Source organism: Elaeis guineensis, chromosome 3 (assembly GCF_000442705.2).
Source record: "Elaeis guineensis isolate ETL-2024a chromosome 3, EG11, whole genome shotgun sequence".
NCBI lineage: Eukaryota > Viridiplantae > Streptophyta > Magnoliopsida > Arecales > Arecaceae > Elaeis > Elaeis guineensis.
Window position 1 is genome coordinate 107045624 of NC_025995.2, and position 71448 is coordinate 107117071.

General features: G+C 40.1%; 5 protein-coding genes across 14 annotated transcripts; 2 read left to right on the forward strand and 3 right to left on the reverse strand.

Annotated features, from left to right (window-relative positions):
* Window positions 1-6895: 6895 nt before the first annotated feature.
* Window positions 6896-21209, reverse strand: LOC105041125 (protein POLLEN DEFECTIVE IN GUIDANCE 1). Of its 4 annotated transcripts, none has more exons than XR_012139920.1 (12): window positions 20344-21209; window positions 17592-17743; window positions 16922-17025; window positions 16118-16206; window positions 15954-16027; window positions 15726-15876; window positions 15476-15643; window positions 10202-10299; window positions 9976-10098; window positions 9847-9868; window positions 7599-8588; window positions 7400-7510 (listed from the first exon to the last, which is right to left on the reverse strand). XR_012139920.1 is itself a non-coding variant. In XM_010917948.4 (11 exons), the coding sequence occupies exons 1-11, from the start codon at window positions 20915-20917 to the stop codon at window positions 7310-7312; spliced, it is 1803 nt and encodes a 600-aa protein (XP_010916250.1). In that variant the 5' UTR covers window positions 20918-21205; the 3' UTR covers window positions 6896-7309. The 4 variants fall into 4 exon arrangements, 2 of the variants coding, with proteins under 2 accessions (XP_010916250.1, XP_029119228.1); XR_831345.4 differs by having other exon boundaries at window positions 7442-7510; window positions 7599-7667; XM_010917948.4 differs by lacking the exon at window positions 9847-9868 and having other exon boundaries at window positions 6896-7510; window positions 7599-7667; window positions 20344-21205.
* Window positions 21210-23995: 2786 nt separating this feature from the next.
* LOC105041124 (pentatricopeptide repeat-containing protein At5g47360) lies at window positions 23996-26943 on the forward strand. Of its 4 annotated transcripts, none has more exons than XM_073254260.1 (2): window positions 23996-25538; window positions 26422-26943. In XM_073254260.1, the coding sequence occupies exon 1, from the start codon at window positions 24083-24085 to the stop codon at window positions 25511-25513; it is 1431 nt and encodes a 476-aa protein (XP_073110361.1). In that variant the 5' UTR covers window positions 23996-24082; the 3' UTR covers window positions 25514-25538; window positions 26422-26943. The 4 variants fall into 4 exon arrangements, with proteins under 4 accessions (XP_073110361.1, XP_073110362.1, XP_019704754.1 ...); XM_073254261.1 differs by having other exon boundaries at window positions 26426-26943; XM_019849195.3 differs by having other exon boundaries at window positions 26435-26943.
* Window positions 26944-32252: 5309 nt separating this feature from the next.
* Window positions 32253-37663, reverse strand: LOC105041123 (uncharacterized). The gene is made up of 7 exons (XM_010917943.4): window positions 37428-37663; window positions 37244-37300; window positions 36269-36442; window positions 36099-36185; window positions 33080-33159; window positions 32818-32911; window positions 32253-32614 (listed from the first exon to the last, which is right to left on the reverse strand). The coding sequence occupies exons 1-7, from the start codon at window positions 37554-37556 to the stop codon at window positions 32483-32485; spliced, it is 753 nt and encodes a 250-aa protein (XP_010916245.1). The 5' UTR covers window positions 37557-37663; the 3' UTR covers window positions 32253-32482.
* Window positions 37664-40333: 2670 nt separating this feature from the next.
* Window positions 40334-50371, forward strand: LOC105041122 (binding partner of ACD11 1). 3 transcript variants are annotated; one of them, XM_010917941.4, is made up of 6 exons: window positions 40371-40517; window positions 47979-48062; window positions 48553-48656; window positions 48737-48812; window positions 48966-49049; window positions 49604-50371. In XM_010917941.4, exons 1-6 carry the CDS (start codon window positions 40512-40514, stop codon window positions 50177-50179), a joined length of 930 nt encoding a protein of 309 aa, XP_010916243.1. In that variant the 5' UTR covers window positions 40371-40511; the 3' UTR covers window positions 50180-50371. The 3 variants fall into 3 exon arrangements, with proteins under 3 accessions (XP_010916244.1, XP_010916243.1, XP_029119225.1); XM_010917942.4 differs by lacking the exon at window positions 47979-48062 and having other exon boundaries at window positions 40334-40517; XM_029263392.2 differs by lacking the exon at window positions 40371-40517 and having other exon boundaries at window positions 47967-48062.
* Window positions 50372-50996: 625 nt separating this feature from the next.
* On the reverse strand, window positions 50997-56146 carry LOC105041121 (cyclin-SDS-like). 2 transcript variants are annotated; one of them, XM_073254263.1, is made up of 7 exons: window positions 54990-56146; window positions 54736-54888; window positions 54049-54215; window positions 52627-52755; window positions 52343-52523; window positions 51962-52006; window positions 50997-51783 (listed from the first exon to the last, which is right to left on the reverse strand). In XM_073254263.1, the coding sequence occupies exons 1-7, from the start codon at window positions 56028-56030 to the stop codon at window positions 51751-51753; spliced, it is 1749 nt and encodes a 582-aa protein (XP_073110364.1). In that variant the 5' UTR covers window positions 56031-56146; the 3' UTR covers window positions 50997-51750. The 2 variants fall into 2 exon arrangements, with proteins under 2 accessions (XP_073110364.1, XP_010916241.1); XM_010917939.4 differs by having other exon boundaries at window positions 51000-51783; window positions 54736-54903.
* Window positions 56147-71448: the final 15302 nt, after the last annotated feature.

The following is a 71448-nucleotide window of genomic DNA, read 5'->3' on the forward strand; positions in this document are numbered from 1 at the left end:
ACTGCGAATATCGTCTGCTTCTCCCTCTAACTCATCGGGAGGTTCAACCTCTGGAGTTTTCTACCACCAGCGGCTTAAAGACTACGAACATAAGTTCGAGAAAATCGACTGCCGACTCGCCCAACTCCAGGTGGACGGTCAGAAATCTTCAAACGGTTTTGATTTTCGTATCGTCCAATCTCTCTCTCGACATGTTTTGGATGAATCGATCCCGACTCGGTTCAAGATGCCGCATGTGGAACCCTATGATGGTTTCACTGACCCAGTTGATCACCTTGAGAGCTACAAGGCTCTCATGATAATCCAAGGAGCAACAGATGCTCTTCTATGCATCGACTTCCCAATCACACTTCGAAAAGCTACTCGAGCCTGGTATTCCGAACTTCGGTCGAGAAGCATCCACTCTTTCAAATAGCTGGAACATTCCTTTGTGGACTACTTCAGCACCAGTCGGAGGCTGCCGCGAACCTCGGATAGTCTCTTATCAATCAAACAAGGAGAGACTGAAATACTCTGAAATTTTATGGCCCGATTCAACATGGCCACGCTCGAGGTCAAGGACCTCAACGAAGGCATGGTTATATCGGCCATGAAAAGAGATCTGAGAAGATTTCGATTCACGTATTCACTGGATAAGACTCTCCCTCGAACATATGCTAAACTCTTGGAGCGTGCATACAAATACATGCACACAGACGAAGAAGCTTCTGACCGGTGCCAAACAGAACCAAGGCCGACATATAACAGGATATTTACGACACCCCCCACCGATAAGAGCGCCATCGAAAAGCCACGATCGAAATAAATATTATCGATTTCATCATGACCACAGTCACGACACCGAATAATGCATCCAGTCCAGGGATGAGATAGAGGCCATGATACGATGAGGCTATCTCAAAAAATATTGGAGGGATCCACCGACTCAACCTCCAGCTAATCGACGGCCCCAGCCGACTAAGGAAGCTGTAAATAATCAACCAACTATAAGAATCATCAATATGATCCCCAGATGACTAAATTGAGGGATAACTCCCAAAGAAGAGTTAGCGAAACGACAACAACTCAATGTAATAACTTTTTCGGAAGAGGATGTTCAAGAAATTCAAACTCCTCACGACGATGCTGTTGTTGTTTTGACAATTAGCTAATAAAAGCATGACGGATGTTTTATTCTACTCGACTTCTTTTCAAATGCAACTACTCGAAGAATCAACTGCTTTAGTGTCGACTATATTTCGATCTTCTTGCAAAAATCGATGTCCCGACTGTGATTTTAAAGCGGCATCAAGTATGCAGGCTTTCACTATAAAAGCCAAAGGATTGACTATCTCGACATCAAATATACTTCAGCTTTTACTGTAAAAAGCCAGAAGATCGACCATCTCGACACCGAATATACTTCGACTTTCACTGTAAAAGTCAGAGGATCGACTATCTCAACACCGACTATATTCCGGTTCCTTCGCAAAACCGACCCACTGACTTCAACTAGAGGCCAGCGCCGGCGACGCAAACTTTCTCCATAAAAACCATGCTGCCCTCATAGTCGGCTCTCCATTGAAGCAGCTGGCTAATTTGCCGACTTAGTATCAACTAAAAAAAGTAAAATGTCAAGACGATCAAGGTTGGATTGAAACTATACCGACATGGCCATGGCCAGTCAAGAGATATTCGGTTTGCCATCGATTATCAAACAATACGACGTATAAACTCGATCAAGCTTCGGATAATGGATATTCGACTTACCATCATTATCCTAACTAAATACGTCAGAAACTATGAGACTAACAAATTCTACAAAGTCTGCGAAATGGTTGGATCTATGATCTACATTCAGAGATTATTCTACAAATAGATATTGCAGACTTGATGATACAGAGGAGCATTTCAGAACAGAAGTACTTCTTTCATTATAAAAAAAAAAGGTTACAAAATTAGATCGAAGTTTGATTACATCTTTCTTTACAAAAAGATAAATCAAAAATACCGACTAATCTTCGTCGCCGCCCTTCGTTCCACTGAAGAATCAGCAAACCCACCTTGAATCGGCTTCTCCGACAAAGTCCACCTTTCAGCTCGGAAGACGATATGACTCGAGTTGAGCTATGAAGATGGTTGACCGATCACATTGATAGGCCAACCACATCAATAGCTTGACCCACTTGTACGGGAACAGATAGGGTCTCACCCAGTCGACGACCACATCCTCCTCGTATAAGAGCTAAAGGAGGGCTTCAGATTTTCATCCACCATCGAAGATGACCTTGATCGTGCAGCTGAGACGGGGATGCGGGGTATACGGTAATGGATCGTTGACCCCACCATCGGCATCAGGAGTGAAAAGCTGACATCGGCCCGAAGCACAATGCCGCTCCCGAAACCGACCAATAATCAAATCTGAGAACAAGAAAACTCCGGGGCCCGACAGAGAGTCGTTGGCCGGAACCTCCGACCAACCACCCCCTGCAGGAATCTCACCCATTGGAAGAACTATCAAAACTCCAAAGGAACTCAAACAGAAAATGACAAAGAATGTTTTCACACGAAAGTAACTCCCTGGTAGAGCTCTCCCACCAAAAGAAATAAAATAAGAGATGGATATCTGACTGACAGTAGTTCTTTATATAGAGGAATGCCCAACGGCCTGGATGAAAGTAGTCAGATCGAGACCACACCGGATGATGACACGTGGTAGCATCTAGACCCATCATCGACCCGATGGTTCGACACACCTGCACCAGATTAAATCACGTCACTTCCATCCATATGTACAGCTCCGACTCAATAACATCCCGACACATGACGGAAATCTACATGTCAGAATCAAATCGCATGACGTCGGTTCGCCTTCCCGATATAATGCCTAACGCCGACTCATCTTCCGCAAACGATGTCTGACACCAAATCTTTCTGCTGATACGACAGCTCAAAGACGACAAAATAGTTGATCGACCATACTCTAGAGAATATGATGGCAGAGTCGGGATTCGACATGACAGACAACAACTCCTTTCGTCTAAGACAATTGACTACGTGGCAATGCACGCGGTGACTCACCATTGGACTCAGAAGTGGAGGGACAACTATTGGGATAAACCGACCGACCCCCATAAACCGACTGACCTCCAGCGCAGACCGACCGACACCCAACTCTGGCCCCACAAACAGATATGACCCTAAAAGCGACTACCGATTTCGACTCAACAACAGTCGATTGACCGGACATACAACTCCGACTCTACATCGGATAGATATACGGTTCCGACTCTTCATCGACCAACTGAGCGAACTGCACCGACCTATTACCGACTGACCGACTAATGATTTGACTACTATCGATCGACAGCGGACGACTTAGACCATCGGCATAACAGAACTACTAGCCGACGGTCGCTCATGGATTCTACCGATATATGGTCGGCCAGTCAATCCAGACATACCATAACTGTCACGAATGGTTACCGACCGCATATCACAGTGCGATCAGTAGAAATTAACGATTCACTACGTAATTATGGCCCGATGATTTAGCACCATAAAATACGGGACCACGTCCGACGGTTACGAAAACCTCATCTATAAAAGGGGATAAGAGAAACGGGGCTGGTAAGCTAACTCTAGGCTAAAACTCTGCTACTGCTTACATTCAACTCTTGTTCACCAACTTTTCTCTCTGAGTTAGGCATCGGAGGGTCCCGTCGGACACAAATTCGGTCTGTACGGATGCTGTTTTGTAGGTGTTCGTTTCTGGTGACAGGTCTGTGCGGATGTTATTTTGCAGGTGTTCGTTTCCGACGACAGACGATGGAAAGTTGGCCATAATAAAAAAATTTATGAAATCTACAAGGTTTTAGTGGCTTTCATAGACAAATTTTTCATTCTACTCTTGTCATGGCAGCATCACATCAAGTTGGGCAATGTGGTAATGCATGGGCGCCGGTGGGGATGGCTTTGGCCCTTGGGCTAGGCCTGAGACTATGCAAGTCAGACTTGGGCCTAAATACGATCTGGATAAATTTCGGACCAAGCTCACGCAGGTGTTGGACTGGTTCCAAGTCGAATGTTTTAATGCATGACACTAGGTGGAAAAAGCTTTGGCTTTAGCTGCTGAGGTGATTGATGCGGACTTGAGAGTCTCAGAGATCTGAGACTCTCATCCTACTCTTGCAGCAACCCGCTAGATGTTTATCATTTAAAAGCCCCTTCCTCTCAGATTTCTCAAGATCAACTTCGACCGCAGTATTAGAGGGAGGACCGGAGGAGTTGGCTTCGTAATCCATAACTCTACCTCCAGACTTATGACAGCCGAGGGTAGTCAGCTCTAGGACACATCTATTCTTGATGTGGAGCTTTGTGCTGCTTGGACCGAGATCATCTATGCTCGTCAATCTCTTCACATCGAGTATCTGTTCATCGAGGGTGACTCAGCTACGATCATGACTTGGCTCCAGAGATATATAAGAAGGATGCCAGCCACCCCCTCTTGTAGGATATTGCAGTTTTGCTATTTAGTTGTGCTGATCATCATTGGGCATACATTTTGAAAGGCGAACATAACGGTTAATTGGGCAGCTAGCAGTTGGGATTATTTCTTGGGACCAACATACGAGATATTTCTATTCTATTTAGAAATATTTTATTTTTTGATTATTTTTATTATATTTATATTAAAAAAAATTGAATTATCTATCTTATAGAAAAAAAAAAAAGCACGATACTAACAGGAGCATTTTGGTCATGTTTTATCGAAGAAAGACAAAGGCGTCTAAATAGGTGGAAGCTAGTCTCTGGATTAGCCAGTATCAGCAAACAGCAAAGGCATAGGGAGCCGTCCGTCCTCCAAGCTCCAACAGGGACGACGTCGTTCGGTAAAAAGAAGGGGAGTGGGAGAGAGTAGAGAAGGCTGAGCGGAATTCTCTTCTAGGTGCGCCAGAAGGGGGGTGTCCACTGTCCAAGCCGGTTTCCGGCTCTCATATGTAAATTGCCAAAAGGGAAGAGAGAGAAAGAACAAAGTTTATTGAAAAAAAAAAAAAATACAAGAAAGCTGGTTCTTTTATCTCGAACCCTTTTTCCCTCGCCAACGTATTGAGATCGTGTATGGGAAATCTTGATGAAGGAGATTCGATATTACATGCCATTGCATTTTTCTACGGGCATGATCACAACCGTCCCTGCAAAATTGCAAAAAGTTTTCAGCGATAAATTATGAGCATCGTCAAACGAGCATTTGGCCGTAGATTCCATGATGTACGGTCTTTAGTTCTTGAAGGGATCACGTATGATTAAGATATAAATTAGTTTCTAAGAGAGAGGGGCAACATGACTGTGATGTTAAGCAACAAGGTGATATTCTCTATCTACACTATTTATAGTAATATAGATAAAAAAATATATAATAAACGGAGTGCAGCTAAAAAGAAGGAAAGTGTGGGACCATATCCATTTGTCTTTCTCCAACGTAGATCACACATGTCAAGTTCTGATGTGAAGATTGACCACGTCAGGACATGAGATGAAAGGGTGCAAGTTTGTCTCGTTCAGGGCGAGCGAAACGTTTCAGCTGGTACATTGTCAGTGTTGGAGTTTTAATTTATAATAAATTCAAATTTTAAAAACAAAATCAATCTTATCTCTATTTGTTGGCAGCTTCAAACGTTTTTAAAAATTCTTTTCCTTTTTAATCCCACATCGAATATATGAAAGCAAATCTTCTCGCTCACCGGACTAGTATATATATATATATATATTTTGAAAATAACCAATTTATTATTTTCTAATGTGAAAATTGGTAATTCTATTGATGCTTTCAAAACAGGCATGACGAGATTTGTTGTTTGGAAGAAATGAAAATGAAAGTCAGGAACAGCAACTGTGAAAATGCCTAATCTCCGTATGTTATTTCATTAATTTGTAGAGAGATAATAACATGCATGAGGCAGTTTGTTACCAAGGGTTGTTCAATGGCATCTCTTGCGAAACCGAGAACTACATCTCCTTGAGCTTCGGCCCTTCGGCCGAGCTTCCTCCCCAACTCCCGCCTCACCTCGCTAGACCCCAAGCGCTCAATCACCGGCACGTACTCCCCGCGCCTGCTCCTCCACAGAAATGGTCGCTCACCAAGACAACCCCCGGGGCCTCAACAACCCCTATACGCCTCAAAGCTCAAACATAATAAAATGCAGCGCCGTGGTGGGCATTCAGTTGGCGAGCACATGCATGGAGTTGCCCACTATCGTGACATCGAACAACTCCCGCATGCGCGCTGCGAATGTCCTGGCATGCGTCGAGGCCCACGCGGACGGAGGTCGGGGGGAGGCTCGCGGCGGCAAGAACTGGGTCAATGGTGAAGCGAGGGGATTGGACGAGGGGGTGAACCCGCGGTGCTTCTCGCGACCGTCGAGGTCGAAGCAGTTCTTGCAGACGTCGAAGGACCTGATGACCGTTTTTGGGCTCCAAGGAATGCGAGGGATTTGCCGGAGTCAGCGGATCCAGTAAGGACCAGAGGGAAAGGGGGAGGGGACTAAAAACCCTCTTCTGGGATTTTAAAATTTTAGCAATTTTCTTGAGGTTAGAGAGCGTGTGTGCCGCGCGCGCGTGTTCCTACAGTTCGTTCTTGCAAGGATGGAAACAAAGACAATATTTACTTAACATAAGAGTCAACTCTAAAGACGCACCATACAACATTGGAGATTTGGTCGGAAGACCATTATGTTTATCCTTGATAGCTGCCCCTGCCATTTGAATCTGGGTTCGCCATGGCAAGGTCGGAACACAGCATTTGAAAAAGGAAAATGCTTTGGGAACGCGAAGCAGTACTCTTAGAGAATGGAGAATTGTAAATAAAACGGCGACTTTGGGGAACAGAAATATGCTGCAGTGGAGGGAACAAAAGGGAGTAAGAAACGAGACAGATGAAACTAGTATCGTGTGTTGAGTATTTAACCTGTCAAAAAATTCATCAAAGAATTATAGTACTTCATTCCGGCAAAGAGAGGTAAAAGGAATTCCAGATCTGCCAGATCTCAGGACTATTTCTGCTGCATCGTCAACTGGGGCTTGCAGTAATATAAAAGCAAAATTCAAGCAAGCCGCTATGTGTTTGATCTCCATGGATATAGGAACTGAAGCACGATGATGTATACCTTGGTTTGTATGCTTTATGCACAAAGGTAAGAAGCTGCTATGTCCCGTGAGCAACTCTATCTGCAAGCTGGTAATGTGGGACTGCTTGACTAGATCCTCATCATAACCTCCAGGCTAGAGAACTTCCTCTTGGATCAGACCACTAATCATATAAGTGAAGGTATCAGTCCACATGTTGTTTATTCTCAAGCCGCTGATTAATGTACCAAGTGGCAAGGTGGCGAAGGCTCAGTCCCACAAGCATCTTGCAAATGGCAAGCATGATGTAGGTCAGGCTTGACCAGAAGATGATCCAGTTTAACCTCCATGGGAATGGACCATAGGGAAGAACGGTTGCATATACCGGAGTTAGCACTCGGATGACCTGCAGCAAGAAAGGAAGGGTTTCTGATATATAACCACAGGAAAATAGAAGTCATTGATGGACCAAAATACTAGTTCTAATGACCTACCACACAAGCTGGTGCAAGAGGAATGAAAGTAAGGTCTTTCCGATGCTCATCAGGTTTCTCATTCAGAGTCTGAACAAGATCACAGAATGAAAACATACCATGAGCCATGGATTCTTCGTAGAGGCAGAAGATTTTACTAGTTCAAGGTTCTTTCAACAGGAAAACAATTAAAAAAAGCCTATGCCAGCTGAAGACCAAGAAAGATTATTCAACGCAAATGGAAAATGCATGACTTTGCTAATTTCAAACCAACTACCTCAAAAATTAATAAACGGTAGATGCCAAATCCATAACAGTCAGGTAAATTTGGGTTAGTGCTCATCTGATTCTTGCAGAAAAGTCAAAAATGCCAAAAGAGGCATACAGTGCTGGTCAGAATATTAATCTAACAGAAGGTTCCACTGATGTGAATTGGTGATGGCGAAAGAAAAAGACAATTTGATGCCATAACAAAGAACATTGAATAAGCATTGCAGTGTCAAGCCATGTCAAGGTTGCACTTGCCAGAACCATCTCAGTAGTTTCTACAGTTGCCACAAGCCTCCCATTTATTTAACCTCCACGCTTGCTTAAATTTACTCGTTCTCATCCTAGCTTCAATGTACCATGCATCAACTTTAACATTCTCATATCTGCAACTCTTGGCTTTTATGTTTGAAAGTTAAAACCCTCAAATTGCAGAACATTTAAAAGCATATAATGTAGCATGCCATTTTGCTCTTATAAGACTTCCCTTCAAGTCTTGTGGACATGCTAATCACATAACACACACGAAGCAATTGTTTGTCTCATTCACCCAAGTCTACTTCTAAAATATATCTTCAAATAATATACTTAAAATTAAGAAAAGGATCAGAAATAATATTCTTCTGCTATTAGTTTCAATTAGAACCTTGCACCTTTTTCGTTCACTTCTATTTCCATGTTCTAAAAGCTTTGCCCCATAAGCATTCACCATATTCTTGTCTTGTCAATGAACACCCAAAGTCTCTGATAGAAAACACGGAACTTCTCAATATCAGATCATGTTCACATACAATGATATAAAAATTGAAACCTAGATTAGTAAATATTGAACTTTTTGTTCCTTCTGATGAAGTTTCTTTATTTTTCTTTCTTTTTTAATAAGTACAGAGGATAGTGACCATGTCCTTTCCTCATTCACAAATTAGAAAGAAAAAAGGACTGCTCCATTCATTGGCATATTAACAGCCACTAGATTAGTTGGCTGTTAGTGACAATTGATAGGAACTTCTTGGAGTTTAAGCTTTTCAGATTATTGCAAGTCAGGCACAATATTCAGATGACCTAAAAGGCTGAGTATATATAAGCAGATTACATCTTATCCTTTCTGGAAGGAATATAACCCCCAATTACTTTCTAGCAAACACCCAGACTGGTTTCTTGAGATTGATGCCAGTTCTCTAAAACTTCTATATTTTTCTTTTCCAATGTGTAATCTCATATAATTAATTTTATGACCCAAAATGATAAATCAGAGTCCACCACATGGACTACCTCATGAACCTCCTCAATATTAAAAATTGCGTTTCATAAAAAAATGTAGCATTGCTCTTCTAAAAGGATTAGTTGCTCAGACTGAACCAAACACTATGAACATTTTTGTTCTCTGTAAATAGGTATCATATACATTGTTTTAGCCGACAAGGTTATGTGAACATTTTCACAGCTAACCATTTCACTTGAAATTGAGGATAGCTGAATTAGTTATCAAAATCCTGCATATATAATCTCCATGCAAAACAGAAAATAAGAATAGTGCTGGGAATTTTGTAATGAGCCCCGAGACACATTCTGATCCCTAATCCCAAATTATGCTGATTGCAACTCTGAAAAAACTACTCAGGACTTGCTTTCCTGCATCAATTTCTTGTCAAAGAGGGGAGATAGCACAGACAGCCTAGTAGGCTTTAGAAGTAACATGTCCTCTCAATGCACTAACCTCTGTTAAAAACTCATTAACTTCAACCAGAAATTAATATTAAAAAGCTAACAAAAACTGGTTTTGATTGCATAGAAACACATAGATTGCGACCTAAAACTGCTAAGAAAATAATTCCAAAATTGACCAGAAATATATCACAACTTCCCCTAGATTTATCAAGATGATATCGCCAAAAGTTTTCACAGGACTCAATATGCATGTCTACATTATGTTATCTGTACATAGCTACATACACATTCAGAAAGGTTAACTCTTGAGGCATTATAACTCCATCATACATACCACATCTGATTTAGCTTCCAAGCTGGATATGTTAAGAAAGCCACATTCACAGCCAAAAAAGGTAGGAGTGATTAGTTTTAGGATGGATAGATGCAAATAAATTTAGTAGCAATGAAATTGTAGATTTACCTGTTTACAAAGGTCTTCTAGAAAATCTGAGTATGCATGAGGTTTTATTTCATTAAATTTTGCAAGAAATGAATGCTTGATCGTATCAATAAATGTTTCACACAAATAAACCTGGAGGGCATCCTGGGGGATTAAAAAAAAAAGTTGATATTAGTTCAATAAGACAAAATTAAAGCATTCACTCTAGTGATAATGGAACCATTCTTATACTAAAAAGCAAACTTACAGTAGCAAAACTCTCAAACCAGGGACCCTCTGCCTCCAAGATATTCTGAGACAGGACAAATAACACATAAGTTGTGATGTGGAACCGCTCAATGATATCTGGATTTGAAATCAGCAGTGAAAAAGGTAAGGTCCAAGATTTTGAAATCAGATAACTATTTCTGTTGCCATATATATATATATATATATATATATATATATATATATATATATATATATATATATATATATATATATATATATATATATATATATATATATATATATATATATATATATATATATATATATATATATATATATGAAAAAGGTAAGGTCCAAGATTTTGAAATCAGATAACTATTTCTGTTGCCATATATATATATATATATATATATATATATATATATATATATATATATATATATATGTACATATGTATGTACATATGTATATATATACGTATATATGTATGTAGATATGTAGATAGATATGTATATATGTATGTAGATATGTAGATATATATATATATGTGTCTATATATGTATATATATGGAGATATATATATGTGTGTGTGTGTGTGTGTGTGTAAGCATGCATGTATCCATATATTATGTGCGTGTGTATGTGTGTGTAGAGAGAGGAGTGACTACTTTCCTTCCAAAAGGATGAAGGCCTCAATCCTGCTGAAGCAATAATAGACATTTTAATTTGAAAATTGATACTGTTATTCTGTTAATCATTATTTATATCATCGAAAGTATCTACAAACTGACAAAGCATGTGTTTGTCATCCTACCTATGCATCAAGTGGCCACAAAAATGGACAACGGTTATAATGATAGTGCATTAAACTATATGACAAGGAATAAATGGATAATCCATAGCATTGATCATAATATACACATCATATAACATGTAAACCAGAATCCAATAGATTTAGACGCTTCCATAGTGTAAACCATGAAAAAAATTCATATCAAGCCATTAAAACAGTTTATTTTTGGACCATTTCATGCATACACAAATGACATCCAAAATACAATGAGTTTTAGCTCGTGCATAATTTTTATGATGTAAATCATGATCAATGGTGTGGATCATCCATAAAAAATCTCCATCACTGATTTTGTGCCAACAGGATTGAAGCCTCAACCTTCAAGGAGGAGAATAGACAATATACACACACATATTACATATTATATATGGTAGAGAGAGAGAGAGAGAGAGAGAGAGAGAGTTGGACTACGTATTAAATGGTAAGTCTTTTGCTAGAAGATTTGGTGACTCAAAACCAATGTAGCACACAAACTGAAGACATGCAAACATAAATGTGTATGTATCAAGAATGCAAGTGCCAATCTGACCCAACAGTATGATACCAAGATGAGTTAGCGCTGACATTTGGCATGCATGTGTGGCACAACCCTGCATATGTCTTAGTACCACTGGTACCAAATCCAAAGTTTTTTTTTGTTTTGTTTTTTTTTTTTAATGCCATGATTTGTGACACAGCTGCCATGCCAATGACACCAACACTTCATTCGTTAATATTTATGTGCATAACAAATATATATACATGTAAGCTACCAATATACACGTGTAGATACAAGTGCCTACATGCATATGCATATCTAGAGATAAATAAATACATATACATACATATTTTTGTACACGAGTAAACGAAAGGGTGATAACAGAAGGAATCAAGCGACTAATACTTACAATTGTAAGTTGTCTTGCAAATGTGAAGTATTTCTGCATGTGCATGCAAAACTTGGATGGATGCACCTACATCTAGACCTTCAAACGTAGCTAAACTAGTCATGTTTATTTGTTAAAGGTTGAATTCAGATTCTTATGCGATGCCCCAAGAATATAGCATAAGGTCCAAATATACAAGAATATTAAATGAATATTAGAGCTTTTTTTCCACGGTTCTTGATTTGTTGTGTGCCATTCAGCGGTGCTTATCTTGTGATTGGGATTTAGTAAAAGAGATAGACTGGAATCTTGTGAATGAAACCACAGATAATGGAAAATGACCTTTAGGTCCTTATTATTGTTCAAGCGAGTTCCATGAAAACTCATGTAAATAATAAATATGGATCAGGATACCACTATTAGGTGCATATCAGTTATGAGTTATGACCAACACTTGTACCATATCAATGTTGATACTTGATAGTATACTAGCTACAATGCCATGGCTTGGGGTCGGAAATCCCAGCTAAATTGTACATATTAAAAGACAACTAAGTGCAAGAGAAAACTAAGAAAAATTTTAAACAATAGGAAAACTTGGAGCAGGAAAGTTTTTAAAACATAATTTATGTGTTTTCTTAGCTATTTTAGGTTCAAAAGTAAAAACACTAAAATCATGTGCAATTGTTCGTACCATCTAAAGCCAATAAGGGCATATTCACAATAATAGACAATATAGTGATAATGACCCATTACAGTTTGAGGATGCTCTATGAACTATTATCAAGCTAGCAAAACAATGAAGTGGTTATATATCACTTCAAATACCAAAATTGCATGGATTTGGCCAAAACAGATACATACTGATATATACTATACTAGCAACTATGGTATGTGGCTCCTTGATCTTAAGGTTCAATCTTGACCAACAGAACAAGAGACACATAACTAAAAAGAATCAAAATGAGATGTTAAAAAAATATGGCATACACACACATCACCTAGTTGACTCCATGAGAATGTTATTTGATGCCATGCATAAAAAGTATACAAATGCTGAAGTGGCAACAAAAAGAATGCCACATAAAAAGGTTAGGTGAGGTTATTTGCTGCCATGCATAAATGAGTAACTGGCCATCAATTCACGGTTCATTGATATACATCAGTCTTCTGGGTCAAAAGTCCAATCAATCACTATTTAGGGGCATTTGACCCTTAGCTTTCAACTTGATGCTAACCCTATGAATTGAAACTGAACTACCAGAAAAAGCAACATTTGCCAAGAAAGGGACCCACCATAAGTCTTGAAAGGCTAGGGGATAGCATATGTACCATATTGGTTATATAGTTTGATAGTAGGCAATAATTGTAGAAGCAACCACATAAACTTTTTTTAACTTTGAATGAAATTCAATGATAGGGAACGAAAAGTAAATTTCAACATAAAAGTAGCATCCACCTCTTAGACAAGGATTCAGATACAAGTGCCTATACTTGTGCTGAACACAAGCTGACATGGTGCATGCCATCCTAACTGGCAAATGTGACTTTACATGCCGAAGCATAAATAAATAAATAGATAAACAAATATACAAATAAATAAATAACAAGCCCTTTAACTAAAAATATTAAAAAGAAGAACTTAATAGATGTTGTGCAGACATCTGGGTGCCGGTACTAGCCTAATACAGTATGTGCCAACTGGCACAAATTGGAATAGCCAGCACTTGAAATCCTGCTTTAGTACATTAATTGACAACCCCTTTGCCAGCTGTTTGGGTTAAACTCTACAGATCAACATGTGAATTTAAGTTTGAGATGCTTGGCTTGACAATTGACTCTCAACCTACCATTAGCCCTCTATATCAAGTTGGAGTCCCCCAGCCAAGTCAATATTATGCAAGATAGGGGCTTAGAGTGAAACCTAGAAAATAAATTGGCAAATAGGGAAACCTATCAATATTAAGCTCATGGAATCAGTTTACAATCTAGACCAAGAAGGAACTGGGGGAGCTAGTGCTCATGCGAGAGCGAGCAAAGGAGGGGACAATTTAAACCACATTTTTCTCTTAGGGCAAAAATAAGATGCCAAAGGGGCAAACTGATATAGAATCTTAACTCAATAAAGAAATACTTAATGACATGTTAGAATGGAATTCCTCCAATATATACATCAAAGCACATGCAAAGTTACAAGGAACAAATATTCTCACAGCTAACTATTCATTTGTTGTTGATTACGAAAGCAATTTAAACAATCTGAAATTTAAGTTGACCTCTTAAATTCATACATCCTTTCTGCATTATATTTTCACTTCCATATGAGATAACATAATAATGAAAAATCATTTAAAACACACATAAATCCAAGCAAAGTAATAACTCTTATGGGCAAGCGTTTAAAAGGACAGGAAAAAAGGGAATATGATCACTAATAAAAGGTAACACAAAGGCACTCTTTGATGCTTAACTCGCACGTGGTAAACAGCCTGAACACCAAATGCAAAATAATGACCTCTGAAACCGCAAATTTTGGACTGTTACATGCCTGGTACTATCTCCCCTTGTTCCCTCCCTCCTCTACTTGTTGTCTTATTATTTGTTTATTGGTGTCCCGCCATTCTGAGTGTTGGGATGGAACACCATCTCAAGTGTTGAGATGGGACAAGTTGCAAAATGGATCAGAATGAGATAAGACATCTACATCCCGAGTTTTGGGACACGAGGTGTTTTATTGCACCAGAAAACTGGGATGGCCCCATGCTGTAGTATCTAAAACCTTGCTCTATATAGTTTACTCATGATTGTTCTTGTATCATTAGCAGGATCTATGGACCACCTTTACGATCTAAGGGAATGATTGGTTGACTCAAACATCTCAGATATAAAGGTCTTTTTAAAACCAATCAAGATCTGAATAGTGGGATTTTAAGGGAGAATCAAACGCAGATATCATGAAATGACCTATCAGCAAGAGAGAGTGATACAAAAGACATAGATTAGCACACCTAGGATAAAGCATGCCTGGATCTTATAATCAAAAGACATGAGGTGCTTAGGCAGCTACCAATGGAAATCTTGCATGAAAAAAGACCAATAATTGTATTGACAGTAAGGCAATGGAAGATAGAGTGCATGAAGGTATATGATTCTCTGCCAGTTGTGAACACTCCTTTAATGCAAGAACTTGTATTCCCCTGAAGCAACATTATTAAGTTACAAGCAATCAAAATGTGAATTGCAAATGGTTTTTTTTGGTAAATTATTGATGAGTTCACTGCAAGACACAAAGTTGTCATGCACATGACCGGTTAACCTAATCAAGTGACAAACATTATGATAACTAAATAAACAATGTGTACATACATTTACACATGATCTCACCAGCTTCGTGTCTGTGACAATGGTTAACTTTACCACATTGTCTGCAACAATGGTTACCTTTACCAATGATTGACATAAGGTTAACCTACAACGAATGTTTTAGAACAATAAATTCACAATGGGCAAACAATAACATGCCAGCCCCACTTTTCCTTTTACTGGTTCAATGTGAATTTAGAAGAAAAGAAAAAGAAAGAAACTAACTCACCATAGTATACCAAACTGCGAAGGTTTTCTTTGCTAACACGTTTGAATACATTGCTTTTAACCTCAGAAAAATTATTTGACACCAGTAAAGCCAGCAAAGCATTGTTGTGGGCAATAATGCAAGTTGATAAAGTGATAGCCTGAGCCAATAAGATGAAAGAATGGACAAGTATACCTAGTTAAGGAAATCCAATTCAGAAATGAATCCATGTAAATGAAAATTAAAAATAGCCATTTGTCATAAAGGATATCAAATGCAATGATAGCTATTGTTTCATCCAAGATAAATCTCATTAGTTGAAATATCATATTGTCTGGTGAACAATTTGAAAGCCCTTCTGCAGAGTTAAACAGAACTTGCAAAACATCTTCGCCAAAAGATTGACAGAGTTTGTCAAATATCTGTCATGAATTTGAAAAATTCGTATCAGTATCCGTATGGTGCATATTAGCAAAATTATATATTCTATTTTTCTCACCTCTAAGACATTGTATACCACATAAAGTTTGACTATTCCTTGTCCACGTATGATATGATATATTAAACTGATATCTGATGCACGAGAAGACAATCGCAGAGGGATTATGTACATGTAGAAAGAATATTGGAAGAAACATGAATAGGACAGACATTTTACCCGACCTGTCATTTGTAGTGTAATGACTCCTATAGCCAACACAATGAAACAACCAAAATCTGCTAACTCAGCAGCATTGGGCCTTTGAAACTTCCTGCCACGAATAGGTTAGGTTAATAAGCAGCTTTTATGAGTTGGAGAAAATCATGACCATCAACAGAATAGTGATCCAAAGTAGAAAAATGAGTGAAACAAAAGAATCACATAAAGCAATACACACCTACTTGTCACTGCCCTTAATGTTTCACTATGCTTCACTAAAAACCAACCTATCTAGAAGGTAATTAGATGAACTGCTATAAGTGCATGACATGCATGGAGAAGTTGAAAGAAAACAACTTGCGGAGCAGGTTGTAATTCAATTTCCAGCAGTCTATAGGTAGTAGGCATCCTGCTGAGACAAGGAATTCACATTTCTAAATATGCCATGGACTTACGACAGATGAGTGCAAGGAAATTAAAAAGGAAGAACCTTCAAAAACAGGTATTACTAATAATGATATTTAAAACAATAAATTCTACTTAGGACATGTCGTTGTTTGATTCTTTACTGACGTCAACTACAAATGGTATCTTATGTGTAACATAAGAGAATATATGCTTCTCATGATCCCTAATGATTATATGATGCCATTCATACATCATAAAAACATAAATGTAGAAACCTAGATCATAAAGGCTCCAATATAAAAGTAGCAATGAAAAAATACAAAAAAAAAAAAATAATAAAATAAAAACGTACACTGATCGCCTACAAGCACAATTTTTTATTCCAGAGAGCCAATTAACAAGAAAAGATTGCAACCCACCTGGTGTGCAGCACCCTCCAAACAGTCATAAGAATTCGTGCTGGCATAATAGTTAGCAATGACAGAAATGAATCCAAACAGACAAAGAAGCCTGCAACAATAAGCTGCAAAATAGTAATTAATGTCAGAGATGTATCCCCTAACAAAGGATTATACTATTCCAAGGTAATTCATTAAAATAAAAAGTAAAAGACTTTAGCTGACTCCTCCAATTTTTTAAATGGTCTTGACAAGATCTAGGGTTTGAAATATTGCAGCATGCCCCCACAATTACATAATTCATGAACCAGTGTGGTACAACATGCAGTATGTCTACCCATATCTATTCAAGGTTCGCTGTACAGGAAGATACCCCCATGTTGATATGGGTCAATGCAGCATGACACAGGGTAAGGTTGAGATTTCTAACCTTAAAAACATTATGATAATACCTCATGAGTATGTAGCTATGCTACATTGTGCAGAATATTAAATTAGCCCCAGCAATTTAGTTGTGCAAGTACAACACCACAAAAAGTATCATATGATATGTCTACTACATCAATTAAATTGTGCAGACTTTCAAGTAAAACATAATGATAAAGAATAAACCCTAGACATAATTTTCAACATTGGGTCTATGTCATTCATAACTAATTCAACTATACATATATCAGAAGCACAGCTGTACCCGTTCACATCTCCATGGGACATGGAACATAGTATTATAGACCCCCTGTCGTTTCTTCTCGTTCCCAGCAGATATTGTGCTTCTAAGTGAATTACCACCATAAATCTCTCCAATAAAGTATTTTATGGGCGAACTGTCTGAAGATAAGACTTCTGCAAACAATACATAAATGCAAATGGATGTATCACTATGAGTATCTTGTGAATCAAAAGTAAATAAATGGAATTCTTCCTGTGTGCAACAAAGTCAATTAAATTTTAGTATACAAGTGGCATTAGAAGAGTACAAAAGTGAAAGAAAATATACATATTGTTAGCTCAATAATCATATATTCAACGAATACATTTACCGTATAGAAAATTTTGATATCCAATTTCTGACTAGAATTAGAATCACAATAATATGAAGATTTGCCGCCATGCTTTGCCATATCTAGATACATAACATATTGTTTCCTAAATGAGTAAATAAAGTTACCACTCACATGACAAAGGCAGCATTTAAAGTAAGAATAATGATGAAGTGGGTGGGTTTATCTCCCATCACCTCAAAAATGAAAAATAAAAATAAAAAGCATAACCAATAAAAACAATATTTATTTTAGAAAACAACAGTCCCATGATTGTGGAGAATGAAACAAGTCACTTTTGAGATTAATAAAGTCATTTTACTTTTTGTCAGGATCATTTGAAATTCTACATAGCCCTCCCAATACCCAGACCCCTTAACCAATGCCATTCTTGAACTTATGCATCCAGATACTAGAAGACGGACACAGAATCTAGAACTTCATTCTTCAAATAGGCATTTATTAATTGAATACATCAGAAGAGACAAAGGTAACAAAAGGTATCAGAGAATCTTAACAGCTCTCACACATTATAAGCCCTGCTCCCCTTATTCTCTAGAACGTAATCAATTGCCAACATTACAAGGATGACAGCCATGTAGTGGTGAAAATGGATTGGAGATATCCTTATGGATCTATTTATGTCTCCGAATCTATCTGGATATCTTTATTAGTTATAGCATCGAACCAATAACTATATCCATATTTCTATCAAAAAAAAAAAAGCAGTTACAAATAGGATAACAGCATTGTTAAAAGGCTGCCACTGCATGTCCACATAAAGACTTAATCTGGCACGTTCGCCTAACTTGCTTAAATTGTACTTTTTAAGGGTTTCTTTTCCCCTTCTTTCCTCTCTTTGAACCTCATATGCAGCATAAAGAGGGAACTGAAGACTCTTACAAACCTAGCAGTAGCTAGTGGGCTAATCAACATCTACGAACAAGTCTACCAGTAGTGGGAAGTGGCAAAGATGACTGCAGTGGCCAACACTAGTGCCAGGTTTTGTGTATACATTTTTCTTTCTCACTTTCTTTCTTCCTCTTCTTCTTCAAACCAATCATCATCTTCTTTTTCTCCTCTTTTCCTTCTACTCCTAAATTTTCTTCATCTACCCCTTCCTCTCCTTTTTTTTAATTTCTTTCTGTTTAGTTCTATTTGCTAGCCTCTACTTGACTTGCCTCCTCCTCCTCTTCTCCTTAAAAAGTCTTCATTGTGGATCTACAACTTGTTGGCTGCTGCTTCCATGCCCTCCTCCTCCTCCTACCACTTCCTGTTAGGTGTTGGACCAATGAGCTACCTAGTTGTGAGCCTGCAACCTGTCTGCTGCAGTAGCAGTAAAAACATTGTTGTTCTCCTTCTTCCTGTGGATTTTGATTTTTGAATTTTTCAAGCAAGAAAAGTAGGTTTTAAAACATCATATATGGTGAAAACGAGTGCATATATAATATATGCACATGCTTATTCATGAATGTGATTGAAGGCATGCATACTAAAAGCTTGAGATGTATTCCTCCATGAGCTACCTTCACACTGCCTAGGCCATACCAAGGGTCTGCCACCTAGCCTCTCTTAGGCAATCTGACAATCTTAACGGATACAGAGATATTGGATCCGTATGCAGATATTGGATTTCACTACTTTCTTACTCTAAATTAGCTGTAGTAAACTATGAAGGCAAATAAGACAAGACATCAATATATCTTTAATTTAATTTTCTTTCCATATGGTGATATCTTTGATTTGGTTGATTGCAGCCTTAATAGTCAGTGTAACGTAGCAAAATTATTAGGATCTAACGAAAAGTCAAGTGATTAATTAGATGCAATTATATCACTTTTTTTTTAGTACAAATCATTTATCTATTTTAGAGAAATAATAAAAGAATGTATTGGGGGGCTTATACACTTATTTCAGTTAATAAAATATAAAGTCGAATAATATCCCTACCCATAAGTTTCCTACATACTTCTGCACTTATATTTGTATTGTCAATTTCCAATCTTGTACCCGTATTCATATATACCAAATAGAAACAGACAGAAGCATGTATACATTGCTATCCAATCCATGTCCAATCCATTTTCAGCCCTACAGCCATACAACCCATAAGTGCATCACAACCCCTCAAATGGCAAATCCAATATATCTAAGCATGTACCATAACCATGCTAGCCGACATACAGAACTGAAAATCCTAAGAATTCCCCAGTTCCGAACTGCTACCAGATGGCACTGCCCTTTTGCACTCAATTATTATATGCAATCAAAAAACATAATTTAAGAGCTATTGCACATTAAACACAAAATTTTGTCATGTTGAGTGATCGGCTAAAACTAATTGATATTGGAAGAAATTTTTTAATTAAAGTAAACAAACAATTTACCAGGCTAAGCACTTACCTCCTGACATTCTTGGATCTTCCTCCATTACCCGATTCCAATCCAAGGACCCATCTTTCGCCAGCTTACTGATGTTACCTTTAGATTCTGGCCTCCATTGTCCTTGAGAACTCTCCCTGGTGCTGGTCTCCTCGTCCCCCGGCTCATCCCCAACACTCCCGTTCACGTTCCTCTGCCTCAGTTCCACATAAGAAACACAGCTCACTTCGGAGCTTTCCGGCTCCGGCGCCGGCTCCACCACCGTGTTCTCACACACGGACTCCACCACCGATCGGTTCTCCGAGATGCCGAATCCCATCCCATCCTCACAGTGACCATTCTCGGCCAAGGATGGCGTCTGATGATCCAATCCTGCCAAAAGGCCTGTATCCCCGGCAACCGCCGCTCTCTCCGCCAACTTCCTTTTCTTTGATGCCTTGGATTTCCGCTTCCGGCGGGTCGAGCGGCCGTCCTCGCCGCCGTTCGACAGGAAGGGATCGGAGGCCGGCCGGAGGGAGAGGCTGCCGTCGTCGCCGGAGCTGTCGCTGGCGAGAAGGTCGAAGGACACCTTCCGCCCGCCGGATCTGATGGACATGGGCGGAGGAATCCGGTGGAGTTCGATCAAGAGGAGAAGGGGAGGGGACCAAGGAGAAACCCTAGAAGTTTCCAGATGAGGATCGTGGCACTGGCGATTCCATAGTGGGGAGCGACTTTAGGGGGAGTACCTGAGAAGCGAGAAGTAACGGCCAACGCCGGGGGCGCTTTGTATGAAATTTTATGGGAATAATTATTCCATACGTCCTTTTGCCGACATTGATTATCTACAGGCCCAAGTTACATCTTGTAGACCGCAAAGAATCTGAGGAAATATGAAAAGAAAATTAGAAATAGCAAATAATTATTTGATCAAAAATATTTTTGAGGCCTCAAGTTTGGAAGCGGGAAGAAGTTTTCCGGCCACTTATGATGAGCACGTTGGTATTTTATACCAAAGTCTACCCATAAATTATGCTCATCTCGTGAATCACACTAATCCATTCGTTATACTTGGCGCATCAGTTCATCAAATGGGAGAGTGACCCACTAGTAATTTATATTATTGAGTTAACGGTAAGAAATACAAGATTATACCAACGGAGAATGAAGGATAAATTTTTAATTTTAGTTTCAATTTACAAGCAGCTTTCTAATTGTGTTTCAATTAAAAATAAATTTTTATTTTAAATATAAATTAAAAATAACTAATTATTTATGACTAAAATTATCTTTATACCTATATACAATAAGATAGTATTCTTTTACAATAAGCTAGTACTGTTGTATGATAAGATAAGTACTTTTTATAGTAAGACAGTATTATTTTATAATATCTTTATATTACAATAAAACATCACTGTTCTATAACAAGACAGTATTGTTTTATAATAAAGTAGTATTATTTTATAATAAGATAATACTATTTTATAATATTTTTAATTTATAATAAAATAATATTATTTTATAATAAGACAGTACTATTTTATAAGATCCTTACATTATAATAAGACAGTATTTCTTTATAATAAGATAATATTACATTACAATAAGACAGTACTGTTTTATAATATGACAGTATTATTGTAGCTGTTGCTTTATAATTGTAAGAATAATTCGATCATTTTATATAATTTAAAAAATTATTTTTAATTTATATTTTAAATAAAAAATTATTTTTAATTGAAACTCAATTGAAAAGTTGTTTTTAATTGAAACTCAAATAGAAATTTCCATTAGTTTATCTTTATATCAAAAGTAGAATATTGACCGCCCAAGGGACAAAGAGACAAAGGGAGCAAATAAGCAATTTGTGTCAGTAAAGATTCTACAGTGACCAAAAAAAATTATATCCAACAATTTGATGGATTCCTCTTTTTTCTGCATATACGCTGTCTTAAATATTAGGAGAAGTTTTTGCAACCATACACCCTTCCCTATTTTTTATTAGAAATATTTGACTATTCAGAGAGGAGAAGAGACTAATCACCGGCTCTCTAACTCTTTCCCCTTGCTCACTTTTTGTCCCTTTTTTATCTGAGTATCTAGCTAATGCTCTCAAATATATCATTTGATTATATATGTCCAAATATAGTTTATATATAATTATCATTTATTATAGTGGAAGTCTAATTACACCTGCATTCAGCGGTGGTACTGGTCGTGAATAGGCCCAAAGCCCACTGCACGAGGCCACCTTTAGGCCGGATCTAAGACTAGGCACCATATGGATCGAGTTTGGACCTAAAATTAAGTTTCAAGTTGAACTTGAGACAATGCTTGGCTCAAAGATCGAATCCAAAACCTTGTCAGATCATGATCCAGGTCAATTGTTAGAATCTTCAACTAGGAATAATATCGAGTATTCGGATTAGTTAGATCAAAATTTTGTATGAATCAAGCCATTCGAGCTAGGCCAAACCTTTCTGTCCAAAGAAACTTATTTAAGTTAGAGTCAATTGGTCTTCAGGTTGGACTTAAACTTAGGTCAGGATTCAGAAAGAAATTTATGGCTTAAATCTAGTTTAAAGTCTGAAAAATTTTACAATTTAGACTCTGACATGCATGTGGTGGCAAGATTCTAGCCCCTTCTATATGAAAAAGAGATTACTAATTATGATAGCTAGTAAATGGGAAGTAATTTTCAACTCTTTTAAAGAAGATCGTCTCCTTTAGAGATCATGGATTGTTGTGATCAATAGAAAAGGGATATACAGATTGAAGGACTTTACTAGATTGCCTATCTTATGAAAAAAAAAAATTTAATTTATTTGAATAGAATACCTTCTTGTTTTATTTTTTATTTTTTTTGTTGTTTATTTATGAAGCAAAAGCAAAGTTACAAATCATACATGATGAGTATAAATACATCCAATATGATTAAAATACAATCAAATAAGCAGAAAATTGATAAGCCATCCACGATACGATCCAACGAGTAAGTCTAGTTTCAATTTTTCATCTCTGAATAGATGAGACACCTGTGAGTGAGGCAATCGCCCATGCTTGTAACAAATATGGAGGAGATATTTGGGTAGGAATGGAAAACTTGTTGACGGTTTGAGAGTCATCCTCAAATCATATATATAAAGCTAGACGAAAGCATACGTTAGTCTTTTCTAGATGCCAGAAAATGATTCTTGTTTGGTGGCAAAATACAAGCCTTTCGATGATAGATGAGTAAATATTCATTGTAATGATGATACCATATCAAATATATAATAAATTAATAAAAATATTTATATTTCATCGATTATCATATATTTTAATAATTTTCATGATAATATCCATACTATTTTACTATTTTTTGATTTTTAATTGATTTGTTGTATGGAATAAAATTTTTATAATCGGATTGGTCATGAAAAAATTATGATCAACATATTTTAAAAATATTTATTAAAAAATGAATGGTCATATGTATTCACGCACTTGTGTTAAAATATTAAAAAAATAAAATTTAAAAATATTTAAATAATTTAGATAAATATTATATAATTATTTTTTTATAAATATTTTAATATATGCACCTGATAGATGATGATGATTTTTTTTTTTTTTTTTTTCATGATCGATCCCACTGTAAATTTATTTTTCAGTTGCATGTTTTGACGTTGCATTGAATATCTACTCGTGGTAGACATCCAGGGTCCTCTATTGTTGCTTCTGCCATTCCAGCTCTCCTCTTCCCTCCCTTTTCCGAATCCCAGGTTTATTAGTGCCTTCCATGGCCTTCTCCACCATCAATCGATCTCTCTTCTCCTCCCTCCCTAACTTGTTCGAAACTCCCTTCCCCTCTCTCTCCCTCCCTCGCCTCCTCTCCACTGCCACCACCACCGCGGCCGCCGAATTCTCTCACCTCCTCCTCTCGAACTCCTCACTTCCAACGCTCGAAAGAGTCCTCTCCGGTTCCCAGTCCAAGCTCGATCATTCCATCGTCCAATCCGTCCTCCGTCAATCCTCCGACCGCATTTTGGCGCTCCGCTTCTTCGTCTGGGCCGGGCTCCAGCCCCACCACCGCCACTCCGCGGCCGCCTACGCCGCCGCTTCCGACTCCCTCCAGATCCCCCGCCATCCCCAGGCGTTTACCCACCTCCTCGACTCCTACCGGGCCGCTGACGCCCCCGTATCTCTCAAAACCTTTAAAATTCTCCTCAACCTCTGCCGCCACGCCAATCTCCCCGACGAGGCCCTCGCCCTCGTCCGCCGAATGCGGGAGTTCGATTGCCGCCCCGATACCTCCTCTTACAACACTGTCCTCCGCCTCTTAGCCAATAGCGGCCGCGGCGAGATTGGAGCTGCTCTTTTGGAGGAAATGATCATGGCTAGGGTGAACCCAGACATGGTCACCTATGTGACTGCTGTGCGGGGACTCTGCGCCGTGGCCAAAATTGAGGCAGCCCAGGGCCTCGTAGCCCGAATGCGGGCAAATGGGTGTGTGCCCAATGTGGTTGTTTACTCTGCACTGCTCGATGGGGCTTGTAGCTGTGGTGATCTCCTTGCAGCAATGCAGCTTTTGGATGAGATGGAGAGTGAATTAGATAATGGTTGTGCACCGAATGTGGTGACATACACTTGTTTGATAAAATGCCTGTGTGAGAAGGGCCGGCTGGAGGAGGCATTGGGGATCTTGGACCGGATGGGGAGGCGGGGGTGTCGCCCCAACCAGGTCACGGTAAGAACTATCCTGAATGGGTTCTGTGCCAAAGGGAAGCTTGGTGAGGCTTGTGAGCTGATTGAGAGAGTGGTGGGGGAGGGGAGTGTTTCTTCCGAGGACTGCTATAATTTGCTTGTGGTTTGTTTGTTGCGAGTCAGGAACGTACAGGAGGCAGAGGAGCTTATGACGAGGATGTTGGAAAAGGGTATCAGTCCAAGTGGGGTGGCGTGCAATTCTTTGTTGAGGGAGCTCTGCAATCGAAAGCAGTTCATGGATGGGTATAATTGGTTTCAAAAGATGGAAGAGAAGGGGTTGGCATGTGTTGATTCAGATGTCTATGTTCTTCTTTTGGTAGGGCTTCATGAAAAGGGTCATTCAACAGAGACATTGATATTAGGAAGGAAGATTGTCGAAAGGGGTATTCATTTGGAGGCTTTTAGCAATGATGGTGTAGCGGAGTTATTGCAGAAGTTAAGTGAAAGTGACTTAACATCACATTAGTTGTAGTTTTGAGTTGATGCAGCAGGTAATTTAGAATCACCTGCATATTTTGTCTTCCCAGTAGTTCTAAGCACATCAGACATATCTAACCGTCACTAATCATTGTCTTCTTGTCTCTTGGTAATACTAATTTCATAGAAAAATGAATGTCGTTTTTCTTTTTGTCATGTTGATTGCTCTTGCATATTGCTTCATTACTTTGCAAACTCTTGTTGCATATGTGCCTCTTAGGTGGAAACAAGTTTTCATATATTCATGTCAATTGTGTAGTGGATATTTTTGAATTTAACCAAGGGAATTAAATGAGATGCTATTATTATAATTTTATCCCATATAATACCAGAATCAAATGACAATGTTCTTGCATCAGAAGGATGTTGTCCTTTTCATTTACACTGGCATATTCCTGGCCACACTATCACCTTCTAGAAATTGAGTCGGCCTCTTGTATCATGGGAAATCATTAGATCTTCAGATATATATATATATATATATATATATATATATATATATACACATGACATGATACTCTGAGTTCAAAAAAAACTGCTTATTGCACTGTTGTACTATTTCAGAATTTGACATATCATCTGTTGCAGTTCTAACCGGTTTTGTCCTGATGGGATCTGGTGCATTAGTGCTAATGTGATCGCACCCATAACCAGTTTTCTATATGATGAATGCTCGCTTATTAGAATCTGCAAAGCACGGATAAATTGTGTATTTTCTTTTTAAATGCTTCCATATATTCATGGTAAATCATTTGCAATCTATAAATATTGTATTCTTTTGCACCTGATTGTGATGTAGGTCCAAAATTTGCTCATTTTACTGCAGTAAATGATATTTACACTATTGTTCCTTTGTTTTAAGGGAGTTACTGAATGAACATATGGGTAAATTTTAAGATAGTGATTGCAGATTGGTAAAGCATAAAGAGCATGAAGTTGGTATGGCACAAGGAGGAAAATAAGAATCATTGAAGATGGATTTGTACCTTGATTTTCAAAGAAAAGGCCAATGGTGCAGGCAAAAGAACCAAACCAACAAAACTGAAACAAGTTTTCGTGGTATTTTTTTAGTAATATCTGTAGTCATTGTGCAAATTTACCTGCAGGATGATTTGAATTAGTCCTTGTAAAAGGAGATGAGCATAGAATAGAACTACTACTGGAAATTCTACTGAAGTTGACTTGCATTTTTTGGATACTCACTTGTCCAATATGTTTGGGCAGCAAAGAGGTGCTAATGGGGTGTCGTGGTGCCCTTAACACCAACTTTGCTATGTTATGGTATATGTGACAGGCATCATCTCCTTTTATATTTTTTTCCCTTGAATATGTGAACTGACTGATGAAAGAGGCAGAGTCCTATAAGAATCTAAACTTATCATTATTGATTTATTCTTTTGTTTTTGGAGAAGGATTGGGCCTAATCCAATCGATTCGTTAAGAATAGAATTTTATGAGTTTAATTTATTGATTTGAGTTACAATTTTTTAAGTCATAAACATCATATTAGAGCTGATTAACAGAAGATCTTACAAGGCTTTCTTTTCTTTTTTACCCCCGCCCGCACGCCCCCCCCGCACCGGAAAAAAAACCAAACTCAACCGAAAAAAAGGGGGAAGAAAGAGTAAACAATAGGAAAAGGGCCACATTTGGCTTTAAACAAGGTGCTGCACAGGTTTAAGTATTGTTTCTAATCAAAAGGTTTAGCTCACATGAGGATGCCATTTGGAATTTGATGAGCTCCATGGGGGTGTGGAGTGGCAACTGCCTTTGGTTCTGCTCCGTGCCCTCTAGTATCTTATAAGAATCAAGATGCTCTGCATTATCCAAGATAAACCAGTGATAATCATATTGAATTGGTAAAGTCTCCCTTTTGGCCCTACAATTATTGTACATAACCCATATAAATGAGAAGTCACCAAATTGACCTGCCAGCAGTAAATTTTATTCATCAATATCCATGTATACCATGGTCTCATAGTTGATATGGTACAATCTGGATGCTATTTTCAGAATGCTTAGCAATAGCAAGTAATGAGATTCGAGCAAAATCATGACCATTCAGAATGACCCAGCACCCTTAAGTTTCAACCCAAAACTCTCTTTGCTAATTGGATCGTTCTTAATTTGAAGCTTAAACAACTTTGTCCTATCTTTTGTTCGAGCAAACTGAAACTATCTTGCTATTCCATGTTGGAACTCATTGATACTTCATGCAATCATGCTACTTGCTATGTAAACTAAAGCGCTATCTAAAGTGCTATCGCAGGAATGCCAAAGTATGGAGCAAAATAATAAATTCATCCACGGAAACAGGCAGGAATAAACTATAGCATGTGCATTATAATCAAATTAAGACCTTAGTTGAAACTCAACATCAATGAACCCTTACAAAAGGCTGTTTGGCTATGCTTGGAGCATGGTGGATCCTGCCCAATGACATCATGCTGCAATTCTTGAGCAGCAGCCTTGTCTTGGGGCATCCAATGCATCCAGCTGAGTAATTATCTCAATATTGTGGCCCAGTAAATGGTAATTGTGCATGCTGTATTGCTTTGCTCTGATTTAGGACACAGCTGCTAGCTCCTTGATCAATTTGTTGCTGCCAGCTATGCACAGTGGTGGATGAGGCAGCTCTGTGGTTCTTGCACTATGGTATGGTTTAAGAACCTTATTTTGGGGATTCATGGAGCTTGCAACCTTAATCTGGTTCATGTACTCATACGATTATTAGTTATTTTATCCACTGCATATATGATATATATTTTTTAATATTTCAGAGTTCTTTTATCTGTTTTGCTGCATGTATTTCTTATCTCAGGAACAAAATCTCTTCCCTGATGCAACCTGTCATTCCTAAAGGTGGACCGTGTTTTACAGAATTTAATTAAAGCTTGGTTATACCAAGTAGAAGTTATGGTGTCATTATATTGCCAAAATACATTGAGCCAACGTAAGGAATAATCAATGAAAACAACAATATATTCATTATTTATTTCTCATATGCCAATAGTTAGTTTTTAAGAAAAAAAAGGCAGAGACTTAGCGTTCCATTCTATGTTTGTCATTACACGATACACATTGCAAATTCTTGGTTCAGCTCCAGATGGCTGGAAAGAAACTCACCATAAGTTCCCATTGTCATACTAGCACCAGAGGCGACCGCTGTTCATTCAATGACTCGGTGGACGATAAGCACTGTGGTTATTGGGATCACTGGTGCACCTTGAAGGCCCTGTAGGTGGGACTAAGCATTTAGTGAGGACTCAGCAGCACAGAGGCTGTGTACCAGCCAGGACCAAGAGGAGAGGCATAATGCATTCATTCATCTCTTTTTGAAACTTCTACCGCCTATTTTTCTTTTTTCTCGTGTTGTTTGCTTTGATTTTAATTCTTTTTAAACAGTTGTGGTTGATAAAGGAAGCCAGGTATATATATATAGAGATGTTCTCATCGTGTTTCGTTCCAATTAAGTTCTTTATTCTGTTCCCATGGCCATGAGTGAAGGTGGGAGACCGCAGCTGTAAGAAATTACCATTCCACTTCCTAAGAACAGCTATCCCGCAGCTATAAGAATTTCTATCCCACTTCCAAGCTCTTTATACTCTACTGGTATATTGTTAGACGTTAGTCATTGATATTGTTAAACCATTAAATCCTTATAATTGATTTGAGCGAGAGGTTAAAACTTCAAGTTCAAAAAAGAACGAGACATAATTGTCAAATACTTATGTACACTTGTACACTTTAATCGACAGATAGGAGCATAATGGCTCAGTAAAGTCCATAATAGACTATTTCTATATTTTTTTATAAAAAAAGACTTTTATGACTTTTCTGATATAAAATTAAAGCAGATTTTTTTTTTCAAAACCCCTATGTACAATATAACTGGCTATTTCGACAATGAGAGTTTTTTTTTTAATTTTTTTTTGGAGGCTGTGGAACAGAGGAAGTATGCCGTCAATGGGCAATTCAAGTGGTCTAATCAGTATTTGCTGAAAAAATTTTTGTGCACCGCAGGTGGTGCAAAATGCGCATATTACCCACGGTGATTGGCTTGCATGGGACCAGAATGTGGTGCATGAGAAAAAAAATATTTTTTTTCTTTTAATTCTACACATGAGTCAATCGTCATGAGCGGTGCACGTGATTCTGCATCACTCACTGTGCACAAAAAATTTCTCTTATTTACCTAGAAAACTTGAGGCCGGTACGCAGCAGATTGCCAAACCATGCTTGTTCCTTTGAACCGAAATGTAGCCTGATATCAGCGGCGGGGGGGCCGCGTTTAGGGGAGCAAATCTCTCTACATAAATAACAAATCTTCAATCAGATCATAAGCTACAGGCCTGTCACTGCACGTCCTTTTTCTTGCAAAATAGTTAGCTTTCTTTTTCTTTTTCTTTTTCTTTTTGGATATAAATGGAGACTCAGGAGTCCAAATCTCCATTAGTCATCAATATTTTATGAAAAAAAAGGGAAGTTTTACGAAGAAACAGAAAGAAAATACATATTACAAGGAGCACAACAAAAATCTTCGACACACCTGAAAAGTTGAAGAGAAAGTCGATGCAGGAGATCAATGGAGAGATCAGCCATCGTTGCAGAACATTCGCGGCTGGCCGGTTGTATAATGCAGTTAGTTGTATATATCCTGTAGCCCTTTGCACATATTTCACCCCTATCTCCAACTAACGTACATGAAACAAACAAAGTGACCATTTTTTTCTCTTGCAACAATGCTTATGCCATAAATTTTAGTGGTACATAACTTTGCATTTTCCATGCCATTGAACACAAAGGTGAAAACTAGAACATTTACATGTACCAAAAAAAAGAAAAAGAAAAAAAAAAAAAGAAAATTTACAAGAAAGAAGCGTAGTTTGTATTTGTACATTAGATTTTTTGAAGGGAGTACTTGTAGTTAGATAAACTCCCTTCTTTATCATCTAATGAAATTAGCAGCCCCTCTCCCCCTCCTCTCCTCTATGAAAGAGAACAGAGAGTTTACATACTAGATTCCTGCACTTGATCGCTGTGAAGGAGGCTCAAGGACACCCACCAACCAAACCAAATGTTTTGTCCAGAAAGAATTTGAGTCAATGAGGCGGGGTTGGACAAGGACCCTTGTGATCATTGGGATTACTCGTGCAACCCGATGATTTCGAGGGGGTCCCAGAGTCTTGTGGCAGGGACTGCGAACCTGCAATGCCGAGCCTCCGCTGCATGTGCAATGGCCTTGCCGCTTGAAGAGGCTGCAGACTCGTAGCCACCATTAGAAGAAATATCAGTCCCACCAATTTCTTTCCTTCGCAGATGCCCATCGCTCGTAAGTTAGCTGGCTTCCTTTCCTCTTACAGAAATTTATAAGTTTCTCTTACTGACAAAACGGGGTATGTGCACACCAACGTCCAGTAATGGCATTTCGAGAAAAGTTGGAAACTTCTCATCAGGACCTACGAAAGTCTGCGTGGAAGAAATTTCTCCACCCTTTCCCCCAGGAATAGGAGTCGACGGAATAATATGCACTTAGATGTCAAACAAATATATATGCCGACATATCGTTCATTTCATAGTCTTTGAGTGGACCCAGTGATCAGAAATACAACGAAATTGCTATTATTATTATTATTTTTCAGTTTACTTTTCTTTCAGTTGCTGCATTGAAGACAAATGGATACGTATATCACGGCAAATATCGCCTAAGCCCCAACGATCACAATTCCAATTCCTAAAGGGTCATGCAAGTTGAGGCAATTTCACAGGCCATGCTTTCTGAAATTTACGTGAACGCAGTGATGGAATGCTGGATTCCCTTCAATGTAAGTTTCATGAAGGTGACGCCAACCCTAAAAGGCAATTTTGGATGCAATATCTCAAGGCGATGCACCGTGAAACTTCCAACCATTTGGTGACCAAGAGCTAAATTTCACCTTGCAATGCAGAAAGCAATTAATTAACTGCATTATAAAATTGTGGATGTAATGCTACATGGAGAACCCATGTAGTCCCTGGAAAGCTCTGAACACTAGCATGGAATCTGAGCAGATCATTTTGATTATAATTAATGACGGCAACCTTTTGAAGCAACAATAAAGCTGCTACAATATAACTTAGGTGTCATGGATTTGAGATATGAAAAAATCTCTTTGATAAGGCTGAATATATCTACTCCTCCGTAAACCCTATAGTGGTAGGAACCTTGTACTATCATGTATTGAAATATATTTTTATATTTTTATTCCAATTGACACTCTCATAGTGTGATTGATTATGATCATTGTGATTTTCACCCATGATTTACTGTACTACCCTATATTAGATAGTACAGAATATACCATACTACATCAATATTCCATACCATCCCATATCAATACTATCATACTATACGGATCAGGGTACCAAGATCATAATAGGATTTTACTGGTACATATCCGGTATCGAGACGATAAATCTTCCTTTGCCACTAAGCCCTTCACGATATCAGCGAAAATAGTTTGTTCCATGATCAGGTTGTCTCAGCGGTCATACCCAAAAACATATTCTTAGTGAAGCTGTTTAAAATTATAAACATCGCTCATACACCTGCAAACTAGTCTTGCAAGCTCTGAAGACTCATTGCAGAGGAGGATTTGAAGGTGAATAGAGAAAAATCATATACATGAATCCAATGGAACTGCTTTTGAATAAACTAAAATGTTGAGAAAGACAGATAAGCTTCCATCTTCACAAATTTCAATCTCATTCATGGTCCATTACATACATTTCCTCTATTTAGTAAACTCCTTTGTGCATCACAAATCAGGATTATACATAAACCATTTCAACAAAAATTATTAAAATCAGAAATTTCAAGGCTTATTTTCACTGTTATGCAATTTCTACAATTACATATCACTTGAAGATATCCAAGGACGATGTACAAACATTGAGGTCGTTGGAGAGAATTATCAGACTACTCCCCACTCATAGTTGTGTCAGAAACCACAGCAGGATCAGTATGGACATCCTTTGTACTTGAGAGCTTGACAGCATGCGATGGTTCAACGGTAGATACAAATTTGAAATCTTCTGATTTCTTAAGCGACTACAAGATTTAAAAGTATACTTTCCAGTTACAAAATGTGTACAAAATTGTTCTATGTAATATGAACAGCCTAATAGATGAATGAAGAAAAAGACCAAGACCATTTATGAATACCACAAATGAAGTGCATTACGAAATCATAATAGTAGCATGTCTGTTGCCATGCAAGAACTGGAAAAAGGTTAATAAAGCAGAACTCATACTCGAAAATTATTTAGAAGCAAACTGGGTGGCGGAGGAGGTAGCTCTTCCTTCTTAGGGACCAGCATGGAGTCTGAGGCATCCACTGCCAATGAGCTGTGTCAACAATGATCAACACAATTATGCCGAAGTTTCGATCACGAAGCTAATAAAGCCATAAGATAAAGGATTGGATACCACAAAAGCAAATTCAGAGCTAAGGTTAAACCAAGTCCATTGGACAATGGATTAAGTCACGCCAAGCTAAAAATTGACATTGGTTACCTCTTGTCAATTAATTTTGATGTTTCAAAAAGATTCTCTATAAAAACATCATCTTGTGGATGGGCAAGCCTGACTCCCACCTAGAACGATACGAAACAAGTCAGAACATGTTCGTGCATCTACAACCATAGATGAGATTGTTATGGCATGAAAACATTAATCACCAAAAAAAGAAAATAAACAAATAAATATTTAAAAAGGCTTCCTATGATTCTTATTAGGCATTTCTTCTGTTGGCCACAAATGAATTGTAAAATATGTTGCCAAAAACAAAACAATTCACTCCATCTACATGTAAAGTTTAAGGGAAACATTTCAACTAATTTTACCCTTCCATGCCTGAAAATCTCAGTCTGTTCTAGAAGATGATTTCAATCTCACCAAAATCTTAAGAAATGTCAGTTCCATGTAGCAAATTGGTGTTGTTCACAATACTTAAGAGCAACAGCAGTGACATCAAAAATCCAGGTGGGTTTGATAGATAGGCATTCTTATACTACAAGTATATCATAAGATCTGAAGTCAAACTTAAAGTGGTGATATAATATCTCAAGAGAGCACTTCAACAACCATCCAGCAATTTAATCGATCATCAGCATACCTCATCCACTGAATATCAATACCTTCTCTACTCCCAGCAATGGGGATCACAGAGCCAGACAATAAGTTTGGTTATAAGGTCAATATGGGGAACAAGGATAATTTGCATGGCACATCATCAGAGGAACTACATTAGCAACAAGTATTATCTCATCTCCTAGAAGTACCAATAAAATTTTGTCTCCACATTAAGATTCAAAAACAAATCACAAAGATGTATTGGGACAGAGACTATGATGTCATACAGTATCCTCATGTTTATATATTGCCTCTACATATATCAACACATGTTTCATGCGTGAATGATACCCCATCTTACTTGTACAACTAGGGTTATTTCCCTCATCAACAGAGAAAATATTGCACCATGTACTATAAATTAGCATGTGTTTCTCCATCCTTATCATACGAAAGACTAGAATCATCATCCTAAGGCAATAAAGAAAGCTTTCAACTTAAATATGGAGGAATTACCCATTTTTGGATGATCTGCTTAGGTTTTCTAGTGAGTATATCCTCCTGGGAAAGTGGCCACTGACTAATCATAAGAATAGCTCAAAACAGTGAAGTTTTAAGCCAGCCTAAGAAGGGAAATTACTTGATGAATTGATTCATTTTCTTGATAAATTGATAGGCTTCCATCTTTCTTCCAAAAACAAAAAAAACAAGGAAATGTCACCCACCTTCTGTTCACTCTCTTGGCGTGGTGGCAAGAAGCACTGCTAAATAGTGACTGGTGGAAGGTTTCTTGATGATTTCTTTGCATTATTAACATCAATTATCTTAGAATTTATAGTTGAAGTATTACTCTGATACTGAAACTGTGAATATCCCCAGCTCCCCTGGGAATTACCCATTTTTGGATGATCTGTTTAGATTTGCTGGTGAGTATATCCAACCATCCTGGGAAAATGGCCACTGACTAATCATAAGAATAGCTCAAAACAGTGAAGTTTTAAGCTGGCCTAAGAAGGGACTTTACTTGATGGATTGATTCATTTTCTTAATAAATTGATAGGCTTCCATCTTTCTTCCAAAAAAATTACAAGGGAACATCAGTCACCTTCTGCTTACTCTCTTGGCATAGTGGCAAGAAGCACTGCTAAATAGTGACTGCTGGAAGGTTTCTTGATGATTTCCTTGCATCATTAACATCAATTAACCTAGAATTTATTGTTGAAGTATTACTCCGATACTGAAACTGTGAATATCCCCCAGCCCCCCTGTTTCACATGAATGGATATACTCGATGACCCTAATTTTGCTATTTGAGACATGTTTTCATCTCCTGTACCCTATAACCCTTCTTTTACATTTTTCATTCTCCTCCCTCCTTTTGTGTTTTTTATCTTAATTTACAAGTGCTTTCTGGTTTTCCTAGTCTCCGGTTTTTGTCTTAAGACTCTTAACACCTCCATCTAAGTCGGCCTTTAAAATATCTCCCATCTTATTTCTTATACTCATTTTTTACTGTGATTTTCAGCTTGCTTGAACAAAATCTCATTAAACTTTTATAATTTAGATTTTTTTGCATGGTGGAAGAGATAGATGAGATCATCACTCGTGGGTGTGCAGTAGAGACCAAATTAAAGGTGCATAGATCATGTTTGCAGGTTGCCTAATGACAAAGCTGGGACTTGCTTGAGATTTCCATGGCATAAAATTATATTTATCTCCACATCATCTTCCTACTTCGCATAAATACAATTTAATGCCATTTACAACCATGATTGTGTATTTAATGAGGTGTGTCATTAAAGTTAAAGCAAGAATTACCTTCTTTTCATGGGTTAGAGAACATTTTTGAGCATCAGAAAAGTGTAACTATGCATACACACAAATTGTCTTTGCTACAACTAAATAAAACTGTAGGATACTTAAAATAATGGTTTCACATTCCACTTGCAACAACAAATATCATCATCATATGAGAGTTTCTGTTACAACAACAAATTCTTAAATACATAGGGAGCCAAACATATGACATTGATAAAATTTTTATAGTTTTGCATTTTAAGCATGGTATGCTATATTGGTCTATTCCAATGTATATCGAACATACCATACCAGTACCAAACCAATACATGATGCTGTAGGCATAAAGAGTATTGGTATAACAAATCAATCCCTGTACTAGATGTACTGACACTATACCAAGATAGTACAGGTAGGGGGTATGGTGCTAAGATTGTGAACTTTGATTTATGTAAAGATGAAACATCCTATAAAGCAAAAGGGTTTTATTTTCAGGTCTTAGTGTGCTTTGTGTCCAATGTTGGTGAATGTTTCATGAATCTAATGTGTTGAAATGACATGAAGCATGGAGATACATTAATGACACCAAAAAGGCAACAACCGAGTTGAGCATTGTACAATTCCATAATTAGATAAATAGAAAGACAGGTATTCTATTATTTACCTTTGAGTGGGTTTCCTTTGATGGGTATCCAGTATTTTCTTCCGAAAAAAATTGAAAAAGCTCTAGGGTTCCATCAATTCCAAATTCCTGTCAAAATAGTGCTATGAGTAATGAAACCTGAAACAAGAACTACACATGAACAAACAAACTCAAGTAATAAAATTACGCACTCTATTCAACCCTCCATTAACTAACAACTTTGTTGGAAACTCAGGATCAGTTCCTTCATCCTTATACTGAAATAAAGGTTGAAAGTCCTTTTCACTGATACAACTTGATGGATACCGTGATGGTGATGTGATGGTCACCGCTTGCTTTGAACGAGATATGCCATCGATCTTAGCCTACCAAATGCAGCAAATTGCAAAATACATGACAATAAAGCACTATAGAGCTGATTAATTTTTAATGCAACTAGCAATTATTAAGTGAAGGAAGCAAAACTGTAGACAAATATGCATATATAAAAATATATTTTTTTAAAAAAAATAAGAACATGGTTCCACAAGAAGTCTACATGAAAGGCTGCTAATATAGCAACTAGCTCAGCCAATCTATGTTCAAAAAAGAAAAAAAAAACTAAAGCAAGTATTTCACTGCTGAGCACCACAAACAATGGTACTTGTATATCTCACAAGATTGCAAAATTGCCTCGGCAAAGATTAGGGGTGAATCCCCCAAACTGCCAAAGCGGCCACCTAGAGATGAAAGGTAGAAAAAAATGGCATCTTTTCTATTATACAGCAAACCTAAATCTTGCGATGCTTGGACTCTTCAGGGAAGCATTAGCCCTTGATAGGCATGATATTTTAGGTCTGCATCATATCATAGTATAATTTAACCAAGAACAGCTAATTTCCTTGTCCTCAGTTCTCACCACTTATTCGATGGTCCTGACGTTATACTAGCCTTCTCATTACAAATGATTATAGTCATAACACTAATCTTCAATCCAAAGATGAACAAGTATACATGCTAAAATGTAATATACAGCAGGGACATGAAAGAAGGAAGAAAAGCCAGCAACAACACCATTATCTGCATAGGTATTCCATCAAATTTAAGAAATTATAAGTAGAGACAGTACCAATTATTGGTTCATACAAGAAAAATAGAGAGAGAGAGAGAGAGATTAGGTTAGTTACTTTGGCTAATTGAATCCTCCGAGAGATTTCGGTGAGCATATCCCGCTCCTGGGCAGTCTAAGAAAGAGAAGAGGAATCCGTGAGGGAGAAAAGTATAATCTGAACAAATAACTGAGGGAACTCCACCTTTAGTATTAGAGGAGGGGAAGAGATGGAAGAGATCGAGAGTGAGTGATGGCAGTACTTTTTGGGAGATGGCATCGAAGATTCGATCAGCCGCATGCTCTAGATCGAGGAGAGATCGCCCCAGCTGCCGATAGCTCTCCACGTAGCTCTCGCGCCGCCGGTTCTCGTCCTCCGACACCCGAAGCATTCTTCTTCGCTTCCTCTTAGTACATTAGACGCACGGACGGAGGGGGACGGTGGAGGCTGAACCCAGAAGGCCGAAACCAACCCAACTATGGGGTAGTTGAAATTGAAAAAGAGCACTTGATTGGCTGACACAAAACTGATGAACTTATATTTATCACATACGTCCGCTGTTTGGCGTCATAGCTTGTCCAGTGGGTCCAAGAATGGAGAAATTTTTGTGCACCGCGTATAACGCAGGAAATTCGATGGAAAATATACCATCTCGTCTGATTGAATCACACATTTATTATTTTTTAATATATATTTAATATATAAAAAAATTTATTTAAAATTTTAAATATAAAAAATATTTTTTAAAAAAAATTATAATATTCTGATATTATAACATCCTCCATCGAAATTATAATTCTCAAAATATTAAAATTTTTGCATAAGATATCATAAATTTGATAGAAATATTTTTATCATTTAAAATCATAAATTTTTCAATGATAAAAATAACATTTTTTTTATAATATTTTATGAAAAAATTATGATAATTTGTATAAAAAATTTAATTTTAATTTAAGATGTCATAATATCGATACAAAATGTCATAATTTTTTTTTAAAAATTATATTTTTATTATTTAAAATTTTAAATAAAAAAATTATAAATATTAAATGTATATTAAAAAATGATTCTTATATAATTTAATCAGATGAGATGATGCATGTCATATTGAATTTTCTATATGGAAGATGGTGTACCAAGAATTTTGCCTCACGCACGGGTGGTGTTGCCTTCTATAGCCCTTTTAACAGGCTAGTCGGACTCTTTGTGGACGTGGATCATCCGAATTATCCGGCACCATCCTCTACAATTACAAATATTCGAGAAATAGCTTTAGGAAAGCTCCTTCCAATTATATGGAAAAAAAAAATTGCTAAGATTCATAATTGTAATCTCAAAAGGGTCCCAAAGAACGTGCGGTTTGAGTATGAATCTATTTTACCATGGGAACAATCATTATCATAACTTGCATGAATTCTACCTTTATGGTAATTCATCTCCAGTCATTCAAGCAATCAATAGCACTACCATGCAGAGCCAATTTAATTCCTTCAATTATGGAGAATTTGAAACAATGAAAATATGTCTTGAGGATAAACGTGACCAAACTAGATCCGATACGAAGCATGATCAGGCGACGTTTGCACGCTCATTTCATGTGGTTCCTCTTTTTTGCTTCTACAGGTGGATGATATAAATATCACTGAAGCCGATCCATGGTTTAGTCTGCCAAGAAGTCTCTTCGGCAAAAATTTGATACAAAAGATCTTGGTCCTCTTAATTATTTTCTCCGACTTGAGGTTGCATACGATGCCCAAGGTCATTTGCTTTCTCAGCCAAAATATACTACTGACATAACGCTCATTCTAACTTGATAGATGCTTAGACCCCCCTTACCCCTGTTTTGCCTTGCTTCAAGCTTCACCCAGGTGATAGTGAACCCTTGCCTAATCCTACCTGCTCCTATTAGCTTATAAGGAGTTTAGTTTGCTCGGTTATTCTGACAGGTACTGTTTATGCTGTTTAAGTAGTCAGTCCTCTTGATACTGCAGCTCATCATTCTACCGTACTTCACATTATTCGCTCTTTATTTACAGGACACCATAATTCGAGGTTTATTTCTCCCCCCTCTTGTTCTTCACTTCAGCTTCATGCATGTTCTAATTCTAGTTGGTGATTGTCCCTCCATTACTAGCTTCTGTCTTCTTGGGAGATCCTATTGTATATTGGAAGGCTAAGAAACACCATACAGACTCCCACTCGAGTGCTGAGACAGAGAAACCAATGCAAAGGTTATTTAGGTGCAATACCTACTTACTAGCATGGGGTTTATTGTCAGACACACCTGCGCCTCTTTATTGTGATAGTTGAAGTGTTATTTAAATATCTAAAATCTCGTGAGCATACCAAATATGTTAAAATTGATTACTATTTCATTTGATATTATGATATTGCTCAAGCATTCTCTCCATCGTATATCCAAAGATGACAATCGGGTGAGATTGGATAGGATCCGAGTCTCATTGGATGCAGATAAAATTAAATATCTATTTAGTTTAAATATGATCTATTTATTAATAAATAACTCCAATTCGGTTCACACAAAGCATTTATTATGTCAAATCGGATTAAAGAGACTTAAGTTGATTTTTAAAAAATTATATATATTAAAACAGATCAAAAAGATCAATTAGATTGGATTAAATAGGTATAAATAAATTAAATATATTTTAAACAAATTAAATAAATTTTAAATGAATTAAATGAATTGAATCGTAATTTAGATGGATTATGAAATGAGTCAAATATTTAAATTTGAATTCGATCTATTTAATAAATATATATAGAAGGATCGGTGTTTTTTATTGTTTACGATCCAAATTTTTTTATGCTAAATCCAAACTGAAAGCAGACTTGATTGAATTACCAGATCATAAATTGCTTTCCTTATATATCTCTTCTCTAATAAGAGGGTTCTATTTTTTTTTGACAAAAGTCATATATCATGTAGAGACTTTTCTCTTATTATATGAGCATGAGGGAAGCTGTTGGAGTGTGTATATACATACTCAATGTATTGTTAATGCCGTTGGTGCGGTATTCTCAACAGTCTTGGCTCATTTATACCTCCACGTGTATAATTTAGGTCATGTATAACGATATAAGACGTGGCGTTAATATCAGATATTTATTGTGGAATCCCCCACCAACGGTTTAAGTTTTTCGATCTAGTTGATATAAACCGCCGACGCGGTGGCTGTCTCGAGAAAATTTGGCAATTTGCCCCTCCCCCCTCCCCCTGTCTCGTCCCAATTCCAAAAAAGAAATCGGATCGAATCAAGTGCTCGATTCGTCCTCCTCAGATCGACTCCGGGTTCTGCGGCTTCTCTTCAAGACTCTCGAGATGTCGGTGAGTAGAGAGCTAGCCGAATCTTTCTATCCGATGTTTCGACTAATATCTGGTTGCAATTTATGATTAGTAGATCCGAGCATTGTACTGTGATTTGGTTATCTTCTTGAGGGTTTTTTTCCCCGTTTGATTGAATCGTTGTAAATGAGGTAAGAGTGGATCCTCTTTTCCTGTTAGATCTGAAGCTGATTCGGTATTGATTGCAAGCAATTCAAATATGCGTGTCAAGAATTTCTTGTGGATTTTCTCTTCATCTATCTCTGCATTTCTCTTTAACCTATTGTGTCGGTTCTTCACGTTAGCGGATTCTTGGATCGCGAAGCTTGTTGTTAGGGTTAAATCGGTGCTAATCTGTTGCATTTGCCTGCTCTTATACTAATCAGGGTATATCTCCTCAAAAGCAAATTGCTAGTTAGGGTTTCTACCGTTCGGATAAATCTGCAACTACTGCTGTATTATTTTTTTATTTAATTCCTGTGGTCATTTCTTAGTTCAAGATCCAGACAAAATGTGGTGCAAAATTATGTGGCAATATGCTGCCGTCTTCAGATGACTGAAGGGAAAATGTGAAGGAAAAGGAAATGGTTGATGGGTAGAGAGGGCGGGGGAGCACTTTTTTAAGTCAGAAGTTACATTGATGAAATTTGAGGAATTAATCTGATATGCTTCGTATGGAGGAATAGGTATATAGCTGAGACATCATGGTTAAGATGTCCATATCATTCACAAAGATAATCTTATGTTTGAATGTGCATTACATCAATTGGCTTCTTGCAGACACCCAAATCTAGGGTATACAACAGTCACATTCCTGAGATTGCAGATGGAACAACTATAAGTTGTTCACTAATGCAGGAATCTAGGAGAAATGTCAAAATGTTATCTACATTATTGATGCTTTAATGTAATTTTCATGTTGAACATAATATGAACGGCCAGAACAGTTGTATCACCTGCTTAAATATTCCTAGTGACTTTCCTGTATGGGTGTAACACCTGGTACAACTATTCTGGCTGCTTAAATATTCCTACCATAGGTTGTATCACCTGATACATTAACAATGCAGTGTACAAAGTGTTTGAAGGCATGGGTTATTTATAACTTCTAAAATTAACCAGTTATAAAAGTTAGCAGCAGCATATTTAGTGGAATCAGATTGCTCATACAACCTACTCCAACTATATAAACAAATTACTTTGAGCTTCCATAACTGTATTGCTAAGCACAGTTTTTACTTATATTAAATTGTGAAACTTTTATTTGCATCCCTTTTGTCTTTAGTTTTGCACCATCCTCACCACCCATTTTTTTTCTCTGTTTGAAGGTTTAACTTTTTTCCCTCTATTTATATACTTAAGGAAATCTGCTTGACCACTAGTTATTAAAGTGCTCTTGTCAGAGCAGGGAACAAGTATTTCCTATCAGATTCAATCGTACAGCTTCCTGGGCTATTAACTCACCACCTGTTACAACTGCCATAAGTAAATATTGTTGATCGTGTGATAACATTGAATGTGGTGTGCATTCCATGATCTAGGTTATAATAACCCATTTCTTACAGATTAAAAGAGCAAGGGAAATCTGTAGTGTCAAAATATATCTGGCAAGCAAAGACATCAGCAAGAAAATTGTCATGTCAAATATCTTAAGTGACAAAAAATTTCCTCATTTCCAGATAGTTAGCTATAACTGAGTGCCCCCTTTTTTTTTCTTTTCTTTTTTGATTTCCCCTTCTTTGGTTTGGTTGGGGCCTTTTGGTGTGTGTGGGCACGCTATTTTTTTGGACGCGGTGGGGGGCGGGGGGGGGGGGGGGGAGGGAAGGGATGGTTGGAGGGTAATATTTTACCTTTCTTGTTGTTTATGTCTCCATCATCTGTTTCTTTTTTCTTTCAATATTTAATAGGTCAAATCTGTGAAAAGTTTACCTATTGACCATCTAATTTTGTGAATTAGCTACTTGTTATAAAATACAGATTCTTCACTTCTATTATTGATTTTCTGGCTAGATTGTTCAAGAAATCAATGCTGAAAAGACTACTTAGTGACTAATGTCATTGGTTGAGAACTTAAGTCTAAGTTCTATGCAAGATTTCATTTTTTGCAGCTTAACCAGAAAATGTTGATTTTTTTTTTTTTTAGCATTGGGACAATGTGGGCTCTTGAAGGTGAGCCTTGATGCAATCATTAGATTATTCCATTGTGACCCCGAGGTCACAAGTTCGAAACATGTAAACAACCTCGCTACATGTGGGGTTAGCACTGTGTACGTCCAAAACCCCCCGCCCCTTCCCCATCCCACAATGGTGGCGTCTCATGCACTGTGCCACCCTTTTAGAACTTGTGGGCTCTTAGGAGAAAGATTTAAAACTTTCTTAAACTCACATGAACAATAATAAATATTTTTTTAATATTATATGTATCTGTGTCAATAAAAGTCTTGGTTGTATTCATCTTCATGAAATTTAGATGATTCAAATTGCCTAATTAGTAAATGCAACACTTAGTGTTGCCACGTGGCTAGGTCTCAATTAGCCATTTGTGCACCAACAAAGATAATGTCAGGAACATATGAGACTATTCAAAATACATTAGGAAGTAAAAAAGTTTATGTTGGTGACACCTGACTTATACACTACCTAAAGTAGCCTGTTGAGGTCTTTATGCGAGACTAGAATCATCTAATTTCAAACATTAGTGGACCTCTTGTTACATGCAGCATTCCCCATGGCATTGAGCTGTATTACGTTTTTAACTTGGATCTCCAATAGTTACGAGGAGAAAATATTTGTTATAACTGAGTGAAGTGAGTAAGCGCATATATTTAATGTTGGACAAATTCTCTAAAAGTTGCCTTGGTCTTGTTATTAGTATCCTGCTATATTGAAAAATGGGGTAGGCTTGGTGAATAGGAATTCATAAATCCAGCCCCAAATTGGTAGGGCGGCTTATCTTTATGTACATCCAATCATTTGATTGTAACTTTTGAAACTTCAATCACTACAATTGGGTAGGTAGACTAAAGCCAGTCCCAGTTCATTCTCATGAGTGTCAGATGTGCTGTAATTATAAACTCCAATAACCCATTTTATCATTTCAATATTATCATTTCAATAGTAGTTGGAGATTAATATTTTACCTTTCTTGTTGTTTATGTCTTCATCATCTTTTTCTTTTTTCTTTCAATATTTAATAGGTCAAATCTGTGAAAAGTTTACCTATTGACCATCTAATTTTGTGAATTAGCTACTTGTTATAAAATACAGATTCTTCACTTCCATTATTAATTTTCTGGCTAGATTGTTCAAGAAATCAATGCTGAAAAGGCTACTTAGTGACTAATGTCATTGGTTGAGAACTTAAGTCTAAGTTCTATGCAAGATTTCATTTTTTGTAGCTTAACCAGAAAATGTTGAATTTTTTTCAGCATTGGGACAATGTGGGCTCTTGAAGGTGAGTCCTGATGCAATCATTAGATTATTCCATTGTGACCCCGAGGTCACAGGTTCGAAACACGTAAACGACCTCTCTACATGTGGGGTAGTGCTGTGTACATCCAAACCACCACCCCCCCCCCCCTATCCCACAATGGTGGGGCCTCATGCACTGGGCCACCCATTTAGAACTTGTGGGCTTTTAGGAGAAAGATTCATAACTTTCTTAAACTCACATGAACAATAATAAATATTTTCTAATATTATAGGTACCTGTGTCAATAAAAGTCGTGGTTGTATTCATCTTCATGAAATTTAGTTGATTCAAATTGCCTAATCAGTAAATGCAACACTTAGTGTTGCCAAATGGCTAGGTCTCAATTAGCCATTTGTGCGCCAACAAAGATAATGTCAGGAACATATGAGACTATTCAAAATACATTAGGAAGTAAAAAGGTTTATGTTGATTACACCTGACTTGCACGCTACCTAAAGTAGCCTGTTGAGGTCTTTATGCGAGACTGGAATCATCTAATTTCAAACATCAGTGGACCTCTTGTTACATGCAGCATTTCCCATGGCATTGAGCTGTATTACATTTTTAACTTGGATCTCCAATAGTTACGAGGAGAAAATATTTGTTATAACTGATTGAAGTGAGTAAGTGCATATATTTAATGTTGGTCAAATTCTCTTAAAGTTGCCTCTATCTTGTTATAAGTATCCTGCTATATTGAAGGATGGGTTAGGCTTGGTGAATAGGGATTCATAAATCCAGCCCCAAATTGGTAGCGCAAGGGTTATCTTTACAGTACATCTGATCATTTGATTGTAACTTTTGAAACTTCAATCACTACAATTGGGTAGGTAGACTAAAGTCAGCCCCAGTTTGTTCTCGTGAGTGTCAGATTTGCTGTAATTATAAACTCCAATAACCCATTTTATCATTTCAATGTTATGTTACCTCAAGGTTAATCAACATCTCCATTCCTGTTGATCTTGAGCCAGCATCTTTCTCAGGCATCAGAACCTCTCTGACCTAATTAACAAAATACTAAATGGGTGATATTTGGTTTTCTTTCTTATGGTTTTGATTGACCCAATGATATCTAATAGTGGCACCTTTATTGTGCACAGAATCAATGGCAATCACCTTTATGTGAACCCATGTCTTGTCCTTGAGTTTTTATTACTTTTTATAAAACATTTTTGCTTTCTACTTTAATTAGGGCTATAAATGGCCCATGCTTGGGCCAGCCGCCTCTATCCCAACTTTGTCTTGATTAATGAAGGTCCTAAGCGCAGCTTGAATTACAGCCAAAAGGTTGTTTCCAACAAGACTTTGAGGAAAGAGGACCTGAAGTAAAGAACATAATAGCAAGTTGGCAGAAGTTGTATGGGATAAGTGAAAGCAATCCTAAAGTTAAAGTGAATGAATGATGATATCAATGGTCACAGATGATTGAAGATGATATTTTGAGGACAATTTCAGTAGCAAGGCAGTCAGAGAAAATGGCTAAGGTAGCAAACAGCAAAGAAGGTCAAGAGCAGTGGAGGAAAAGGGAACAAGGAGAGGACAGGAGTTGAGAAGATAAGAGGGATGCAAGTAGGGGATTTGATCAAGTATGAATTTAGGGTTTGTTATATTACTATTCAGACATGATAGAAATTTGTCTATTTTTCCAATTTTTATATAGTTGGGCCCCAAGATGTGGTTCAATCAAGTTAGAATGGGCTCATACCTTACCCAAAAGTGCATTGGACCTCAAATCATGAGCCAAGCCCAACCCACAACCTTCAGTTTACCAACTTGATTTTTGGTCAAGGAATTTTCTCTGGGTGTGGCCCATGCTTGGCCCTAATGCAATCTGTACCAATTCCCCCATCCCCAGACGAAGTAAAGGGGAAAGAAAAGAAAAACATACACATATATCAACTTTGCTATATGATTCCAAAACTTAAAATGTTTTCTAATATAGAATTACCAATCATTGTGCTACTACTTACCTGGCCTTCTATGTATGTCACAAGCAAAATGGCTCCTTTTTTACCTAGCATATCTTAAAATGTCACAACCATCTAAGCTCTTGCGGGACTGATCTTAATCATGATTTTTATCATACTATACTATTTAATTTGATATCATGGATGCGCCTTGGTGTTTCCACAACCTACATTCCCCACTGCTTCCTGGCTCTTCCACCTGTTATGCTCCGACATGTGCTTGCAGTTTCAGTCTTGTCTGAAGCACCTTAACTCCCAAGAATATCCCTCCCATCAATCCAAGGCAGTTAAAAATGCTATTGCTAAATGAACATTTACAGCTTGCAGATTCTTTCAAACTTTGAAAATTAGTTGATTAACATGACATTACTAGGAAATTGAAGTTTGAATATAAAAGTTAAATCATAACAACATGGCATGCATGCTTGCAACAAGACTAGGTGTAACCATGGCTGGCGAAACTATCCTGCATCAAGTAGTGTGGGGTGTGCCGAATCGGACCAGTTAGGAACCGGAATGGTTTGGCCAACCAATTCATCCTAGGTCAAAACCGACTTGAACTAGATTGAACTGTTTGTTTTTGCCTAGTTTCAAGCGGTTTTGGATTGTTTCAGAACCGAACTGGGTTTGGTCTTCTATAACTCTCCTCTCCCTCTCTCATGATCTTTCTTGTCCCTCATGACTCTTCTCCTCTCTCATGATTCCCTTCACTAGGTTAGGGTTCCATCACTGTCACCGCCACTATTGACGATGATGATCATGTGACAATGATGGACCACCATCTCCTTTTTTCCTCTTCTCTCTCACCATGCCACCGCCTCTCTTTCTCACCACCATGCTACTGCCACCACAAACAATGTCAACGGGGATCAGGCCCCAGAGATCATAGAGCAAAGGTTGGAGGTATGCTAGTCCCTCCCTCCCTCTCTCCCCTCGTCCCCAGCACCCCCCACAACCCCCCTCCCTCCCGCTTCTATCCCTCCTCTCCTTCTCCCTGTCCCCCCTCTCTCTTTCCCTCCCCCTGATTCCGGTATGCTTTGGGTCAGCACGATACATATAGGTATCATATAGAATCGGTAGCCAACCAATACAACTCTTAGTACTGATTTGTCGGACCTTGGTTATAACTGTTGGTGCAAATGATGCTTTCACATTTTCAGATGATTCAGTTTAATCAACCAAAACTAGAATTTTCATGTTGGGTATTTTTAATATTTCATTGCCCACAGAATGAACAGAAACCTTTTTAAACCTGCCCTAGCTGGTTTCCTACAATATCCAGAGTATTGGTCATGTATGGCCATAGCTATGTATATTTTTATTTCACATTCTTTCAGAGGACTTAAACTTTTAACACGCATTCAAGTATAGAAAAGCACCAGCCTGGAAATGTAAGTGCATACATGCATGTATATGCAAAATATTTCTCAAAGAAAATTTCGTAATGCATTTCCCTATATGATCGCTCATCCAATAAAGGAACTACCAGTAAATGCATTGAACCTTTACACATCGAGGATTCTTTCTACTATAAAATTTCATTTCTTGGTCATAAATGACCTTGAAGATTTGCATGGATGATCAGCTCAATTAATCAGCAAGATCAGGTCAAGCTGGAACATGCCTTGAAGATTTTCATTTTTGCAATATCTTTTGATACAACAAATATTGCTGCTATTCGATTGACAATTTGGACTGCATGTTATCCTACTCTGCAATTTCAAAAACTATCAACATATTAGACTCCCTGTTTCTGGGTCAACTCCATCTTACTCTGGAACTTCAAAAGTGAGTGACATATTTAAGTACCTGGATTCTTCCATTTCTTGGTCCCGTTTATTTTTCTGTTCTGACATTCATCTAAGCATGCCATGCCTCATGTCTCGCTATCTCCTTATGATAACTCGAGTCTCTCCCATATATCTCTATTCCATCAATTCTAATGCTTCTTGCTTTAGATGTTTCTTTGCCCTGTTTTTCCCCCTTCATTCCATGAGAAGCTCCTAATGGGGCATGTTATTGCAGGTCCCATTGGACCAGGGCTATTTGAGGATGGGAATGGATCCTCAGTTGATTGTTACATCAACCTGGGCTATCAATGTCTCAGATGTGAGAGTCAGATTTTTTATTTTTATTTTTTTGTGGTTTAACAATTTGATTAACTGATGCTGGTGAACATAGTGTATGATGCCTCAGCTGAGTCCATGAATTGATGCTAGATAGTACATCTAGATCCTTCTCTTTTTCCCTGACAAAGCATGGTTATTTAAATTGATGTCAATGAGTAGGATCTTTTAGAAAGAAGAATCTTGTGGCTATTCTATTGAAATTTGTATTTGATCTAACATTATATCTGTCAGTTTCCTATGATATCCTGTCACTGTTTTAGTACATTTTCCCCAAAAAAAGATCATTGATCAGTAGTTTCTAATTTACTTTTTCTGTCACTGGCATTTCTAATGAATCTTTGATAGATGGCAGTACTGCCATGCCTGGAATGTATACTTCAATGTGTGATGAGTTATTGCGTCTGGATAAATCAATTACCAGGTGGATAACTGCAGCATTCATGAACTATTGTCCTTGTCTCCTGGTGTAGGTAAGAACAGTGAAGATTAGCAATATTTCCTTGGCTGCATCTGAAAGGGACATCAAGGAATTCTTTTCCTTCTCTGGGGACATTCAATATATTGAAATGATCAGGTCATTCTTCTTATGATTATGTCATATTATTTTCTCTTTTGTGAAATAATTATCAAAATCATGTTGTTTTTCTTCGTCAGGGAATCTGAAAGGTCTCAGCTTGCTTATGTCACTTTCAAGGAGTCACAGGGGGCAGACACAGCTATGCTTCTCTCAGTGAGTCAAAGTTTTAATGATACAAAATAATTGCTGATATGTTCCAATCTTCAGGAAAAAGGATTTTAGACATAACCTTCATGCCTTCTATGGTTTTCCAATCTACAATCTGGAAGATTTCATGTGCATCATCTCAGTTCTCTATGGATACAGGGAGCAACTATAGCTGATCTTTCTGTCAGAATAACACCAGTTGAGGATTACCAGCTTCCTCCTGAAGCTTTCAAAGGCATACCGGTAAATCTGACTCCCTGATTTTTGGGTAGATTATGTTTTCAGGTTCTGTGTGATGTGAAAGTCATACCGTCAATTTTTGTTCGTAATTTTGTGTAACCATTGGTTTTCTCCTTGAAAAAACTAGGGAAAAGATGTCATGTTATTCACTTTCATTTTCATATTTTAAGTGGCAATTTTCAAAAACAAAGTTCTGAACAGGTGGACCAAAATTCTTCCTTAGCCTTTTGTTTTTGGGTTGTAGGCTCTTGCGCACATGTTATATTTCAACAAGAATGAAGATGTCAGGGATAACAACCTTGTATATTAACATATTAGGGATTGGAAAGCATTTAGTTGAGATTATCAAGCTTGTAATTTGTTCTTTTCTTTTCTTTTTCCTGTTTCAATTTTACAATTTTTAACCTATATTAGAAGAAAGAAAGAAATACATTTATTTTTTTCCCCTGGCTCTGTGTATATGTGCCGTTTTCTTTTCTGTTCATGACAAGATTAATCCAAAAGTTCTCATTGTTTTTTCTTTCATTCTTTTCTTCTTCTTTCTGGTGCTGCAAAAGGAAGGGAACCTCTCGTCCACCGAGTCTGCAGTCAGGAAGGCAGAGGATGTCGTGAGCAGCATGCTGGCAAAGGGTTTTGTCCTGGGCAAAGATGCCCTTAAGAGAGCCAGGTCCTTTGACGAACAGAACCATTTTACATCCAATGCCTCAGCCACAGTGGCATCTCTGGACCGTAAGATGGGCTTGAGTGAGAAGATCAGCATGGGTACAGCTATGGTCGGCGGGAAGGTCAGGGAGGTGGATGAGCGCTTCCAGGTGTCGGAGATCACAAGGTCTGCCCTCAGTGCAGCTGAGCAAAAGGCCAGCAGTGCAGGATCAGCCATCATGGGCAACCAGTACGTGTCAACTGGAGCATCTTGGCTCTCAAGTGCACTTGGCATGGTGGCGAAGGCAGCTGGTGATGTGAGCACAATGACCAGAGAAAAGGTAGAGAAGGCTGAGGAGGAGAGGAAGGAGATCCTCTGCAGGGAGAGGAGAGAGATCGTTAATGACTTTGCACATATTCACCTAGATGAGTCATCACCGGGGGAGCCTCCAACAGTGCCAGTTGAATCAGTGGATGAACAAAAGCTATAAATCATATGAGTAACTTTGCAGGATTTAGCTTCCCGGTATTCTTTTTTTTCTTTTTTCCCCTCATATTGGTAATTTTGGGTTGCTGATTAAAGAATTGATTGGACAGATGTATCATTTATGGCAATGTGGGATGCTTCTAATGTATGTTCATATGACTACCTTTTAAGTAGATTTTGATATTGTTTATCTTGTGATCTGCTGTTTCAAAATTCCTCTCATTATCAATGAAAGGAGTGGTCGGGTTCTGCATTGTGCTTAAAAGAAGAAGAAAAGATCTGCTGTTTCAAATGTTCCAGCCGTTCTGCTACCAGTTTCTGAGTTGGCAAAGACGCTAGTCAGACTATCAACTAACTAGTTTTCTGGGCTCCTCTACTAATTCTTATAATTGTGGTGATGCTTCTTGTTGACGGTAGTGAAGTGTCAGTTCAAGTATTCTGAAACTGATGACAATCTGATGATGTATCTTATACCAACCTATTCTTGGGGAATTTGAATTGCTTTTGCCAAACCCATGTTCTTTGTTTGCTTGAGTTAAACTCCTGATTCTTAACACAATCTTGCAAGTTGACAATTAAAACTTTCTATTTTCTAATATACTTTAATGTTGATGCTAACACATCGATCGCACTACTTCTAATTCAATCATTTTAGTTGTAAACAATTAGAATAAATGATTATCTTTCTTAGGGAGGCGTGCGTTCAGATCAGCTCAGAGTTAATAGCTGAAGTTGAGCTTAGAGCTTTGTCTGGCAACTCCATAGCTTTATGGCTCAAGATTACGCATATTTTCCCTTCTGACAACAGATGAATATCTTATTTCAAAAAAAAAAAAAAAGGAAAAAGACAACGGTTGAATATCGAATACTGCTCAAGTATTACCACCAGATGGCTTCTACCTAACAACACTTCTCGGGCAAGTGATTCGTGAGAACTGGAAGTTTCTTATATTCTCCTCCCAAGGACGCATATGACCTTGGATGCCACGTAGACTTCTAAACAATTTTCAGTCCATGCTTCAACTGCAGTCCGCAGGACACTGCTGTCCCACAGGTAGTGAGCCAAGGGGACGAGCAAGAAGGGCGATAATTTTCTCGTGAAGGACTATCACATATCCCTCCAAGGTGTCCAAAATTCAATTCATTCCAGACAGCCTTTCAGTGTTAACTAATGGCGCCAATAATACTTCAAATTGAACTCATAATGTGAGAAGGAAACAAAAAAGAAAATAGAGAAGGTGTGCACAGGCAGATGAAAAACACCTTTCAATCTATATGAATTCATGAATTAGGTTGGTTTCCCTCCCTCTTTCTCAAGAAAAGATCTACACGAGTTCTTTCGCCACAGCAAGTACAAATGAGAAATATTTGTGAATTGTTTTAGGGAGGTCTGTGCGCATTTATGGTTCCAATTTGGAACAAAATGAAATGGAATGGTACTGGAATGAAATGCTTCTTGTCTATTATTTAATACCTTTATATCTGATGCCCATTATCAATCTGTAATCTGAAACAATATCGAAAAGAACTGACATGAACTGAGAGAAGTCCATGATCACCTGGAAGATCTGAGTGCTAGCACACGTACTTGACCAACCACTCAAGGCTCTGCAAAAAATTGACCCGTCCGGTCTGATTAAAGATGTGCCACTAGTTCACAGATAAATAACCATTATACCTAAAATTCCATTTTCTTTTTCTTGTTGCTTTGAAGTCCTTGGAGACCAGTAAAAGAAAAGGCTGCTGAAGGAATTCTTATATATAACAAAAGAAGGAAAAAAGATACCTGAATGCATTCTGGTAGATCATCATTTTTAGTTCTCACATGCGTCTGCGTAGTTTCATAAAATTTCATGAATTAATAATTACTTGCAAAAACCATCTATCTACAGTTTCCGACAGAATTAATTTCAAACTATCTTTCGAGGGCGGATCCCTATTTTATAGAATAGGCATCTGAGTGGTTGAACTCTGGAAGTGATGAAAGTTCTATCCATCAAACCGAATAGGAACTTAAAATATGGAACAGTCAGCTATATTAGTTTATATTATGGAATATAGGGCTGCCAGCTTATTTGACACAAGGGAAGTTTGTTTGCGGTGGTGCAGTAAGTTATCTTGGCATGTGTAGCATGAACATTATGCAAAAGAGAGTTGTTAAATTTACCTCCATGACTGCAAGGCACGAGGACTCATGGTTGGTGGCGAGGCAAGCAAGGATGACTACACCGGCAGCTACTGTGGAGGGCTTGAAGCAGAGCCTTTCATGGTTCAGGAGGGATAGGAGAGCTAGATGCCTTGATAGATTCTCTACATTGCTGTCTACTCCTGCTGCCTTGAGATAAAACCTGTCACAAGATCACGTCTCCCACAAATTAGATACCTAATATTTATCTAATGAAGTACTAGACAATTCATGTATAGTAGGAAGGGGAGCGAAGTGTGGAGCACCAGAGGAAGTGGTGGATCGTGGGGAGGAAGCATTTAAACTTAAGAACCTCTTGCACAAACCATTCCATGGCTACTACTTCGCTCCTGCTGTAGACATTGTTCCCCACCATGAAGCATCTCTGACGAATGCTGATAACAATTCAACATATGCAATAATTAGTAATGAAACTAATAAGGCGACCAGTGAATTATAGAATGAAAAACAGGCTGTCAAAAATTGTACTTGTTCCCCTATTTTTCTTTCTTTCTAACAATTACTAGTTCAGTGTAGTTACGATTCATATAGAAAATTTGATTGAATCATCGTAGGGAAGGTATAACATTGTCTAACTAGCTGCACAAGAACAAAGAGAAAAGGAACATAATCCAACCTCATTGACTAGTTTCATACCCAAACAGCAAACTAGTCTTACGGGTGATTATGAAGGATTCTAATGGGAGGCATTTTCTTCAAAAGAAACAATGTGAGAGAATATCACCGTTGTACTTTTTTCTCAACCTTGTCTCTGGTGCCGAAAGTGGCCATCTTTTTTACTATTTTATTTTTTATGATCATGGAGGCTGTTACCGGCCACCAAAAATTTATTCAAGATCAGATGGGTTACATGACCTGAGAATGTTTCAGGCCGGATTACAGCATCAGAGATTTAACATGATGAGTGAGGTTACAGAACTTAGAGAGTGGCCATATATAATGATGGCATTTTCCTTCTTTTGTGATGCTGTTTGGTGCAAAAATAGTGCTATATTGTGTACTGATGTAATGCATGTGATGGAAATTTGAGTCCCTGGATCAAGGCCTTCCCTCATGATCTTACTGTTGTCCGAAACTAAATATAACAAGCATTCGTGTAGGTCAGGAAACGAACTCAAGAAAAAGCGCGCTACATAAACAAGATACTTGGCATAATTTTTTTTATGGTTAACACATCTTATGGGTTGTTGGGACCCATTTGGACAGCATGACGATGCTAGTCTATCTAATTAAATAAGTGAACAATCCGATTACAACTTACAACCTCAACAATTTCTCAGGCTATATCCCACGAATGAACCGAACGTACACTTCGAATGCAGCACGCTTTTACCTGATCATACCTTCGAACGTACACTTCGTATGAACCCCATCCCCTGCGTTAATCTGTCCGTTGGAACGAGAGGGAGTCGGTTGGGGTGTCATCGGAAGAGTGTGCATCAATTGTTGTTTCAGATTATGTAACCTACTTTAAAGTAAAACCATATTTTCAAACCACAGCAGCAACTGCACTCAGGAGCAGTCCAAGTTTCCAAATCAATGCAGACGAACGAAACAATACTATCATTACCGCAAGAAATTAACTTGTAAGGAGTCTTCATGTCAAAAAATAAAAAATAAAAAAAAAGAAGGAAAAAAAATGGAGTCTGGGAAAATCAAGCGCGCACCTGTTGTAGGGCTGGTTCTCCTCGATTCTGGTAGCGAGGGTGATGCATGCTATGCCCAACAACTGGAGATTTCTCTCGTTCTTGAAGTATCCTCTGGTAAGGAATCTGTCCATCAGGCTCACCCCCAGGAACAGCGTCTCGCTCTGGAGCTCCATCGCATTGGCATGCTGCCATCAATAAAGCAGTCTCAAAGGCAAGGTGCCACGCATTCGTCAATAAAGTCATCTTCATGATTTTTAAGGGTAAGATCGGAATAACAGCGGCCCGGAACTATTTAATAACAGAAATGCCCTACAAATCAATGGCAATCAGTGCTCATGGCAGGGCATTTTCCTAACATTTGCGAATATTCTGCAATAATTTTCTCGAACGGAATGATATCCATATGAGGCGAACCGAAAACGCCAAAATAAATCGTACTTCTTTTTTAAAATAAAGCAAATCGTACTTCAAAACAGGATGATGTCACGCAAATCTTCCGTCGGAACGGGATATCTGCTGGATGAATAGACGCTACGCTACTACTGCGATAGTTAGATGGTTTTCCTAATCGCCACGTGTACTGACTATCCAGTTCCGACGGAACGACAGAACTGAAGCTAGTGGGAGAAAGTACACTGCTACTGGGAGAGGGAGGACGAGGCGGTCAGACAACGGCAACGGAGGACGACGTTCGGAAATCCTCACCTCCATTATCCAGTTAACCATCTGAAGCCGTTGCCCCAGGATTAGATCGCCGTAATCCGTCGACGAGCTGTATTCCTCGACGTAGTCTCGGAGCACCGCCTCATTCCTCTCCCTGCTCCGGAATCTCTTGTAGCTCTCCTCGTCCTCCTCCGCCTCAAACATCATTAGCTAAATCAAATAATCATTTTAAAAAATATATATAAGCATTTGTAAATCACTAGAAATTATAAATATAAAACGGATATCAAACTCACGGTAAATTCCTGTGGAGAATCCTCCGGAATTCCGGACGAGGAATTGGAGTCCGCGCTCAAGCTCGATCGGGAGAACTGCTGTGCGAACTGGAGGAAGAGAGAGAAGGTGGCGGAGGGGGCGGAGTTCTCGCACGATTTCTCGGAGAACTCGTCGGAAGAAGAGTCCGCAAGAACGGAGAGGGAGTACTCTGAGGAGTCGCCATCGGAGCTTCGGGGGAAGAACTCGGCCTCCAGCTCCGATAGCGTCAACTCGTTGCACGTCGAGTACTCTGAGCTCCCGCCATCCGCGCTACAGAACTCCTCGGAGCAAGCCAGATCGGAATCGAGATCCCGATCGCTTGGCTTTTCGCCTTGCGACGCGAAATTCTGGGAGATCTGGGACCTTCCGCCCTCCTCCCCCGCAGATTTGGCGATTTTGGCGGGGATCGCGTCTGAGACGGATTCCAGACAGGAGAACTCGGAGATCTCTGGATGATTCTCCGGCGGCTTCCTCGCTATGGCTCTGTGTTTTAGATTTCCATCCGGAAATCTTCCGATGACTTCGGAAACCTCGGAGACGGAGGTCTCCAAGGCGGCGTTGCTGGTATTCTCTTCCATCTTCGACCTTTTCACAGACGCAGGGCCGACTCCTCGGGCCCCGTCCTCCTTGCTTTCGGCCGATCGGAGCCTCTCCCTGCGCCGGGCGTACGTTTTGGTAATACACCGGTACTCGTTGTCAGGAGGACTTCCACCGATCGCGATCGCACCCGAGTTCCCGACTCTCCGGCGAGGAGATCTCGGCCGCTTCAGAGCCCCGGATCCACCGAAGACCAAGCTGGACTCGCTCGAGATATCGCTCTGGAGGCAGGAAGATGAGGACTCCGCCTCGTCCTCGGCATTAAACGGCGCATTCAAGGAGCCGTCGACGATCGGGAGTAGAGGAATTCGCCGGCGGCGAGAAATCTTGGATCGGAGCTTTCTGGCATGGGGGACCGCCTCGATCGGCCTCTTCCTCCCGGAGATCGGCCGCCGTGAGATTTGATCGGGACCCGTGTAAGGCATCAGAGTGATAATAGCTCAGATCTGGAGCTGAGAATCGCCGGAGAACGAGCGTTTCTTGACTTGTCTATGACGGAGAGAGAAGAGGGGGAAGCACAGACTCGACAGCCGGGAGTGAGAGTGAGAACCGGAGTTTGGGCCCAGGAAATGCTCCTCATTTATATAGGGAGGAGGTCGTTGGGCCACGTCACTGCAGAATTCTTTGGCTTCGTGCACAAGCCACGAGCCGGTCGTTAGCTCAAGTCCCGCGGCACGTTCGTCCGGTCGTTAGCCCAAGTCACCTGATCCATCTCCCGGTTTGATGAAAAGCAACTGACCTATGATGCGGGATCGGTTAATGATGCTTTATAAGTACATGATGATCTACTGTAATAATAATATATGACAATCATAGTTGCCATAATTTCAATGATGAATATAGCTAAGTAAATATAGAATCAATTAATCTAAAAAAAATTATTATATATATATAAATTAAAATTAATTTATTAATTTTATGAATTGATCTCATGTCTCATGTAAAATTTTGGAGAAGTAAAGATAAACTATATCACATCAAAAGAGTAATTATGATCTATAACCTCTCTTTTTTAATGGCTCACATATCCTATATCTCTTTTCCTCTCTCATACCATTTTGATATCTCTCCCTCTCTCTCTCTTTTTTTCTTTATTAATTAATTTTTTATATGTATTTTAATATCCCACTCCAACTTCATCCATCCATCTTTTATATTTAACCCCATATCAACTTATTTTTTATATCCTAGATGGAGCACATCAAAAGATGAAAAGAATAATTATGATCTATATTCTCTCTTTGATGACTCACAAATTTCATCTCTCTTCCTCTCTCATGCCACTTTGATCTTTTTTTTTTATTTATTACTTTTTTATTTATCTTTTAATGCCCTATCCAATTCCATGGTGCCCATCCTTCAACCTCTTACACTTAAATCTTATATCAATTTATTTTTTATATTCTAATTAATCTAAATATAATAAAAAATTATATGTTCTTCTTGTCTCTCTTCTCAACCTGAATTAGATATGTCTCTTTTTACTTTTTATTTTGGTAATACTCTTTTAGTTTTTTTCATCTTCTTATTTTTCACTCATATCAAATACATATGATTAGAATAATTTTTGGTTAGCCATTATAATTTTATATTTAATAATATTTAAGATTTTACTATGATGCTTCTTTATAATATTTTATTATAAAGAATATTTAAGATATTATACATTATCATTTTTTATATATTTATTTTTAAAAAATAATATTTTATTATTATTTTTTCTCTCTCTATATCTCCTCTGCTTCTTTTATTATATCAACCCAACAAAACAAAATTTCTAGATCCGTCACTGTGTAATTTGAACTGATACTACTTACATAATATAATAGCAAACTTCAAATTTGATATATAAAAATCTTATATATAGGTCAACATAAAATAATAGCATAAAATTAAAGACTTGTTTAGATGCTTTGCACCTATTATCGGTGATTAACTTGTTAATCATTTTTTTTTTTGATATAATTGTTACTTGTTGGAAGCTAGAAGGAAAGAAGCTACATAATAAAAGAAAACTTTAAATAATCTTGGTAGTCGGCCGTCAATGAAATCTAGAGCCATTTCAAGATATTTTATTTTTTTATCTTTTATTTATATATATATTAAACTTGTATTGTTGCCAAAATCTGATCTGATTAGGATCATCAGAAATATGCTATGGAATCTGTTGTTATGGAAAACAATCTATCTTGGAGTCATGGCTCTGCACACAAAATGAATAAAAAATAATTCATTGAATTGGCTCCGATCGAACTCTCAGATTTCCAAATCAGATCAAATTTTAGAAGAATATTAATGAAGAGAATATAATAAAGAATTATAATGTAAATATTACCATATTCTGGTTGGCTCACTTTGACCTTCTCGGATTGGTCTTAAGATTCAATCTTTAGGAGCTTTATCTTTAGGAGCTTGGCTTATTGGAGCTCAGCCTTCTTGGCCTTTTAATGAGCTTAGCCTTCTCGACTTTCTGATGGCCTCAACCTTCTTGGCCTTCTTAGATCGGCATTTTGATGAACTCGACTTTCTCGAGCTTCTTGATCTTTTTAGTCTTCTGAGGTCGGCTTTCTAATGAGCTCACCTTTCTTGGTGTTCTCAGCTTTCTTGATCTTCTCAGCTTTTTGAGGTTGAGTTTTTGATGAGCTCAATTTTCTCGACCTTCTTAACTTTGTCGGGCTTCTAATGAACTGTAGACCTGCAAGAAGAAAAAAAAATATAATGGATGAGGGCTTATAAGTCTCGTACTATGAGAGCTTTGAGTTGTAGGATTCTCTCCCTCTTAAAGTCTGTCTCTTTTTGGATCCCTTAGTCCTATTTATATAGATGTGGAGCAAGAATACGTTATAGTTGGAGGTAGAAATTAAGGGATGAGCCATAATTTCCTCAATTTGAGCCATCACTCCCTTCTTTATTTGAATTTAAATCTACCATAATTATCCTTCCATTTCTGGATTCCTCTTAATTACAAAGTTATAACTGTCCAAAATTCAAATCTTTATAGAATTGCTAGCCATATGTCAATCAATGATAGGGAAGCTGATTTATATGCCATATCACGTACCCCCACTTTTGAGCCCGAGCCATTTTTCAGACTTGGATGAAGAAAGTAGTTGGATTACAATTGACCATGTTCATGATTAAAGATTGAGTATTATTGAAAATAATTTTGATGGTGCCCGTACCTTTTTTTTTTTGCTACGATTGTATTTGAGGTCAGCTTGGAGTTTTTCCCCCTAATTATCAATCGAATGGTCCATATTTGATCTTCAACTTGAGTGATCACATATTCCCATCTGGGCACAATTTTTTACTCGGTCTTTTCATTGATCCAAGGGTCGGTATTTTAGAAATTTCAAATGAAACCGAGATGTCTCTAGTTGATCATTCTTATCAATTCGAAGGTCTCAACTTCGATCGAGATGTCACTTGTAGTCGGTTGGCTAGAGTCAGAGTCGGGGCTTGTACCTTTTATTAGGTCGGTTCTCATTTGACCAAATCGAATCATCTAGAGCCAAAGCTCATATCTATCATTAGGTCGATGCTTAGCCCACTTAATCAAATTATCTCGAGCCGAAGCTCATACCTTTCATTAAGTAGGTTCTCATCTGACCAAATCAAATTATCCTGAGTCGGAGCTCGTACTTTTTATTAGGTCGATTCTCATCTGATCAAGTCGAACTCAAGCGGGAGCTCATACTTGTCCGTAGGTCGGTTCTCATCCGACCAAGTTGAATAGCAATTCATAAAGGTCTTTCTTGGTTGGTCGAGATTGGTTTCAGTTGGATTGCTTCAAGTTCGTTGCAGCTCGATATCGTCCAGGATGGATCTTTTGTTACTTTACATTGAATGTTGATCCCCTAATAGGAAAACACAAGAAAAGTGAAAGTATGCAGAAAGCTATAGGGCCAAAGGTTTAGCCCCCCAATTGGTGCACCAATCTATTGCTACCAAAATTCAATCAAGCCAGGACCATCAGAAAAGTGCTATTAGATCCATAGTTATGGAAAACAATCTATCTTGGAGTCACGGATTTGCACACAAAATGAATAAAAAAGACTTGTCAGATTGACTCCGATCGAGCCATCTGATGTCTAAGTCAAATCAAACTTTGGAAGAATAATAATAAAGAGAATATAATAGAGAATTATAGTGTAAAATGTTATCATATTCTAGTTGGCTGACTTTGACCTTCTTGGATTAGCCTGAAGATCAATCTTCAGAAGTTTTGCCTTTGAGAGCTCAGCTTATTAAAGCTCGACTTTCTTGACTTTCTGATGAGCTTGGCCTTCTCAACCTTCTAAAATCTACTTTTTGATGGAGACTTGACCTTCTTAGTCTTCTCAACTTTCTGAGGTCGACTTTTTGATAAGCTCAGCTTTCTCAACCTTTTCAGTCTTTTGAGTCGATTTTCTGATGGATTCGATTTTCTCAATCTTCTCAACCTTTTCAGCCTTCTAATGAGCTGTGGATCTGGAAGAAAGTAAAAAAAAAGAGTATGATGGATGAGGGTTTATGAACCTTTGATCATGAGAGCTTTGAGATGTGAGAGTCTCTCCCTCTTAGAGCCTATCCCTTTTTGGATCCTTTAGTCCTGTTTATATAGATGTGGAGCAAATATTCATTATAGTTGAAATAAAAAATAAGATATAACTTCCTTATTATGAGCCATCACTCCTTTCTTTATTTGGATTTAAATATGCTATACTCATCCTTCCATTTTTAAATTTTTGTGGATTATGAAGTTGTAACTGTCAAAATTTAAATCTTTGTAGAATTACTGACCATATGTCAATCAATGATAGGGAGGCTGATTTATATGTCATATCACTCTATTTTATTATTAAAAAAAGATAATATTATTCATATGATATATGATTTATATTATTCTTAAAATATAGATATTTATTATGATTAGTGCTACTTCTCTTATCCTCTGATGATTTTGATATTATCTAAACTCGGCTCATTACCTTGCACCTACACAACCATTAGGCATCAACCGTTGTGCCCAACTTGCAATTGAGTCAAGTGACCAAGTTTTTGCAACTTAAGAAGGGTTTGTGGGTCCTCATGGCATTGTTTTTCTCTCCCCTATAAATTAATTAAGTATTACATGAAAAATGATATTGAAGATAGTACTTGCAAAAAAACTTTTGCCATCTCTTTCCTCTATTTGTATTTTATTTTTGAAGTAATAATCATCGCTTCAAAAAGCTATGAAATTTTACAAAAAAAATTGAAAAATAAAAAGATCTTGTTGGGATATACCGACTGACCCCTGTACGCCAACTTACCCTCGGACCGATCTGATCGACGTCCGACTCTACCGACCGGACTGACGGACGACTCCGACGGACGACTGCCGACAATATCCGATCGAAGGTGTGTCAGCCGAACAGACCCATACTATTCCCGACCGATCGAGCAGTCGAATCCATACCACCGACTCACTATCGGGAGTGGCAGCCGACGTCCGACTTCCGCAAGGCACCAGATCAGCCGACGATGTTTTCGAGTCATCACTCGATGTCCCAGCAGCCAAATACCGACATATAGTCGGCCAGCCCGGCCAAACATCGTACAACCACTATGGGCGGTTGTCCTGTCAAGGATATGCGGTATGGCCGCTTTGGGATATTATCCTGTCAAGAACATGGATTAATCCTAGTGACTTGACAATCCACGATGATTTGACAGCCCCCGATGATTTGACAACTCTCCAGTTGTCTGCACCATTAATGGCGAGACCATACCACATTCTACTATAAAATGGGGTAAGGCAACAGTCTTGATAAGTTGCAAGCAAGCTTTCTTAAGCTCTCTGAAGCGCCTTTAAGCTCTTGAGCTCTGTAGCTTTCTCCTTCTTGCTGAGTTTCACTGTTGCCTAGTCTTCTCTCTGACTTGTCTGTCGAAGGGTCCCCACCAGAGGTATCTCCAGACAGTGAGGACTTTTCTTGCAGGTGTGTGACCCCGATGATCGGACGACGAGGGGATTGACCGCAACAGATTTGGCGTGCCAGATAGGGGTTCATTCGACAGAGGTAAGCCAGCGAGCTCTATAGAGCTTAAGAAAACCTCTCGAGATGACGAAAACTAGGGCTCAGCGATCGAGAGCTACTGGATCGACAAGGCACTCTTCCCGTCGGGAGGAGTCCCCTCCTTTGCCATCCATGGCGGAACCCAGCTCTCCGCATCCGGTGGTGACCACGGAGGCACAGATCGCGGCGATCGTGCGGCAAATGATCGTCCTAACGGACGCAGTAAAAAATCTCCAACAACAATCGACCCAGTTGCCACAACCGCCGGCGGAACAACCGACGGTGCACCCTATGCCATCCAGAAGCAGCCGCCGACGCCCGCGTCAACTTTCGTCTCCTCCTCAAGAGCAGCCGTCTCAGTACTCCCATCGAGAAGAAGTGAGGCGGTCATGGTGCGACACCCACCGGTCTCGACGTCCCTCTCCTTCCCAATCGGAGCGGGTAAGGAAGGAGAAGCGATCACAGACACCGTCCGCCTCACTCTCAAATTCGTCGGGAGGTTCGATCCCTGGGGTTTCTCAACACCGACGGTTAGACGACTACGAATGCAAGTTCAAAGAAATCGACCGTCGGCTTGTCCAGCTCCAGACGGATGGTCAGAAGTCTTTGAACGACGTCGACTTTCGGACCATCCAATCTCTCTCCCGATTCATCCTCGATGAATCGATCTCTAGTCGGTTCAAGATGCCTTATGTGGAGCCTTACGACGGCTCCACCGACCCAATTGACCATCTGGAGAGCTACAAGTCTCTCATGATAATTCAAGGGGCAACCGATGCCCTCATCTGCATCGGCTTTCCCACCACGCTCTGTAAAGCTGTCAGAGCCTGGTACGCCGACCTCCACTCAGGGAGTATCCATTCCTTCGGATAGCTCAAGCATTCTTTCATGGCCCATTTCAGCACCAGCCAGAAATCGTCACGAACCTCGGATAGTCTTTTCTCCCTCAAACAGGGAGAAAACGAGATGCTTCGATACTTTGTGACCCGATTCAATGCAGCCACACTTGAAGTCTGGGACCTCAACGAAGATATGGCTATCTCGGCCATGAAGAGGGGGCTAAAGGGATCCCGATTCACATACTCCTTAGACAAGACCCTCCCCCAGACGTATGTCGAATTACTGGAGCACGCGTATAAATACATGCGCGCAGACGAAGGAGCTTCCGATCGACGTCTGACCGAGGGCACGGGCCAGAAGGAGAAGTGGAAGAAAAATCAGACTCCTGTCGAACCCAGCAGGCCCCTCACTGATAAACGGGTCTCGCCTCGACGACGGAGTTTGAGATCGCCTCGACGACAGAGTCTGAGGCCGACGCATCGCAGGTATGACTCCTACACTCCTCTCTTTGCTCCTCGTGCACAGATCCTGATGAAAATCGAAGGAGCAGAATATCTGCGACGGCCTCCGCCGTTAAAGGCAAAAGGCCTCGACTGGAAAAAATACTGTCGGTTCCATCGGAGCCACGGTCACAACACCGAGTAGTGCATCCAACTCAAAGATGAAATAGAGGACCTCATACGATGAGGGTATCTCAAAAAGTATCGAAGGGACCCGTCAGCTCGGCCCCTTAATGACCAATGACCCCAACCGACTGAAGAGGCAGCGAATAACCAGCCTACTGCTGGAGTCATCAACATGATCTCCAGACGATTGGATCGAGGAACGACTGCTGAAGGAAAGTCGACCAAGAGGCCGTGCCAGGACGATGTAATCATATTTACAGATGAAGATGCTCGGAGAATCTAAACTCCCCATGATGACGCTGTTGTTGTCTCGACGACAATAGCGAACTATGATATAAAAAAGATTCTTGTTGATAATGAAAGCTCGACTAATATTTTATTTTACTCGACCTTCACCCGAATGCGACTGTCGACCGACTGACTCAAGAGAGTCTCTACACACTAGTGGGTTTCGTCGGGGAAGCCGTCACGATGGAAGGAGAAATTACTCTTTCCGTGATAGCTGGGGCCGAACCACGATAAAGCACCGTTCATATGACATTCACAATCGTCCAAGTACCTTCGGCTTACAACGCCATACTTGGAAGATCCGGACTAAACACCCTCAGAGCGATAGTCTCGAGATACCACTTGCTGGTTTGGTTCCTGACTAAAAACGAAGCTGGAGAAATGCACGGGGATCAACAACTCGCTCAGCGATGCTTTCAAATCTCTACTCAAAGCAATGAATCGAAGGACTCCCTGACGGTCGACAAGCTGGACCAACGGGAAGAGGAGGAGCTGGTTGAACCGGCTGAATAGCTGATTTCTATCCCAATGACAAAGAATCCTAAACAAATCATCTGGGTCAGGTCGCAGTTGACCGACCCGAAGCGACGGCAGCTGATAGAGCTGTTGAAAGCTAACGCCGACATATTCGCTTGGTCGACAGTGGATATGTCCGGCATACCTTCGAAAATAATGACTCGCCGACTCAATATCACCCCTGGCACGAAGCCAGTGAGACAGAAGAAACGGTCTTTCGCCTCCGAAAGACAAAAGGCCATCGACGAGGAAGTGGACAAGCTACTCGAGGCGGGCTTCATCAGAGAAACCACCTATCCCGACTGGCTCGCAAATATCATCATGGTGAAGAAAGCCAACGAAAAGTGGAGGATTTGTATTGACTACACCGACTTGAATTGGCCCTGCCCGAAGGATAGCTTTCTACTGCCAAAGATCGACCAACTGGTGGATGCGACGTCCGGTCATCGACTGCTCAGCTTCATGGATGCCTTCGTCGGATATAACTACATCCGGATGGTGCCCGAGGACGAAGAGCATACGGCCTTCATGACCGTCAAGAGCCTTTACTGCTACAAAGTAATGCTCTTCGATCTGTAGAATGCCGGAGCCACCTACCAACACCTCATCAATAAGGTCTTTAAAGTCCAAATCGGGCGCAACATAGAGGTGTACGTGGATGACATGCTGGTGAAGAGCGCGCAGGCTTCAGATCATGTCCAAGACTTAGAAGAAATCTTTCGCACTCTTTGGCGACATCGGATGAAGCTAAATCCGACTAAGTGCGCCTTTGGGGTAGCTTCGGTGAAGTTTTTTGGGTTCCTCATTTTTCAATACGAAATCGAGGCCAACCCCGAGAACATAAAGGCGATCATCGACATGCGGCACCCGAACAGCAAAAAAGAGGTGCAGTAACTCAATGGAAAGATCATCACGCTCAGTCGATTTATCTCTCGGTCGGTTGAGAGGCGCCTCCCATTCTTCAAAACCCTGAGACAGATGAAGGACTTCTCTTGGCCAAATAAGTGCCGGCAAGCCTTCGAAGATTTGAAGAAGTACCTGACTTCTCCACCCCTGCTTGTAAAGCCAGAGATCGGAGAAACATTATACCTTTATTTGGCTATCGCCCCAGAGGCGGTTAGTTCGGTACTCGTCCGGGAGAACGAGAGCCAAACTCACCAGTCTGTATATTATACCAGCAAAGTGCTCCACGGGGCCGAAACTTGATACTCAAGGGCGGAGAAGATGATATTTGTCCTAGTCATATCCGTGCAACGACTCCGTCCGTATTTCCAAGCACACGCCATCGTGGTCCTCACTGACCAGCCCCCGAGGGCAATCCTCCATCACCCCGACACATCAGGACGACTGACGAAATGAGCAGTGAGGCTGAGCGAGTTCGACATCCAGTACCGACCGCGACCTACTTTAAAAGCCCAGGTCCTGGTCGACTTTATTGCGGAATGTCCGACAGCCGACCAAATGTCGGAAGATGGGAGCTCCAAAGAGGCTGCGACCTCTGAATATGACCCTGGGTTGACCTGGGTGTTACACATAGATGGAGCTTCCAATGCCCAAAGGAGTGGGGCCAGGTTTCTGCTCACCAACTCGGAGGGAGTGGTTACCGAGTACGCCCTCCGATTCAACTTCAAAGCTTCCAATAATCAAACCGAGTATGAAGCGCTTCTCGCTGACTTGAGAGTGATGAAGGAGCTCGGGATCAACAGCCTCAGAGTCTTCTCTGACTCCCAGCTGATTGTGGGGCAAGTCAAAGGCAAATTCGAGGAGCGGGATCCGACCATGGTGAAATATTTTTAGAAGGTGAGAGATCTCGTGGTACACCTCAAGTATTTCGAGATCTCCCACATTCCTAGGTTGGAGAATGCTCGGGCCGATGCACACTCCAGGCTTGCGACGTCCGCCTACGGCGCCTTGGGCTGGACACTCGTGGAGAGTCTCGAGCAACCAAGCATCGACAGGACTGAGGAGGTGCTACAACTGATGATGGAGCCAAACTGGATGGACCCGATCGTTCAGTATCTGACTGACGAAACCAGCCCTGAAGATCCCACGGAAGTCAAGCGACTCCGATGGATGGCCTCCCAATATGTAATGATGGACGGGAGACTCTACAAAAGGTCATTCTCCCTTCCCTTGCTGCGGTGTCTGGGACCGACGGATGCGGACTATACACTCAGAGAGGTGCATGAAGGGATCTGCAGGAGTCACCTGGGGGGCAAATTCTTGGCCTACAAAGTCCTACGGCATGGTTACTACTGGCCCACCATGAAGAAAGATACGGCTGACTTAGTTCGGAGGTGTGAGCTATGTCAAAAGTATGCTAACTTGCAACACTGGCCCGCCAACCAACTGACTTCCATCGTCGCCCCATGGCCCTTCGTCCAATGAGGGATCGACATACTCGGTCTTTTTCCTCCGACGTCTGGCCAAAGAAAGTTTATAGTAGCCGCGATCGACTATTTCACCAAGTGGGTGGAGGCCGAACCCCTGGCGCAAATCACCGAGCACAAGACGGAAGACTTCATCCAGAAGTCCATCATCTTTAGGTTCGGACTGTCGCACACCATCATCACCGACAATGGGCAACAGTTCGATAACAACGATTTCAGAGAATTCTATGCAAGATTTCATATCACGTACAAGCTGACCTCGGTCGGACATCCACAGTCCAACGGAAAAGTCGAAGTAACCAACCAGATCGTTCTGCATGGGTTGAAGACTCGACTGAATGAAGCCAGAGGCCTCTGGGTCGAAGAGTTGCACTCGGTCCTGTGGACATACCGAACGACATCCGGGGTCCCGACCGGGGAATCTCCTTTCAATTTAGCCTATGGAACGGAGGCAATGATCCCACTCGAGATCGAGCTACCATCGACTAGAGTTGAGCAATACTGTGAACCAGACAACTCCAAGTATCGAAGAGCCGACTTGGACCTCCTATCCGAGCTCCGACGCGAGGCTCAACTCCGCATGGCTTCCTACCGACAAAGAGTGGTCCGATACTACAATGCTAAAATTAGGCCAAAGTCTTTCAGACTCAGAGATCTGGTTTGGAGGAAGACGGAAGTCTCGAAGCCTCAGGATCAAGGAAAACTATCCCCAAACTGGGAAGGACCCTACAAGATAGCAGACACCTGCAAGCCGGGCGCTTACCGGCTTGAGACCCTAGAAGGGACGGTCATTCTCCGGACTTGGAATGCTGACAACCTGAAGTTGTATCATCAATGAATTCTATATGCCCTTACTCGAAATACAATTCAATTTCAAAACTTCAGAGTCTGCAAAGTTCGGCCTTCCATCGAGGATCGGCCCGTGCCAGAAGTACGAGCCTCAACGTCCCGACTTGGGCCCGACGTCTCATTGGAAATCTATGACTCGATCGTCGAATCTACGACTCGATCATCGAATCTACGACTCGATCATCGAATCTACGTCTCGATCGTCGAATCTACAGCTGATTGCCGACGACACATAACTTTTACGAGAACCGTTCTGTCTACACTAACGGAAGGCGAGCGCTGGTGATGAAATCTCTCTAAGTTGAAGCCGCGCTCCTTCCACAGTCGACTCTCGAGCAATACGGCTGGCTAACTCGTCGACTTAGCTTCGACTAAGAAGGGCAAAATGCCAAGACAATCGCAGTCGCACTCGTGACATACCGACCTGGACTCGATGCATCGCGACGTATCTGCCCGACCAAGGTTCGGGCAACGGATATTTGACTGGCGACATACCGACCTGGTCTCGATCGATCGAAGGATATTCGGCTTGCCACCATTTATCGTACACTGCGACATACCCACCCGACCAAGGTTCGGGCAATGGATATTCGACTTGCGACATACCGACTTGGTCAGGATCGATCGAAGCGTATTCGGCTTGCCACCATTTATCATACGTCCCAACGTGCACACCCGATCAAGGACCGGACAACGGATATTCGACTTATCATTATTATCTTGTCCGAATACGTTGGACACTACTCGACTATCAGACTCTAAGGAATGATCGTGTCAACAAGCTACGTTCGGTGATTGGCCGACACTCGGCTAACGTACACGCCTGACCAAGGTCCGGGCGGCGGACACTCGACCTACAATCGGTACGACTCTCGACCATCGGATCCTACACTATCTGTATGACGATCGGGACGCCGGCCTGTGGTCGGGGCTTGCGCTGCCCTTAGCACGGCGCACGCTACTAACTACTTTGATCGGCTATGCTAGATCCTACCGAACGTCCTAACGAGGTATGTCGGAGCTACGACCTATACTCTCAGAGATGGCTCGGCAAATCGAACACTTTAAACCGCACACGAAAAAAAGTTTGAAAAGTCTTTGATTTTGTTGAGTTGAAGTGACTTACAAAATTAGGCCGAAGTCCGGTTACAAAATTGAGACGAAGTCCGATTACAAATATCAAAGACGAAACAGAAATAAAGGAATACAAAGATAACGGAGCAGACACTCCGACTATTCGTCGGAGTCGACTTCTTACACTGAGGAGAGTTCGGGAGCAACCGGTGTGCCCGTTCGGGTCGGGGAGGGATCGGAGGTTGGAGCCGCCTCACCTTCGGCAATTCGTCCCATTGGCAGTGGGTCGGCCTCCTCCTCTGCGGCCTGGTCCTCCGACCCCGGAGGGACGACACTGCTCAGGTCGAGCTCCAGGTGCAGACTCTGAATCGCATCCCGGGCATCCTCGTACCCCACCCGATAGGAGGCGAAGCCGCTCTCGAAGAGCTCCTCCCAGTACTCATCCGAGCCACGAAAGTCCTCCACCGCCTGGCTCAGCGCCTCCTTGGCCGACTCCACCTCCGCCTTCGCTATGTCGGCGTTGGCTTGGGTGGAGGATAAGTTTTCCTCGGCCTTAGCCAGGTTCTCCAAGCTAACCCGAAGTTGTTCGCGCTCGGCCTCGAGCTCCCTAACGCAGTCATCCCGCTCACGCCGCAGTCGGTGAATGGAGCGGGTCTTGCGCTGGACCTGCTCGCGAGCCAACTGAAGCTCGGCCTCTGAGGCGGCTAGGCCATTGGTGAGTCGGGAGATCTCCTCCTCGAGCCTAGCCTCGCGGTCGACCGACAACTTCAGCTGGTCCACCAGCGTCGCCTTCTCAGCTTCGACGGTTTCAGCTCTATTTTTTCAGGCCGTCTGGACGTCGTCGAACCTCCGGTACCCAACCTCCAGCTCGGACATGCTGTAAATCAGCTGCAAATAGAAGGCCGATCGTCAAAAAAATGAAATGATAAAAATAACAAAAAAGAAAAAAGAAAAAGAAGAAGAGCTCACTTGAATCATGGTCGGGTAAAAGGAAGAAAGCATGTCGGACACCGACCGACCCTTCAAGAGCTTCCAATCGGTCGGAAGAATGGTTGCCTGATACAACCTTCTAGCCAAATTGTGATTGGCCAGGGCCAACGCTCCTTCGAAAACCTGAACGTCGGACGACGCGACGTGGCCCCCCGACCTTGTATCGTCCGCCGGCGCCATCGGTGCCTTCCCCCGATTGATCGTCCAGGCCCGGAGGTCGGAGAGAGATGGGAAGCTCGAACTCGACTGAGTCCCTCCTGAGGGTGCGACGGGAGCCCCGCAAGTCGTTCGAGCTCACGTGCTCCGGCCCGAACCTCTTCCATAGGCGGGGGAGCCGACACTCCTTCGGCTGCCCCCACTGTCGTTCCTTCCTCGGACGGTGCCTCGGGTGGCACCGCCGACACCGACAGGGTGATGATCGACTCATAGCCCGATGCACATTCGATGTCGGGCTGCGCTGCCACCGTCGAAATGTCGGTCAGGGATGATATCTGAGGCCTATTGGGAGGCTGCGAAGGTCCGACCCCGGGCGTCGGTCTCTTCCTCGCCGTATGTTGCCGAATGTCAGCATCTGTCAATCTCACTCTCGACAGCATGCCTGCAATTTCAACGAAAGATTAGCATAAATCTGAAGATGGATAAAAAAGGCAAAAAATGACCAACGGACCAAACTGTACCTAAACGAAGAACCGAACTCAGGCCGACGTCGTACAGAGCTTGCTCGGTGACGAGCTCCCTCTGCTTCGGCACCGACACATCCTTCAGTCGGTGAAAGTCCTCTCAGTCTCCATCCTCCACCCGACTGTTTTCGTTCGGCTGAGTCCGAGGGTCGCCCTAGCTGAAAGAGAACCCCCAAGGTAGCGAAGAAGAAGCAAAGAAAAATTGATTCTTTCATCCGTGAATCAACGATGGAAGACCGGTGATGAACGAAAGACCCTTCTGGGGATTGAAGAACCACCACCCTCGAGCTTTCGGGTGGGGTCGGAGGACGAAAAATATCCGAAAGAGAGAGATGTGGGGAAAGGTCGGCAAAAGCCGATACAACATAGCAAAACTGATTATTAACTGGACTGAGTTCGGCACCAGTTGCGCCGGGCAAAGCCCATAATAATCCAAGACGTTCCGGACAAACTCCAAAATCGGGAAGCGAAGACCTGCCCGAAGGTCCTCGACATAAAAGGCCACCTGGCCCGGAGGCGGGTTGTTAACCCGACCCACAGCCCTAGGGGCGAAGAGTTCGAACTGCTCCGGGATACCGTACTGCTCCCTGAGCCGTTCGACGTTCTGCCTCGAAAGTGAAGAAACCTTCACCTCCGGGATCGACCGAGAATCGTTGGTCGGATTTTCCGACGGACTTCCTCGAGGAGAGGTTCTAGCCATAATGCTAGCCCCAAAAAGGAGAACAAAAAGAAAAATGGCAAAGGAGAAAGGATGCAAGGAAACAGGCACGAAAAAAACTTCGAGAAGAGCTTTCAAAGGAAGAGGACGAAAAACAACTACCTGGAACTGGAGGATAACTCGACAGAACCTCAGCATCAGGAACAGATTTGCAGCAAAAAGTGAAGTTTTGGATGTAAATGGCCACATATATATAAGGCCCTTCGACGGTTGAGATGAAAGCACACCGAACGAGAGTTTTTCGAATGTCAACACGTGGCAGCACTTGGGCCCTTCTTCGATCCGACGGTTCGACGCACCTGCCCCCAGATCGAGCCACGTCGCTTTCATCTATGTGAACGGTTCCGGTCCAATAGCCCCCTGACACGTGGCAGAAAAATCGTATCTCGAAATTCATTAATCGATGGCATTCGTGTTCTCAAAGAGACGGCGGTTCGCATTCCTAAGGAGATGGTGGTTCACATTCCCAAGGAGACGGTGGTTCGCATTCCCAAGGAGACGGTGGTTCGCGTTCCTAAGGAGATGGCGGTTCGCGTTCCCAATGGGACATCTGACATCGGATTGTTCGTTGGTACGGTCACCAGAGTCGGAGCATGACGTGATGGAAAATCACTCCTTTCGCCCGAAGCCGTCGCCCACGTGAAAACGCTGGCCAACACAACATCCGACTCAGGAGTGGGGGGCAACTATTGGGATATACCGACTGACCCCTGTACGCCGAGTTATCCTCGGATCGGTCCGACCGACGCCCGACTCTACTGACCGAACCGACGGACGACTCCGATTGACGACTGCCGACAATAGCTGTCGACAATATCCGACCGAAGGTGTGTC

Bases quoted from the DNA above. Each gene is read 5' to 3' on its own strand.
- LOC105041121 (XM_010917939.4), bottom strand. From the start codon at position 56,030: ATGCCTTACACGGGTCCCGATCAAATCTCACGGCGGCCGATCTCCGGG. The intron at 52,007-52,342 runs GTAAATTTAACA...GAAACTACGCAG, and splicing joins CGTGCCTTGCAGTCATGGAG to ACGCATGTGAGAACTAAAAA. The intron at 51,784-51,961 runs GTATCTTTTTTC...AATTTTTTGCAG, and splicing joins ATCTACCAGAATGCATTCAG to AGCCTTGAGTGGTTGGTCAA.
- LOC105041125 (XM_010917948.4), bottom strand. From the start codon at position 20,917: ATGTCCATCAGATCCGGCGGGCGGAAGGTGTCCTTCGACCTTCTCGCC. The intron at 10,099-10,201 runs GTAAGTTTGCTT...TTAATCCCCCAG, and splicing joins GGTTTGAGAGTTTTGCTACT to GATGCCCTCCAGGTTTATTT. The intron at 7,668-9,975 runs GTAAATCTACAA...GATCTTGTTCAG, and splicing joins TAGAAGACCTTTGTAAACAG to ACTCTGAATGAGAAACCTGA.
- LOC105041123 (XM_010917943.4), bottom strand. From the start codon at position 37,556: ATGCTTCGGGTGTCGGAGGACGAGAACCGGCGGCGCGAGAGCTACGTG. The intron at 37,301-37,427 runs GTACTGCCATCA...TCTCTTTCTTAG, and splicing joins TCGATGCCATCTCCCAAAAA to ACTGCCCAGGAGCGGGATAT. The intron at 32,615-32,817 runs GTATGAGTTCTG...TAAATCTTGTAG, and splicing joins TGCTTCTAAATAATTTTCGA to TCGCTTAAGAAATCAGAAGA.
- LOC105041122 (XM_029263392.2), top strand. From the start codon at position 47,967: ATGTTATTGCAGGTCCCATTGGACCAGGGCTATTTGAGGATGGGAATG. The intron at 48,063-48,552 runs GTGAGAGTCAGA...CTCCTGGTGTAG, and splicing joins GGGCTATCAATGTCTCAGAT to GTAAGAACAGTGAAGATTAG. The intron at 48,657-48,736 runs GTCATTCTTCTT...TTTCTTCGTCAG, and splicing joins CAATATATTGAAATGATCAG to GGAATCTGAAAGGTCTCAGC.
- LOC105041124 (XM_073254260.1), top strand. From the start codon at position 24,083: ATGGCCTTCTCCACCATCAATCGATCTCTCTTCTCCTCCCTCCCTAAC.